We start from the raw sequence: 66,296 nt of genomic DNA, 5'->3' as shown, positions 1-66,296 counted from the left end.
CACACACACACCCACACACACACACACCCCACACACACCCACCCACACCACACCCACCCACACCCATACCCACACACACACACACCCACACACCCACATCCACACCCACACCCACACCCACACACACACCCACACCCACACACACACACACACACACACACACCCACCCACCCACACACACAGAGACTATACACACGACACACACACACATGCACACACAGATAGAGACACACACACACAGAGACAGACATACACACACACGAATACAGACACACATGTACAGAGACAGACACACACAGACAGACAGACACACACGCACAGACACACACACACACAGACAGAGACACACACAGGCAGAAAAACACACAAACACACACACACACACAGACAGAGACACATTGGCACACACACACAGAGACAGAGACACACCCGCACACACACACACCCGCACACGCACACACACACACACACACACAAACACACAGACAGAGACACACATTCCCCCACCATTTCATTTCAGCAGCTCCTCACTTTCTCCCGACAGACAAAAAGCTTTCTGCTGGATTGCCTTGTTGGTTTAGCCTTGTCCTCACACATCAGCTTCCAGGTGATGCTCACTTTAATAGCATCATCCTGTCACTGTGTGCAAGACGAACAGCAGAATGCCAAGGGAGCATTACAATCCCTTACATAATATACTGTCAACTCTCATTAATACGAATTGCAAGGGATCAGCAAAAAAAAGGTCTTATCAGTAATTCTTATTAGTGACAGTACCCTGAAAAGTATTGCAAATTAAAAATGAGCATTTTATTTATTGAATACGGTTGAAAGCCAACTTTTAAAAAGTATACATTGCAAATCAAATCTGCATGCCCTATTCTGATCACAGGCATTTTTAAACCACAAAAGACGTCAGGGAATTGTGTAAATTGGAAAAGCTGACGACTTGCAACCACAGTTTGCTGTTCACATTATTGTATCTGGGTTTTTCAGAATGGTTGACAAAGTGTTCGGGGGAATGCAACATCTTTCTTTTCCTTGTATGGTGGTGCATTATCCATCGCTTTCCACTCCTCTTTTTGTCTGCAAGGACAAGTCATTTTTCCGCACTGCTTCATTGGCATTGATACGTGAGCACTATGGAAAACTGGAAAACTGCGTCTATGGCAACTCAAAATGCACCATAGGATCTAATGTCATTAATCTAAACAGAAACACAATAGAGAAGCACACTGAATATATTATTGTAATTGTAGGATTAGGGCAGCAGTGTGGAGTAGTGGTTAGGGCTCTGGACTCTTGACCGGAGGGTTGTGGGTTCAATCCCCAGTGGGGGACACTGCTGTTGTACCCTTGAGCAAGGTACTTTACCTAGATTGCTCCAGTAAAAACCCAACTGTATAAATGGGTAATTGTATGTGAAATAATGTATAATGTGATATCTGTATAATGTGATATCTTGTAACAATTGTAAGTCACCCTGGATAAGGGTGTCTGCTAAGAAATAAATAATAATAATAATAGGATAAGTAATAATTAAAACAGAAAAAAAAGAAATAACTGGCCAGGTCCTGTTGTAGGTGAGTCTGGAAGGTATGGGGATGACTTCAGAGAATACTATAGAAATTAAAATGGCCAAGTAAAGTACATCATTTTTTTAAGAGTAGTGCCTGTTACATAAAAAATTAGAAGGGTATTTGAGCCCCTATTGCGCATTGTTTGACTTTAGTCCTTTTTGTATCATTTTTTCATAGCACAGTTGGTTTTTTTTGTATACCATTGTAACACGGTGCCCCGCCCCTGTGTGTATTTTGTGTTTTGTGTTTTATGTTGTCTGTTATATGTATTATTGTAGTGGTGCACAGAGTGTGGGTTATGTAGCACAGGTGATGTAAAATGTATAATTGTATTTAGGCACGGGGAAATGCACAACCACTTCACATGCAGATTAAAATGGGTATATATAGATGCACAAATCACTCACTCGGGGATGGGTGTACACTGAGGAGGTACGGGAGAGAGGCATAGGAGACAATTAAAAAAAAATACAAAAATTGCTACTAGTGCTGGTTTAACACCAGCACGATACTTGTTTGGTTGAGTGTTCGTTTTGTTTTGTTTGTTCAGTGTTTGTTCTGTTTTGTTAAACCTTTTATTTTGTTCATGTATTATTTACAATAAACCGGCGCAACAGCGCATTTACTCACAGTACTGTTGTCATTACTTCCTGGCCTGACGTCACCACAAGCCAGCCTGTTCACAACCATTTTTATATAACATCAGCCCTTTTTTAGGATAGCTTGAAACAAAACTCCCTCTCTACAGCAGTTACTGCACAGTGTAATGTTTCTTATTACTTCTCATTCAAGGTTTAACATGAGTGATACATGCAGAGGTATTTCAGTTGCTTTGGTTATATTTCAGCAGCACTTTTTTAAGGCTGATTTTGTATTGATAAATGTATAGTGCACCGATATGTATGCATTTATTCATTGTCACTCAGATAGTCCAAGTTTTTTAAATGTTTACACCCGGCACTCCTGACTTCTGTGGTTTGGGCTACATCTGCAGACTCAATCCACCATTACTCGCTTCTAGAAAGAGAGCTACGCTTTCCTGAAAAAGCCATTCCAGGAACACCTAAGAGAACACTTTGGTCAAGGCAGCCATTTAGTTCAGGGACAGGCTGGTTGCACGGCAACCGACTATCATACCCCTTGTGAAGTCACTGAGAGCCTTCTGCTTTCCCTTGACAGCTTATATAAGTCTAGGGTTCCATTTGATCCATTGTCTCAGAGATATCAAAGTATCAAAATGACTGACATTTAAAAAAAATAATAATAATACAAAGTGAGTTTTTCGAACACCATTAAAAATGCATTTTCATGCCTTTATTTTAAGAATAACACTGCTTGAAGTCCAAAAGAGGATGAGACTTGGCAGGTCTGTTGTGGTGTTGAGAAAGTTGTGATTTGAAGGGTTTTTTGTTTTTTTTTTTGTAAAGGATGCCAATCTGTAAACTGACAGGAATGATTGCTGTAGTTTTTCTCATAGCCAGAGCTTGTCGGTGCATATGATTCCTTTAACTTTCACAGCAGGAAAGCACTTCTGCCTTATGTTGTGTACAGCAGCTCAAGCAGGTAGGGGCACAAATGAAGGAGCTATACGAACTATGCTCACAGCCAGTGCATGCAGGTGCACTAAATCCTCTGTGGAAAAAGCAGACTCTTCATGGATTTGCTAAGCCCCCTGCTGCACGTTGTCAGCTTGGCAGTAGCAATGAGCTCTCTGGTGATCCAAGCTTATTAACACTGGCTCCTGGGGTCGGAGCACAAATCAGCTCCACAGTTAGCATTGTTATTTGGCAGGGCACTTACCCTTTACGTGTGGACTTTGCATTCATATTTACTCTTAGTTGAAAAAATAAGATGTTAGGGGTCAAAAGCAATTAACTAGGAAAATGCTTTTACATAAGAACCTTACTAATGTTATTCAGTCTGCAGCACTTACTGTACTAGCAAATATTCAATTGAAAACAAAATATGTGAATTGTAGAAAGAACTGTGATTATTTTACTTCTATACGCTACCTTTCTGTACAGAATATTAGCTTGTTTTAAAGTAGTCCAGTAATGTACTGTAAGCATAGAAATAGCTTTTCAAATACATTACTAGCATTCTTATTTACATTAAGTCATAAACTAATTGGTGTAGATCTCTGTATTTTGCCTATTTGGGACACCATTTCTTGTGACAAATTGGTCCATATTAAGAGTAATGCACTGTATTGGTAATTACAGTACTGCAATCTTTTCAAAGGTATGAATCATTTCAATTCAGCACATAACCTTTTCTAAAGACAAGCACTTCATTTTTCTCATGAACATAAAAAACGAAAAAGTGACCTTCCTCCATTTAATTACAGTAGATGACACAAATAGACGACATTGATTTATAATGTAATTCCCACAGAGGAGACAGAAGGTTGAGTAAGACTGAAAAAAAAAAAACTTTTGTAAAACATTTACTATTGCGAAAGGGTAACAGCGTCCCTCAATGGAATTAAGGATATTATCTGTTAAAAACCATATTGATCTCAGCTCAAACTTTTGAGGATTGTAATTAAATGTTTTCTAATCAATAACATGCATTTTAGCCCATCAGACTCATTTTACCCGAGTCATAAATTAACCCAGAAGTGATTCAGCCCATTGCACCAATGTGACACAGAATACCTGCCAGAGATGTCATTCGCATTGCATTATGATTACTAGAGGCATTCTACCAATTATCAGAGTTTTGACCGTCCCCTGTGTGTTCATGCTGCCTACATGAGAGTAACAAGATATCTCAACAGACTTGTCTCCTGTAATTACAATTAAATAACCTGTCAGATAGACAATGAGAAGAAGCTCCTTCTTTCCTTTAAAATACAGTGCCCTGGTGTGTATATATTGCATGCAGAGTGTTCTTAATTACACTCCTGTACAGTAAATCTGCAGAGACACTGTGGAGTTAGTTAACAGCACCCTTCTTTATAAAGACTGAATCTCAGTAAAGGCTCGTCAAACAGGCTGCCCCTGAGAATAACTGACATCCCTCGTCTCATTTCAACAGAGTGTCTAACTGGTGGTATCACCAGTCAAGCAAAATAAAGATTGATAAAGACCTCTGGTGGACTACAAGGTTTTAGACTTCTAAATAAACAGCCCTTAATGCACAGGAATATGAATTGGATTTTAGAGTAAGCCTCAAAGGTTGGAGGATAATGCACAGGCTGAGGTCTCTGTACAATAACAATATAAAATGTAGTATGACTTGCCTTAGATTTGTTTCTAGATGGCTTGTCATCGCATGTACAAGCTTTTTGGATGTTTCTTGTCACTCTTACAAACAGATCAGTCTTACATGCTCAATACTAAGTGGTCTGGCCTATTGACCGTTAACCTTACCTCCGCTCCAGTGTTTAAACAGTTTAATACAAATCTACATTTAATGCTTGTTACCCAGGTGAATACTTTCAATACTATCTGTTCATTTCCCAGACCCATATTAACACCAATCTTGTAAAGATAACATTAGGTACTGCAGTCAAATATTCCTGATAGTCAGGGTCAGTGAAACCACTGGTTAAAGTGTTTGATGTACATCATTGAACCTGAATCTGGGACATCTTTCCAGCGATTATTGTTGTCTAAGTAATAGGTACCAGAATCTATGCCTTTTCACTGGCATGTTGTTGTATTATTAGCAATACATGGATGATTAATATAAAGACACTGATCTATCCTACATTACAAAAAGTCCACGGCAGCTGCCAAGCAACAAGAATTGAAGAGCAGCTCCTGGACTCAAATTAAAGCAACTTAACAGATACAATAAAAAAGAACACGCAGAATGATTCCAAACATCATAAAAAGGGAAGGGGTGAAAAAACCATGACGTGTCAGGTCTCTCTGAGGCAAAGGGGAGGACGGAGGAGCATATTGATCTGTCACTAACTAGATGAAAATATCCTTGCTTGAACATAATGATTGGACTATATGACATTTGTCAGGTATTCATTTCCTAATTACCATACCTTGTATTTGTCCTTTCTCTTGGGTGTTCTTTATTATTCGTTCTTCATCCAGCCAATGATCTGATGTGCAATGGCTTGAGCAGATAACAGAGAAGCTCAATACATACCTGAATAGATGGCTATCCCAAGGACGGGCAGAGGCTACTTGCCTTTATCCCAATCAATAAAGTGCTATACACAGGCTGAATGATAATACAGTCAAAAGCAAGCATGTGGTTCACTGTTTTAAGGACCTCAGTGAGACTGACAGTGTTTTACATCCAGATCATATATGGAAAATAATGTAGATAGTGGGCTGACAGCTGCTTAGCTTGGTGTTTTCATATCTAAAATGAGACACTTTATTGAGGTTTCACGATAAAAGTTGGAAACAGTTGGAAATTAAGTGGAGACAGATTTAGGACAAAAGGTAGGAGACACTTGGTGAGGATATGGAATGGATTACCTATGAGTTAACTAAACATGCTGAATCATGCAGATCCTTTCAGACCTGTTTTGACAAAGTTTTGCCATTTCCCCTAAAGAACAAATCTTGTTTATTGCAGATTACCCATAAATGTCACAAGCACTCCCGCCAATGCCAATTAAACAAGGAGTTTCATTAGATGACCTCCATTATTTTCTATTTGAGAGAAGACATTGTAATCTAAGGGCTTCCTGTGTCGAGTCTCACCCACATAAATCACTCTTGACATGTTTGCTGATTCTGTTTTAATAAATCCTCAGACAGCTTGCTTCGATGAGCCTTCCTTCTTTAAAAAGGGGAACCACATGAAATAATGATCATGAAGCCACTCCTGTACATCACACCACTACTCTTAGGACTCATTGACCATCTACCGTTATCATTTGAAAATGCATATTTAATGCTGCACGGATACTGTAGAGAAGTCGACAGGAGGACTAAAGTTCAACGGTCTACCTTGTTTCAATTGCCTAATCGAAGAAACCATGCTACCAAGCTACCCCGGAGGTGAGGCCCAGCCTGCGAAGTCTCTGTCTGGCCAGTATGTGCCACTGAAGCCCTCCCCCACATGTTCACTCCATAATTTCCTCCCTAACATGCAGGAGCGTAAGGAACATTGCAGCGTTCATTGCGGGCTGCCAGCCAACTCAGTACAGGATACAAAGCTGTGCTTTAATTAGGTAAGTCACTGGGGGACACTACTGCTGCATATATTATGATATGATACGAGCAATTACGGTTACAGATCATTTAATTGAATACATTTAAAATTACTCGAGTTCACTCAACAATCATTTTAATCAATCCCAATCTGTACCCCACTTTGAAATGGACACCCCTGTAGCTCAGGCTTACTGCACATCCCCCTTTATCATTTTTGTAAAATTCTCTTTGCTAATAATAAAACAACAGCCCCACTTGTTTTCCAAGATGGTGTCATCAATAGGAGTGAGCTGTTGGTATCCGTGACAATGGGAGGGAACTGGGAGAACCTGCGCCCAAGCTAATTTCTATAAGGATCCCTTTGCATCATAGCGGCACATTCATTCACAATAGCATTTCAATAGCGTGATCTAATTTAATAACTGACCCCAGCAGATGAGATCTTATCAGTGTTCTAGCTCATACCACAAGTAACAAAAGCAAACATTTCTGTTCACAATAGAGCTGGAAATATGAAGAGCTCTGCATCTGTCCTTAGAAAGGAAATGAATATATGTGGAGCGTCTTTTTTCATTAGGCCTGTTCTTTTCATAAGCTGACAACAGCCGAGACTTGAGCGACAATGCCACTGAGATTGAGAATATTGTTTCCTGAGTTGTATTTTTTTTTTTTTAAAGGAAAACAGATTGGTTTGGTGGCCTTTTAGGAACCTCAAAGTTTAGCTATGCTTTTGAAGTACCAGCTACCATTCTCAATAAAGTCACTATAACTTCTGCAATGGCATCAGCTGTTTGGATATCATTTTTCTTTCTAACTTGGAAATGGCTTTTCTTTTCAGGTGGCAGAGATCAAATTGGTCAATTAACCCAAAGACCCTTATAATCCCAAAGTACAAAGACAGCCAGAAAGGCAACAGATTTAGGACAACAAATATGCCAGCCTTTGAAATACCTAAAGCATTTTAAATGCACCCAGTGTTAGCACTAGAGATTTAATAACTGGTACTAAAAGCTAAGTGTGACTGTACATAAATGAATATATTAAAACGATAAAAAAAAGAGTTTCTTTCCTCTTGGGGACTAAATGTCGAGAAAACAAGGAGTGAATAAAGCTCATCTGAATCGAATGTGATGAAACTCTGATGTGTTTCAGTCCAATGTGAAAGGACTCCAATGGCATGTGATTTTATTAGAAATCAGCTTACTCTGACTAGCTACCATAAACACTGCTTATAGAGGGGTTTGATGCTTTGAAACATGAAGCTCTATACGGTAAAACCTTGATTATCACCTCTGATGTCCATTAAGCCTCCTGGTACTCTATCATTTTGTGTACAACACTCCTTTGCTTGCCATAGAGAAAATGCATTAACCAGCCCTCCATCTCTGCATTATGCAGTAGAGTACAGTTCAGTAGTTATTTTTCACAATGGGTAATTTGACAGCAATCTGACCGCCCCTGGTCCCAATTAGTTTGGATAGAGATATCACGGTACCTACCATATGAGTCACTTATGTAAGTCTCGAGATGACAGGTTCTGATGACCTCAACTGCTTCCTGCTTCCTGTATATCAAAATGTTGCCTGTATAGAGGATACCACAATAGAGATGGAAGGTTGGTGAAGAAAAGTTACCAGGCTGCAAAATGAAGAGTCTTTATAAACATTTACAAAGATTTAAAATGTACAAGTACAATAGTTTTAGATGGATACAGAGTCCAAGTATCTCTCTTCGAGAACTGTCTACCTCCCTCTCGACTGACAAGGACCCTGGCAGCCCACAAACAGGACCTCTCCAGGTTTTAGTATTCTGTATTCTGAAGAGGCTGAAGTGTTGTACTTGACTAAAAAATAACATTCATGAATCTCAAAGTGCATGACAGAACAACGTGTGGTGACTATGGTAAGCACATAAGCACCAGCCATTCTCCTACAGAGAACCACGAATGTCTTTGTGCTCATTTGTAATCCGCACCAGTGCCAGTGGCTGCAATCACTGAGAGGACCATACATCAATTCGCTGTGTACGAACAGACTGAAACCTGGTGTCATATCACAGTTTTCATTTTCATTTACTCCTCCAAAGCTTTTTTTTTCCTGGCTGTGCCTGAATTCCTGTGTTATACCCAGGACCAATGAATCAAAGCTATACATTATTCCAGCACATTCCAGATAACTGGATGTTTAAAAATACATACCCATTCTACTCGGAAACCCTGAGTCATCAACCTAGTCTTTCCTAAAGTAACACAATTATATTCTCTGTTTCTTTTATTCCCTACTTTGGCCTAGTTAATGTAGTGAGGTGCAATGGTTGGAATATCAAAAAGTGAAGGTAAAGGTGTTTGTTGCAATGTTTGTTCTTTTTTTGTAAAATAAAACTATTTTTGTACAAGGATAGTTTTCTACTGCAACACCCTTCATGAACTACAGGGCAGGTATCTTTTAAAAAACCCTTTTCAATTCAAGTGTGCCAATCGAACCTGCACACAAAACTGAGAACAGTCCTGGCACACACTTCTTATCTAGGTTGTTTTGCAGGATTGTCTCTCCAGATGAAAGCTCCTCTACAACACAACGCTCCTCTGTGATGTACTAAGATTGATAGCAAAGAAAGCAGTGTGGCTGTTGTTTACCCAGTTTTATCAGGGAGCGTTGAGTGTTTTTCTTTTGCTTCTGAAATCTAAGAATGCAGATTCTGTTATTGTTATAAAAATGAATTCTCAGTCATAAAGGATCTGATATCATACATGTCATTTAAATCTCTCAATTGAATTAAGTCACCCTTACAGAAAAGTTGGAAAAATACCATTGGCATATCATTATATGCCCTGAAGAACCCATTAGTAGACCATAGTACCTTACCAATGTTAGAGCAGATATATCCAGGTACCATAGTACTGAGACTGATCAGCCTATACCCTGCCGATTAAGCTACAGTTAGATTTTAGAGCATTTTACTGTAAAATTACTCTTAAAATCCAGCTATGGCATATCCTAGCAGGGTAAATGCTGATCGCATCAAATTCTTAGTATTGTAACAGCTAAGCCTGAAATATCTTGACAAAACATGTGAATAGATGAAACCCTTCATTTCCACCACTAACTGAACCCAGAGGAATAACAACTTTTGACTGACCTAGTTCTTTGAACCTGTGTTCCATTGGAGAGGGCCTTCTCGATCTGTGCTGTCAATTGAGTGTTACTATAAATACTTCGGCAGGGCTCGAAGAATCTTGCCTCTAGACAGGACCTGTGGAAATCTGCATTCCCTCTGCTGTTTCCTGTGAAACACTTAATCACGTCTGTTTCAAACAGCACTCAGAACAGGAGATAATGGCTTTATTCCAATACGAGCAATGAAAACTATGATAGATTACCAGGAGCACAACCCGGTGAAGATAAAAAGTATGCAATTCCATCAAAATCTGTTCTGCCCTATACCACCGCTATATCACATATTTTACTTTTAGCTTCTGTTCATGTACTTATACATTTACCTGTTCGCAGTAAAAACTTGTATTACCCTAGAACAGAGGCATTACTTTTCTTGCTGTATCTCATGTTGCCCATAACTGATTTGATATTTTTTATTCACACATCATGGTCATAAATGAATTGGAGAATGTATCAGTGAATCAGTAGCGTTCACCAGAACAAAGAGAATTGGTCTTAGTAATATATTTTAATTATTAATCTTTATAGATTATTCAACTTAGTGCAACGCTGCAGGGGTCAGGGTTGCCACCTGTTATATATTTTACAGACCTGCAGTTTATTTGATAGTAAAGTGCATCGTTCTGTTTGCAGGTAATAAGGAAGGGGATATGTTCGGTATTTTGCTTGGCTGTATTGTTTGCTATAATTGAGCCTTTGCTCCTTATTCCTGTGCTGTGAGCAAGGCTGTCTGTCCCAGTCCAGATTCAATTTCACACTTCTGAGAGCAACACAGTGGCTGCAATCCAGGTGGATTACATGGATCTGTAAAATGCTCTAAAAAAAGCCACCTGTGGGGTATAGGGTGAATAGATTACTCTCTAGGTGAAGACGGGTGCTAATTCACTAATTTTTTCACATCAACTCTCATTATTACTAAATTCACAATGCTAAAATACATTTAAAATAAAACAAAATGAATTGGCTTGCCATTGCTTATAATTTGTGATTTCTTTTTGGGAGGGCAGCAGACAGATACACCGAATACCTAAATAGCTTTAATTGACCATTAATACTTATTATAGGAGGCTGTGTGGTCCAGTGGTTAAAGAAAAGGACTTGTAACCAGGAGGTCCCCGGTTCAAATCCCACCTCAGCCACTGACTCATTGTGTGACCCTGAGCAAGTCACTTAACCTCCTTGTGCTTCATCTTTCAGGTGAGACGTAGTTGTAAGTGACTCTGTAGCTGATGCATAGTTTGTAACTCGCCTTGGATAAAGGTGTCTGCTAAATAAACAAATAATATTACTGACCACATGGATTCGGGGACATTTGTGCCCATATTTCTTTTAAAATATTTATAAGCAAGTTGACTTGCTGAAATTGGCTTTCATTATATATTGTACACACACTGTGCTTTGTCTTTACTGAGTTTCAGTTTTGTGTTGGGAATAATAAACGTTTCAGAGGTCTGACTGTGGCATCAGAATACAAATGGTACTGAATGTAATGCAGGTATCTATAACTCAGCACCATTGCATGTTAAATATGGTATTTAAAGCACATACCCTGTGGAACAGTGATCGGTTTCTGATCTAAAATACGGGTAAATCCTTTGATAAAGACCTGGGGTTCAGTGACAGCGTACTACTTGTATTAAAAGTATTAGAAGAAGTCAAATCATTTTAAACTGTTTCTAAATTCACCCAGGATCAAATGTGCATTTACAGACCAAGGTGGAGGAGAGGGCTGTCCTATTGTGTTTTCAACAGTACGAGGGACCATAGAAATGGTGGTAAAGATGATAATGGGTGGGATACAAAAAAAATGAAATAATCAAATGGGAAATGGGCTCCACTGATGTAAGTGTATTGATATTTCCATCCGTGAATTCTAGATCAATGCTCCTTAATGAAGTGCCAATCTGTGCCCCTTGCAACCAGAGTGTTATACCCGTGGTGCTAGCTAACATGATCTGGAATACAGTGATTTAAAGTCATTAGACTTTAGACCAGAAGTTTGCTACCAGTCTCTGCTTTCATCCCATTTCATGTGACTTTTTGGAATAAATTATTCGCTTAATAAATGATCATGTGCTCGACCTTATGCGAAACATGCATGTGCCATGGTCGCTGGTCTCGATGATCAGAATACAAAGGCACTCTCTTTGTCTTAAGCATTGTAAATGTTTTTGTAATGGCAATGTAGTATCGGTATAATGGGAATACAATGTTAAAATATTACAATAACTCAAGGGAAGCTACAATGGTATCAGTTATTGGTAGAATAGTACCAATTAGTAAATCATTTATATTTTGACATACTAAGGGCTAATATGAATGCATTGCAATACCACAGTATCAGTAGCATTGTGCTATCATACCATCACTACTTAAGTAATAAGGTGCATCAATTTATGACATGCTATACATTATAATTAGTGCCAGTTTAGTTTGCTATATAGGTTTCTGAACTTAAGTTACATTTTTGTTGTGACAATTTTAAGTTGCCATTGTAGTGCCTTTTGAATTGTGGGTGGATGTAACTTAAATTACTTTGGAATTTATAGTGTACTATAGTTGTGACAAATCTATTGTGTTGCCATTGCTGGCAATGAATCTGCTTATGATTCCGCCAGGGTTTCTTTGGGGTAATGTACTGGCATTATATTGGTATAAAACTGTATTATATAGTAAACTGAGGAACAGTCCTAAAAGCTGTGAAAGGTCAGGAATAACCGAAGGTCCGGAAATGTGCCTGGAAAATGATTAATCTTGTAGATTTGCTCTGCATTGTCAGTCAACACTTCTCCTGCAGTGATCGATGGTGACTCAGTCGCTCTGTCTCAGGGGCGTTAAATCACTTTAATTCTGCAATGGGCAGGTGCTAGTCTTGTTTGTCACATTATTTACAGGACACACAGATATACCATTCGGAGGTGCCAACTGTCAGGGGGTTCAACAAACAGATTGTCGATTTGTTTGAAGATATTTGTGTGCCTGGGCATAAACTCATTTATTGTGTTTGTTCTGCAATTGTGTTCTTTTTGGCGACAGATTATGTAATTAACTGTGACTGGGACAGCTGTATTGATTATATCATTTTGTCCGGGTAGAATCATTACTGAGTAGCAATGAATTTACTGAAATGATCAAACAACTCTTCAGGCTTGCGCTCAAAAGTAATGACCTCCTTGGGTCCCTTGTGCTGGTTTCACCCGTGTCGTAAGCCTATTGCTATTAAAGTATGCTGCAGCATGCTCTGTTACAAGCGTAGCAAATGGAGATAAAGCATAAGCACGCTAGGTAAATCACAGTATGGCATAGCGTGGTAAAAACAATTAAATGCATAGAAAGCATGACGAAAACTACACAATTACACTTACGATGGTAAACTTTAGTTGAAGTTCTCCATGTGCAGTGGTAAGAGGTCTGCAGTTAGGTCCCCAGTATTATAATCTGCCTGTGTTTAGATCGTTACAATAGTTCCAAATATATTTTGGCAGGCATTTTACAAACACACTATACAAGTGCACCTTTCACTGATACTGAAAGCTGACATAAGCCCTTACCCATAATACACGTTACTATACAACATAAAGCTACAGGAATTTACAACCATTTCAAATAGCATTCAGTTACAACAGTATGTATGGGACTCAAGGAAAGACTTGTACCAGTCTTACAAGACCACTAACTTAAATAATGTTTTGTACTTATAAGCGGATTTAGTTCCTGTGTGTGATCTTACATTTCTGTTTAAAATGTAATCAGATGCTACAATAATAGAGCACCTTCAGTTTTTGGTTTCCTTTTTCTACAGTACCACCATAAATCCAACCTCTAATTTGACTATGTCACCTGTACAATGGGTAGTCATTCACTGCAGCCTTTTTAAGGGCCACTGTTGGTGAAATTAAACTAAAACACTAAAATATCTGACATCCAGCTCTGACCAGCTTCAAGGAGTGGGGATCCATTTTCTTACTTGTTAGTACGTTTATAAACTCTCAGTCTATATTAATCGCTATTTGGGTTCAGATAACGACCGTTCAAGGCACTTAAATCTCTTCATTCATTTAAAATAAATTGGTAGAAAAACTGCTGCCACAGTCCCGTTATTGGCGAGGGCCCTAGCCGCTACAAGTGTGTGTGTGTAATACCCAGAATAGCCACTAAATGGACACAGTACCAGGACAACACAACAGAGACAAATTTCTGAGAGAATTCTACTATTAAAATCATCACTGGCCCCTGCTTTTAGTGCGATAAAAAAAATATTTTGGAACTTTAATCTCGGATATGCTAATATTTCAATTAAAACAGTAACAGGGATAAACCGTTTTTTTTAGGATTGATACAATTTAAAAAATATATATGAGCATAATTTAGATCTTTTATTTAGCATCATGTAATCAAAGAAACTACAAGATGAAATTGCATATATAAAACTACAAAGCGGTATGTAATTCAATATGTTAACATAACATTATTCAGCAGGTTTCATTCGACAAAATGATCTAATTCTATAGGGTGATGCAAAACACACCGCAGTAGATAAATGGTTAGAACTGTCTACAGCAAGTGATTAGGAGCCATTAAGCTACAACAACCTGTCAGCTATAGCACAGTAATGGAAATATCTGCAGAGCAGTTTTAAGTATAAAAAAAACCAAGATGAGTTGCGTTTACTAATAAGAAGCAAGACAATTACGAGACTATTCTTTCAAACCAGTTTTGAAAAGCATGAAATATGTTGACGAGTCTTGCCGCTGTAAGACCTTTTTTCGTCTGTCTTCATTTTTCTTCATTGCACTTTATCTGTGCTCTGTGCAGATGATCTGTGGTGTGGAGGTGAATTGAGAGTGCAGCAGGGAGATTTGACTGCTGTAAGAATTTTTTTCTCCTCCTTTGCTTTCAATCTGCTCACCCTCAATCCTCTTTCATTTTTCTCTATTGATTTTATCCTACCTTGACAGGCAGTTCAAAAGAAGTGCTCTGGAAACATCAACAAAGTGTATTATACAGCATATGACAGGTGGGACAAGCTACTCAATTGAGTTGTATTAAAATTCCTGCAATAACCAAACGCTGTAGACCTGATCAAACAAAGGCTCACAGCACAGCCCAGAATGCAATATTGACAGCCGGTTTTACTAAACCAACAGAAGCATCTGTTTGATCAGGAAATATTGAGGAGTGAAGGGTTCTTAAATATTAATATATAGAAAATCTTTACCACTAACACCCAATTGCGAATTAACCAAATCCTTTACCGCAATGGGGTCGCTGCCACAGTTGTGTCATTTTAACCTACTATTTGTAAACCAATATTGCCACCTGGTGCAATACTATGTTGATCAATACTGTTTGCCAAAAGATTACGGAATTACAAGCTTTGTCTTACAACAGCGATGGGCTAGATTCTCAAAGATTTTGTCTTAAAGTGACTAGCTAACAAAAGTTCCATAAAGTTTAAATGTTTGCTATAGCATGTGTTTCTTTCAAAACTGCACTTTTGAGACATTCTGTAGCTAATGGAAGTGGAGGAACTATAGATTTATTTTGTTATCCACAATCATTTTAATTTGTCCTGATTTTTATTTTTTTAGAAAGGAGAAACTCATACAATATAGTTACATAAAAGATATGCTCTTCTTGCTCTTATTGTATTACTTGTATTGTAACACTTGAAATGTATTTGCTTACGATTGTAAGTCGCCCTGGATAAGGGCGTCTGCTAAGAAATAAATAATAATAATAATAATAAAAATGCAATGTTCAGGCAGCCGAGATCTTAAATGTCGTCTTACGTTGTTTTGTATTATTTTTTATTTCTTCCAGAAAAAAAAACTCCTATAATAATAGCTCTGAGAATCTTGCCCAGTCAATTTTTTTGTTACTTTACAGTTTTTAAAGAAGTTCTTTCCACCAACCTGTCTCTAGATTACTGACCAGACATTTAATTTTCAGTGCTTTCAATCGATTTGACAACTCTTGAGCAAATCATAATTGCCTGGTCTCATTTAAATTCTAGGTTCTATAACATTTATATTTAAAGAATATACTGTAAGTCTTCCATGGCTTACCTGATTCACATCTTTCAACCTGTAGGAAGATTAAATAATAGCCTTCAACCTCTGTGAAGCCCTCAACAATAAAACTGTATGAATAGTTTAAGACTTTTTAAAGACATTATTCGTGCAGACTTAAGTTATTCCCCTTTGGTGTGGATTTATCAATAAATAAGTATGTTAAAGAAAGAGCTCTCTTTCCACCAGCTGGTCTCTTGAGCTTACTGGGCAGACATTTAATTTACTTAAAGTCAGGGCTTTCAATTGATTTGAGCCTCATGGGTCGCATGTCTGAGTATTTAATCATTTAAGAAGGCTGAATTCCCGTCCTACTGAAATCATGCACTGGTGGCTGAGGTTTCAGTGGCTGCTTGACATTGCGGTAAAACCTGATGTTCAGATGCAGCCACAGGGGAGTGTTTTTACCAAATGGTTTCTGTGCTCCCTATTTACAAAGGAATACATGAATCTACCTGGAAAACAGTATGGATATTCACGTGTAGAGTGAGAGAGCAAGGCAGAGGGCAGAGGCAAGGTAGAAAACACAGTAATGACTTTGCAACAGCGCTTTAAATGTTCAGTTATTAACTTTATAAACATTATTACTGGTCTCCCTTTTATTGAGCTGAGAATATATATATTTGTTTATGTTAATTCCGGATATGTAAATATTTAAGATCAAATGTTATAGATATATTTCTGAATCCTATCTTTGTTGCAGGACACATGGTCTAATCACAGCTAGTAGAACACATGATCTAATCACAGCTAGTAGAACACATGATCTAATCACAGCTAGTCTGCAATACACTTGCATTCATCTAGGTCTAATCACAGCTAGTAGAACACATGGTCTAATCACAGCTAGTAGAACACATGGTCTAATCACAGCTAGTCTGCAATACACTTGCATTCATCTAGTGCAAGGGTGTCCAAGGTTGGCCCTTCCACTCTTGGTTTTTGTTCCAACCCTGTTCTAAATTGTTTAATTTAACCAATTAAACCTCCATCCTGAAGTAGTTCCTTATCTCATTTTACCTGTTAAACCTGGAGTGGAATGGCCCTCCAGGACCGTGATTGGACCCCCCCCAATCTATTTCTTTGACTCTGAAATACAGTATCTGCATATTCCAAACTGAAGCAAAGATCTTCAACAGAAGAAGCGGTGGACCTGTGGTATTTTTGTTAGAGCTAATAAGAGGGTTTTTTTAAGTTTTTGTATTCATTTTAAACCCTTGCTTAGCAACGGACACTGACTAACCATAAAGACTCTCCGCCTCCCTATTTACGTCCAGGGTCATTCTCAGCAAGAGACTGATTGCCATTCATGCCCCTGATTGACACATTAAAGAACATATCAGCTTGGCTGGGGCACTTATTCTGGTTGGTAGGCTGACTTTAACAAATCAGAGGACTTGCTACTAAGGCTGTGAGAGCTACAGTGTGCATTGAGATGGAAGGGGTGATAGAATACAGTAGGTGTATCAATTACTCCTTGAATCCCTATCACATTGCAGGTTCAGGCCCTCTGCTACATTCAGTAATACGATACACCCTACCAATTCCTAGAGTTAATTGGCTCTGTTCTTCTCACAAGTCACATCGAGTTAGCTCATGTGTAAATTCTGCTTATCTCTGTTTTCTGTGGTCAAGGGTATTCCTTGGCTACCTTTACAGATTATTAAATAAGGAATTATTGTTAAATATTTATGCAAAGCCATGCCTGTACGAGTCAATGACAGGATTAAGTGAGAGCTTGTTTATGCATGCAGAAAGAGTCTTTTCCCATGTCCTGAATTTAAGAAATATCCTTCTTTTTGTACCTCCCAGGAGATCTGTGCTGTGTTTTTTTTTTAAAGCATCTTATACAGGGGAGAAAGGAAGAAAGTTACTGCTGGTTTCTTATATCTTCCTCCTGTAAATCTGAGACTAGTTCACGTTTTCTGTGCTGCAACCTCCATTAAATATGCTTTCTAATTATCTAAACGTAGCCCAGCTTTAATTCTATATTGTCTTGTCTTCCCCCAGGGGTGATGTATTGATCCATTTATAACCAATGCTGAATAAAGGGGCCGCGAGTTTTATGGTGCCAGTATTGTCACACTTGTACTTGCTTGAACCAAAGTCATTGTATTTATCTTGCTCTTAATTGTATTATTACTTGTACTGTGATACTTGAAATGTATTTGCTTACGATTGTAAGTCGCCCTGGATAAGGGCGTCTGCTAAGAAATAAATAATACAGAGGAGGAAGCAAATCCGAAAACATTACAAAACTAGAAACTTCTTTCTTCTTTATTTGCAGAGGACAATTATCACCCTGAGGAAAGTGTTTGCAGACACTGCAGATCCGGTAACCTTTGCAAACAGCATTGTCCTCTGTATGTTTATAGCGTTGTAAATTCTAGTAATAGGAACCTGTTTGTTGTCCCCTGCTGAATCCCCACTTGAAAATGTGAGCTGTCAGTGAGCGGTGAATAATGCATGAGAAACAATCTCATTAAGCACTGTACCATATTAGCTGGTATAAGAACATCCGATTGAGAAAATTACATTGCCAATAATCAACAGAAAATAATGTATTTATTGATATAGACACACTTCAAAACACCCACGGTTTCATAGGAGCAGAAAGACTGCTTAACCCCATTGCTCATCAGACACTCGACCTGTCCACTACTGTCTCGAACAGCGCTGCAAACAAACCTTATAAAGCACAGACTGGAATATTGACCAACCAAACAACAAAATGGTAGCATTTCCATTTAACAAGCAGCCAATGCTACTTCAGGAAGACAGATGCTCTCAGGACTTGTACTCCCAGGGATGTCTGCCAGTGAAAGTGCTCGCTCAACATATGCAAAGCGAATAATCAAACCCAATTATTGGCCAATCAAACAATCAGTTACTGGTTAATCAAAGAGGTTGCACAAAGCCAGAGGAAAGGACTGGCAGCAAATTGTGCTGTGAGAATGTACTGTTTCAAGGGCCAACAGAGGCTAGTTTGCCTTACCATGTGGCAATATACTGTATTCCTTTATTATCTTTGTCTCTGAATGTTTCTTTTTGTTTTAGATAAAAAAACAACAAGAGTGTCTTTGCCAGGCCCCATATAAAAGTTTTCTACAGTAGCATTTCGATTATTTTCCTATGGTTATATTATTCATTTGCAACTTATTACTATAGTTTCCCATGGTTTTTTAATATGCTTGACCATACCTCTCTGGGCGTTACAATGCTTACCTATGCTTTACCTTGTTTCAATATGTTTTATTACACTTTGCTATTCCTTTACCTTGGGAAACTTTTATAACAACTGCAGTTGTTTGTGTGTAATTTACTGGGTGTGATTGCTCCCTTCTCCTTGTGAACAGCAGACTGTTCTTGCGGCATCCCGTGGATTTTCAAAGCTCTGTTTCTTGAGGGACGCTCCTTGATGACTGCAGTCTTAAGTCCAGAAACATTTCTAAAATGTGGATATTGCTTTTCCCATGGCTATGCTACGCATTTATCATAGTTTCAATATTCCTTTAAAGGACTTGGAATTGGAATTGGAATTGATTAAAAGGGAATGGTAACTGGAATTGGAATTGAGAATTAATTTTAAAAAGGAATTTGAAATGGAATTAGAATTGAAAAAAGGAATTGACCCCAACCCTGGCCTTTACTACAGTAAACTTTTAAATAGGCAGGACTTTAACATTCTTAAATCAAACTTGATCTAATTTGCTAAACATTGCATCTTTAAAAGTGTCTTTAAACTAATTAACATCTTAGTAAACTAGGTTTTACGGGTTAATAAAATAAAAAGGGGCCTATGGCAGGGCAGACTCATTAATGTAAATATTGTAAATATTGTGTTTATTTAAATGAGGGATTTCATTTTTTTGTTTGATTCCCTGCATTGTGTCTTGTGGTTCCCCTTCAACAGGCAGGCAAGCCAGCTATATGAGAACATGGCTGGACTGGTTAATCTGACCTGATTGGAGAGAAACTTTAAATACAGTTGAGAATGTGGTCAGTCCAAATGGGCTAATTGATTTCCAGTTTGGCCTGACCACACATGAGGAGCTCCTCAGCTCATTTCAGCTCCAGCTCATTTCTATTATACATGCTAGAGCAGCAGGTTGTGTTCCTGGTGCTACGTCACTGCGGCTGCTCTTCTTGGGTGAAATATTATTTTGTGGTTTTGTTGCAAACAAAAATACCTTAAACTGCAATCTCTGTCTCCTGCGTTTGCTATTCCCGCTGCAAGCCAGCCTTGGCTGCAACACTACCCTTCCACAGAGGGCCTTAAATCACAATGTGACTACATAGTTAAAATAGCTGGGCTCATTTGCAAAATTTATCAAGTTTGTAACAGACATGGAACGTATTGCAGAAATGTTCTACTGTATTTTTTATTGCATGTAGTGAAGTTAATAAAGGGGAGCAACAGTATTAAAATCTGTCTCTGTGTACAGCATGCATATGTGATTATTGTTTCTAAGACTCCTTTTATATTCAGTATGTATCAGCCCTTGTGTTAATATTTCAGTTACTATATTTTCATCTGCACCATAAAATCACATCTTATTCCAATCATTGAACCGCATGGTTTGAGGTCCGTGTCCCGCCCTAAAGTTCTCTAGTCGAGAGATAAGTACACATCTTATACTGATCAGTATTATTAACTCATCAGCCGCTGGGAGGAGATCCATTACACTTGCGTCTGCGGTTGGGAACACTTTGACATCAGTGGATGCTTACGAGCCTGTCTGAATTGTTGACTGCAGGAATTTCATTTTCATGCCGTGGTACAAATGTTGTCATTATCGTTATTCACATGGCATAGCTTGTGCTTTGGGATCGTTTAGAAATTCCATAGTGCCCCAGGGGCCGCACGTTGATCACTCTTGTCAAGTGCCAATCAGGGGTGTGGGAATCTACTGAAAACTAATGCATTTTGATATTCATGAATCCGTCAGTTGCAAATGAACTGACTGTCCAATCTAATACCAATTTACTTCTAGTTGAGAAAGAGCCCATGTTGGAAAATAGCTTGCCCTGGCAGGGTTCAGTATGTTTTTAGGGTGTGCATGTTACAACCCCCATTATTGTAATAAATAAGGGGGGGGGGGGGCTTAATTCATAACTTGCCCAGTATATACACCTACAGATATACAGTAGTTGTCTTTTACTGTGTATGTGTCTTTCTTTATAAAAACTTATATAAAACGTTATGCTTAGAAAGCACGGTGCAGAAGGCATACGATATGAATCATCTGAAGTTCAAAATTCAGTAAAATGTAACAATAATTTGGACTCAACTTGATGTCTTTTTGGCACTATAAAACCTCAAAATATCTTAGGCAATGTAGTTCTACAGCTTACCATCAGTCCCTTCAGGAGCTGTTCTTCCTGACAAGCTCTCCCCCACATACCTTTGCGAAACATTCAAGAAAGAGCAGTGATTGAGTCTGTCTTATCCTTCTAATACCCAATGGACATGACAGGGTCTTGATAAAGCACCAAGCCTCTCAGGCACAAGGGTGTTGTGGTTCCTGGTGTGTGGCAGCAGTGTGGAGTAGTGGTTAGGGCTCTGGACTCCTGACCAGAGGGTTGTGGGTTCAATCCAGGTGGGGGACACTGCTGCTGTACCCTTGAGCAAGGTACTTTACCTAGATTGCTCTAGTAAAAACCCAACTGTATAAATGGGTAATTGTATGTAAAAATAATGTGATATCTTGTAACAGTTGTAAGTCGCCCTGGATAAGGGCGTCTGCTAAGAAATAATAATAATAAGCGTTTGTTTGGCACAGATGAGAACGCAACAATTAACGTTTTAGGGCAGCAGTGTGGAGTAGTGGTTAGGGCTCTGGACTCTTGACCGGAGGGTTGTGGGTTCAATCACCAGTGGGGACACTGCTGCTGTACCCTTGAGCAAGGTACTTTACCTAGATTGCTCCAGTAAAAACCCAACTGTATAAATGGGTAATTGTATGTAAAAATAATGTGATATCTTGTAACAATTGTAAGTCGCCCTGGATAAGGGTGTCAGCTAAGAAATAAATAATAATAATAATAATAATTTGTGGTATCTTTTTTTTTCTTTCAGGAAATGCATTAAAGTTCAAAATAAAATTCTGAAAACCCAGGGTATAAATTTAATTCTTATACACTCATAGTAGAAATTAAAGGAATTCAGATTAATGCTAAGCTTGGTTACTGCATGTTTTTTTCCAATGAGCTATGCATTTTCATGTAACATATCAGCACTCCATATTGGTATTACAAAATCTTGTACAGCATTCGGTGATGTTATCCAAGATGTTCTTTTCGTTTCACTGGATGGCTGTTTGATACCACTAAATCATTACCTGTAGTAATCCATTGCTTTGCGCTTTGTCTCTTTAAATTTCTACTTGCACCTGAAGAAGAGACTTTTGAGGTCTTGAAAGTCTTGTAAGTCACAGTTAATCTAAAAAAAAAAAAAACAGTAACAACTGTTCCTATCTGTGAAAGTTTAGAGGACTCAAATATAGTACTTCAGAGCAAATAGGATTCTTACCAAAGAAGTTAACTCCTTTTCATAAATGAGCTTTATTTCAAGGTAAAAGCGTAATTTAAACAGTCTAATATGTATAATACTTTGATGGTTTCTGCAGGTACAGAAAATGAGATCTTACCATGTGTATGTTGTTTTGCCCATTGAGATCCGCATGTACAGTAATACCAATGGTTAACTATTTACAAATTACATTTTTTGTTTGATGCACAGTTACATGTGATTTCATCATGGACAGGTTAAAAAAAAGGAACACATATGTTAATCAGAACCTATAACAAAAACTACATATAATCTAACAACCTTGACTAAGAACCACCACAAAGTGGCTTTTTTGAATGTTTTTGGTTTGCACTACAGAAGCCCCCCTTTCATTTTCAAAACTTTTAAGGCAGGGATTGATTATGGTTCTTTAAACACAAAGTCTTATCCGTTCATATTCAAGACATTTTTTGCTAGATGTACACTATTAACATGCAAACACTTAAGGCAGGAAATAGCTTTGAGGTTCTGATCTTTACAAGATGAGCCATTTTGATTCAGTGTACTAAAATGTACAATGACCCCAAAAAATACTTTAAACAGATCACCAGTTTCACAATACAGTACTAGTAGCTAAGCTTCACTGGTTGCTATACCAGATGAAATTGAGAATGGAGAATAAACAATAATGCTGTTCAGAGAGGCTTAATAGCACTGCTTAAATCGTATGAGCTTCTGGAAAGCTTGCTTGAACTCATCGTTGAAAGCCGTGTAGATCACTGGGTTGATGAGGGAGTTCAGGTACCCTAGCCAGGTGAAGAAATCAAAGAGCACTGGATGGAACCAACAGGCCTCCTGGCAGATAGATATTACCAAGGTCACCACGAAGAAGGGCAGCCAGCAAAAGATGAATGCTCCCAGGATGATCCCGAGGGTCTTGGTGGCTTTCCTCTCTCTAGCCGCACAGATCCTCTTCCGCTCCAGCACACTATCTGCCAGCTTGACCTTGACGTGGTTTCTGAAAATCGGAGAACCTCCAGGCTGTAGCTGGCCATCTTGGTTAGAGTTTGAGTTAATGGAGCAGAGCGAGGACCCATCAGATCCACCTATCAGCTGGGCTGTGGTAAAGCGCTTCCCACAAGAAGACGGGGGCTTGAAGATCCTTGATCTGGCAGCCACATATATCCTGCCATAGAGGATTATCAGCAGCACAGTGGGGATATAGAAGGCCCCAAATGTGGAGTAAATGGTGTAGAAGATGTGGTCGGTGTTGACGTTGCAGTCTGCCAGCTCCTCGTGAGCTTTGGCCTGCCTCCAGAAAAGGGGAGGTATGGAAATGCAGATGGAGATCACCCAGACCACAGCGATCATGACCCCCGCTCTACGGGTGGTCCTTTTCTTAGAGTACTCAAGGGCATCCGTGATGGCCCAGTACCGGTCAAGAGCAATGACACAAAGGTGCAGGATGGAGGCTGTGCAGCAGGTGATGTCCGATGACAGCCAGATGTCGCACATGATCTGCCCGAATGACCAGGTCTTGCTCACAGTGTAGGCAATGCTGATTGGCATCACCAATATGGACACCAGGAGATCAGTCACTGCCAGGGAGCCTATGAGGAAATTAGCTGGAGTGTGGAGTTTACGAGTCAGGAAGATGGTGATAATCACAAAGATGTTGGACAGGACCGTGGCCAGGGTGATGATCCCCAAGATAATGTACAAAGAGATCTGCAGCCCCAGGATGCAGTTCTCGTCCCAGGTGCTAATCATGTCACTGAAGTTCTGTGAGCTGTTTGCAGATAAGATCTGGAGGTAGATATCTGCAGACTGGTTGGTTTGGGCCATCATCAAAACTTGAACCACAAAGCAATTCACAAATTTTTGAATGCCTCCCAGTTAAATTAATTTCGAGTTATTTCTTGGGGAAATAGTATAGGTGTTCAATTATGGTACCTATATTATTGCTTTTCAAAAGTCCAAATCTAAATATGTTTCATGTTCATGTTTTACGCCAATATATTTTTAGCACAACAACTTCTAGTTCAATAAAAAATACACTTAGTGCTGGATCTGCTGTTCTCTTTCACAGCAGATTCAGCACAGCAACAATGCAGACTGCAACACAGGTTTTGCTTCATCATTTGTTTTGAGATCAGTCTTTTATTTTTGTCAGAAATATGTCTGTTACATACAACTCTTTTGTTAGTAGGGCTTTATTTGATGTGTCTTGGGGTTCAGTTCTCATACGACCAGCTGTTTGGGCTCTAACCAAAATCAAGGGCATTGAAGCAAGCTTCACAAGACAAACTTAGAATCATCTTCTTCTACTGTGGACATCTAGGAGTGTAAAGGGCTGTAGGCTGCCTAACACCTGTGAAAAAGTGCATAGGTCACAGAATCCAGCTGGTTAGGAAAGCAAGACAGTTTCTTGAGTTGCTAGATTGAAAGTTTTTTTTTTTTTGCTCTGCCATAAAGACCCCATGGTCCTCCTTGCAGGAGCTGCAAACTCAAAAGCAGAATATTCTTTTCACCTCGGTTCACCTTTCAATACAGTGTGTAACAGTTGTTAATTTGTACCCCTTCTTTTACTCTCAGAGAGTTTAATGTCTCTGCTTCAGGATCAGGATATAATCAGTTAGCCTGGTGACAGATGGTTGAGATTCTTCTCCTGTCGTCGCAGCCCTAAAGGGGAGAGAGATCACATGTTACACTATGGAAGTGCACCCTCATTGTTTTACTATGTGGATATATGTTCTTGTTTAATATGTTGATATATTTTGGCACAGAAATTACACTTACATTATTACCAGCCATAAGCGACAACTCATTGCAACCAGGATTTGTACCAGAGAGTTCCTGATTGTATGTAGAGTGCTAGTACTTTCACTGCTTTGTGGAAGGCTAATTAGATATTTCCTCTCTGGCAAAACCCTCATTTTACTATCTCAGGTATGTAACACAACATAATAGATATTTGTAATCATGCACTAAACGTTGAATCTAAGATGCTTGAAGAAAAGCATACACTGGAAACAGCAACAGACACATTATTTTCAGTACAGAATATACGTCACCTTTAAAAAAGAACGCCTGCATACAGACAATGTTTTATAAGCTTGCAGGCTTACAGAATTAAATATTCACGACCATATTCAAAACTATCTTTTAATCCTAGTTGAGCCTCTGTGCCTGCTCTCCCAGAGTGCACTTGAGATTGAGAGGATGATGTTATTTTGAATTACTTTTATTTTTTTAGTTGCTTTGAACATAATGGAAAAGCATGCAATTGTAATTAATTTAAATTATGCAAAGTGCATCACACAAATTGTGTGTTGCATTATTTAAATAACCACGTTAACATTTCCATGGATGGTTGAACTGATAGCTCAGTCTCAACCAGGTGTTGCCTGGCCAGTCCCAGAATGTTGTGACAGCTAGAGGTCCTGGTTTTTGGTTGCTGAAGCTGACTAGTACTGTATCCATCAACTCAACTTTTCATCTCTTTCTTTAACTGACTTTTCCTACATCCCTTCTGGCCTCCCTTTGCTTCTATTTCCAGTTGGAATTCACATCAATGCATCACCAAGATTTTTGATGAATCCTAGCCAGTTCCAACATCACTGTTCATCTGATCAGTTCTGTTAGGATAAACCTCATGCAATTCAAATTCATGCAAATGCAGACAGATGGGTGATAGGATGCTGCAGGTTCTTAGTAGGATAGGGTCTTTATTTCTGCTCCTCTTGCCCTGACTTGATATCCCTTCTTATCCCTATTTAAAATAGTTTTCTGTAGCGATGTCAATTTGACCTCTTATTTAATGCACTTTTGGTATTAATATTCAAGATTCTGTGAGAGCTGGCCCTTTTGTTTACACTTTACGGTCTTGAAAATGAATTTGCCGTTTGTCCAGATTTTCATTTCCCTGTGCTTGCCATGACTGGAACAGTTCCTATCCCTAATGCAGTGCCATTATTTGCAGCTTGTAAAATCTGCTTCTGTAGCAAAGTAAAACACATTAACATAATGTCGGCAAAATAAAATTCAAAGCCAATATACTCTTGAATTTTATTATTTATCTTGCACAGTATTACACGCAAACTATTACAAGCAAATTCAAAACTAGGGTAAAGTTAGTGTAAAGCACCCAATATCATGTGATTATGAACTTTATGTATTGTTTTCATGAGTAATATCAAATACGAGCAGTTAAGTGTTAATTAAATGTTAGTATTAAAGCAATAGTCACTTCATCTCCAATTTCAGGGCAGCAGCACACTAATATATTACAAATGATTCTCTGCTCAAGACACTAGAGAAACCCGTTCTATAGTCTCAAGTGCACACTGCTCATTAAATACATCTCGATCACTCAGGCATTAAGAAGCCACGCACACTTGAGATGTTTGGGTTAGCATGCAGTTATGCTTAATTTGCTAAAGGAAGGGCCTCTAAGGTTCACAACAAGGATGCAGCAGGAAAGAAAGACTCAAGGGCTCCTGCTAATCTTGCTTTTGGAAAGACACTCTTTCAATAACATGCTTGAGGTTTGCTGTGCTCATTTCATTTGCTTTCTGGTAGAATATTCCTATCATTAGGAAATTTATATGAAAACGCCTGATTGGCAGGTAATAATGGACAGGCCAGAAGAGTCCAGACACAGTGCTTTATTTTAGTAGTCGAATGCTTCAGAGCATACAAACCTAGTCCCAAAGTTCTATTCTAAAACATACAGCTGTTTTGCATCACCCTATAAAATTAAGTAATTTTGCTTCAATAAAGTCGCATTAAACCTGCCGAATAATGTTACGTTAACATATTGAATTGCAATACCGCTTTGTACACTTAACCAAAAACTGACAAATTGAAAAATATCACGTTTTGAAATCTAACATGAAATACTGTACTACTATTATGGCTTCCGGTAGACTTTCGCGATATCCTTTCGTAGTTTCTTTGATTACATGATGTTAAATAAAATCCTAAATTATGCTCATATAGTGTATTTTTTTTTATCATTCGGTGACGCTAACGTCTGGCTGTAGCTGTATATTATATAAAAATGATCAAGTGTTTGGCACGGATATTGAATCCAAAAGCATGTTTGTCTGCGGGGGTCACCGAAAAGAAATATACCCTGGAGCAGGATTAGTTAATAAATTCTACCCTGCTAACCTTAAGCTAATTAAACCTGTGTCTGATCTCCTCATGCAATTCCCTTTATTAGTATAGACCCTTTATTAGTACAGACACTATTCCCTTTCTTAGTACAGAGGGGCAACAGCACAACCATATAAAACTAGTAAAACACTGCTCAGAACAAGCATTTAACTTCTCCATCCGGCAACTAAGTGGCTTCTTACTACTTTTATATTATAAAATGATTGTATTCCTCTAAGATGCGCTTTGTCTCAAAGTATTGCTCCACAAAGAACCGGAATGACCAACCCAGCATTACTGTATTGCGAATGAAAACTCATCCCATGCAAGTGGAGCCCCATTAAAATGGCAACAAACCATTTATTGAAATAACACATTTGTAGCATTCCAAATGTTCTTGCAATGTCTGATTCAGATAAAAGGTTGCTAGCTAGCTGTCTGGCAGTGCAGCAAAAAAGGTTAGTATAACAATACATTCACAATAAGAAAAGAAAATGTATTTACACACAAAATAACACAATAAATAATAACCATTGACTTCTGTTATTAGTTTGGCATTATAAATAATGCATTAAAACTACGACTGAGAAACCTGAGAAATGTTATAAAAATGAAAAGGACCATAATTAGGTAATCTAAATAATTTTCACATTTCAATGCTGGATTACTTCACATTCTCTGTCTGTACTCATAAAGGAAATTTCATAAAGTTACAGTATAATTCATTTGAAATTTTCAAGTGAATCAGGGGAGCAAAACCAGCAAAGCCCCAACTTAATGTAGCCAGCCAACCTTCATGCTGAACTCACATGCAATGTCTTCTCAGACAAGACTGGGACTTCTTCATTAGCTATTATCTCACAGTAACTTTCATATTTGACTTCAAGTTATTTTTGTTAACTTATACAATTCAAATGCCATATGAAAACTTAGGGGTCTATTCAGTGTGCTAGGAAAGTGTAATGTCACCACAGGGCCGTCTCCATGGTGACGCTTCTACACTTTCACTCTCAGCCGCCATTAGCCTTTGAGCTACTGGATGGTTTCCAAGATTGATTTTCATGAAACACTTTTAAAAACACTGCCAGAAAATGATACAGTGCTCCACCCCAGGCTGTAAACACGATCACCTGCTTGAATCTTGCCCTTTTTTCTTACCTTCCCAAAAAATAGAGAGACAACAAAAAATATCCTTATAGACAGGGCACCACGAAGAACTCTCAGTATTGCTCTAGTCTATTTTTCTAAACATAGTGCAATATCCTTTTAATGGCTTTTAGCATCAAATATCATTTTCTGTCACAACTTGAACATGTCCTGTTTTCAAGAATGATGTCCTTGAAGCTTCCATAATTGACCAAAAAACTAAAAAAGAAAAAGAAACAAATAAAACAAAAAACAAATTTGAAATATCTCAAATTCAATCTTACTTCAGTAATGGAGTATTGAACCTGTGCCTATATTTTTAATATAGCAATTGTCATGCTTCATTCTTGAATAAACTATGTGTAATATAAGAAATAACATCTGGGCTGCTAAATCACATGCAAATAAATTGGGTATCTAGAGCTTTCGCTCTCGTGGTTTATGATGTCACAGAACCCCTCGATTCTATATGTTAAACGCCAGGAAGGGTCATAGTTGAAGGATTTGACAGGTAACAAGACAGGAAAATAAAATTGAATGAATTACTATTTTAACATAAACATCACTTTACATTATAGTTAATGCCTGGGCTCAGAAGCTTTGCTGATCTTTACCTCATGACTAAAGACTTAACTGTTATTTATAATGCTTCGTTAATGTTTTATTGTCATTACTTGTACAGATTTGAGGCAGGTGCACAAAAGGAGTTAATAATCCATTGCATCATATTGCATTTTGTAGATTCGCTTTCTGAAACCCTAATTTGTTTAGAACTACAGCACTGTTAAATGTACTGAGTCATTCATGGTAACCACTGTAAATAGGGTTATAGATCGATCAAACCACAGCTATTAAAACACTCATGTTTAAATGACTCCTTTATAGTTCATTACAAAAATCTAAACAAATATTTTTTCTACTTGTGAGAGGTACAGACTTCATAGCTTTGGAAGCCTGCCAATGAAATACTATGTGGATTACACCTCTGTCTCTGATGCAGATTGTACTGCACTAGATACAGGTACCTGTGGGAATCTGACACAGATACAAAGGCATTTAGAGCTTGCTACATTTCTTACATCCATTGGGTCAGTGTTGCAGGGGGACAGGTTCATGGATACACTCTGGTGTACCAGCTGCACTTAGACCCCACAGGACTGCTGTAGAAAGATTTAAAAAGTCACTGGCATGTGATGACGGAAAGAGAAAATGATATATAAGTGATTCTAAACAACAAGAAGAATAGATTAGTTAAGATCACTGTGATGTTTCAGGCCTGTACCAAGTTGCTCTATAAAGGTAGGGGCGACAGTAATTTCAAAAAGGAGACATCCACCAAAAGATTTGAAATGAACAATTCTTTATTGCATTTGACAGATGGCCATGCCCATGATGAATGTATATACTTTGGCCCACGGCCTTGTCCATTAGAACTTGATAGCCTCCCTATGAGCTGGTTGAACTGTGATGTAATGACTACTGATTGATGACAGCTGTAGCTCCCGCCCCTTGAGCTGTCTGAACTGTGATGTAATGACTATTGATTGATGACAGCTGTAGCCAGTGAGTAGAATAAGTGGCACTCTGAACCACCTGCTCCCGCCCCATGAGCTGGCTGAACTGTGATGTAATGACTATTGATTGATGACAGCTATAGCTGGCAGGCGGACTAGCTCCCCTGGACAAGGCAAAGACAAGCATAGGCAATGGATATTTTTGGAACGGTTTGATTACGTATGTGATTAGAGGGAGGATCCTCCTTTAAGAAACACAACATAGTTTCCAAATATATAAGTTATATACGTACGTTACTCTTAGGAGGGTTAACAAACATATAGGTTTGTTACAAAATCACTGCACGCTCCTCAAAAAGAGAAATCCATAATACCCACGAACAAACACACAACACCGTGACAGGACTTCATATCTTGGTGCTTGGAACTTAAGGAGCAATGGAACTGGCTGTAATCAAGCGGTGTTTTGACAGGCAGTGCCCAGCATCAGCTTTTACTGTAGCTCGCAGTGGTTGTTTTGTGATGTGGACTAGGGTTGAGACCAACAAACGTATTGCAATACCATATTACTTTAATATCGCCAATGAATGCCGGTATGTAAATGCTACATGGATCTAAGAGGATAATATGTTGCTGCCAATAATAGGAAATTATGCCCCCTAACTACAAATATATATGTTATAATGTATTTTCTACCGTTAATGAAGCCATGTTTTAAGAGTGTCCTGGGAGACAATACAACGCAAAAATCACAGAGAAAAATCTAATAATTACATCATACTTGTATGGACATCAATTAAAAACCAAGCTTGTATTGAAATGGCAAATGACACAGTAGGACCTGAGGTAATGCTCTTAAAGGAGAGCTGGAGGCTATTGTTAATGTACCCAAATTAGCCTTATTACTGGGATCTGCTATATCTATTTGACAGCAAAATCCTCATGAGTAATTGCAGGATGTCAAAGGAAGTTAAAAGGCTAAATAACAAGGTGTTCTTAAAATATCTAGTTGCACTGAGAGCGGGACATGTTTGAGAGCTCTGTTGAAGCCACAGCGATGCCTTCAGCATCTGCATGTGATGAAGAAAACAGAAATATATATATAGGGATTCTAAACAACAGCAAGAATATATTAGTAATAATAATTCAGATATTTCAGACCTGCACCAAGGCCAGGATTCATTCAAATATATGGCGGCGCCACAGCCATTATAAAGTATAGCATTTTGATTTAAATTCAGGCCCAAGTTGCCTCTATAACGAGGCAACAATAATATACAAGGCATATAATTAAGGTGCCTCTTATTTGCTCTCCTGTTCCTGGTGTCTTTGCTAATTAGTGAGACTATTCTTCTTCTTCTTCTTCTTCTTATTATTATTATTATTATTATTATTATTAATTTGTCATTTAGCAGACGCTGTCATCCAAAGCGACTTACAGAGACTAGGGGGTGAACTATCCATCAACTGCTGCTGCAGAGTCACTTACAATAGGACCTCGGTTCTACGCCAATTAAAGCTGGCTCCAAGACAACTTTAATTACAGTATGCTAGAAACAGCAGACCCTATGCTTGCTAACCCCTTTTCTGGGGTCATTAAATCTTATGGTTAAACAAGAGGTAAATTCCTGAACTAGAAATACTAGGCTACAAACCAGAGAAATAAATCCTGGTAAAGATGTCAAAATAAATTTGGTAAACTATTCTCTTTCAGCTTCCAACGCTACTGTTAAATCTGTTTTACAAAATTACAATAGTTGTTCCAGACAGTTTTTCTGTACCTGTAAAGCTGGAACGCAGCAAGATATGGTGACTGCACAATAAGAAAAGCCACCTTCTGGTGAAATAAAACCCTTTATTAATTATCCACGCTACAATACTTCATCTGGATAGTTCTGTTTTGCTGTTAAGATGTTCTCTTTTGTTCATTTTAATTGGTTGCCATCTTGCTTGCAGTGTGATTTTGCTATTGTTGTTGCATCCAGTGATGTTGTTCAGTGACCTTTAAACTCAGAACAGAGGTCAAAGCTGCACAGTCCAATTCCTTGTCAGTTTGGCTGAATGTTTAACCTGTCTATATTCAGCGCATTAAACTTTGTCTTGCATGCTTTTAAAACTTCTGTAGACCAGGCATAATAGGAGCACGCATCAGAATATTAGCTTGAAACAAAATGTACGGTACTGCTTTGTGTTAAGATTAATAATAAGCAATGTAACTGACACACAGTTAGAGATAATTGCTTTATTAATTTCACTCCTCTTCATTGCTGTCATGTTATTATAATCTTACTAAATGACTCATCAAACATACAAGCTACTTTCAAACTTTCTGAATGAAATCAGGGATAAGACAGGTTTCAGAAACTGATTTTCTTATCTCAATGGGTGTATCGGGCTTGTGTGCGATCATTTTATATAACACAGTATCTTTATTTCCCACTGAAACCCGTTGTTAATATTTGATGTACCGAATGTGCTATTGAGAACAGTCTAGTGCACTGCAGCCATTTCAAACAGCTTTATTGAAATTATATCAGAGGGCCTACTTTAAAAGACATCTACCACCTGAAGGCTTTCACAGCTGTTCCAGTCAGCATGTGGGCATGGCTGGCAGGTCTTGAATTAGCTGATACAACTTGCAGGAGCACGTTGCTCATTCACAGTCAGGGAGTCTGTACAAGTGCCAGTTATCTATGAGAAGGGCCAACAGAAATCTGAAACCCATTGTTAATATGAAATCTGCAGCTTTTAGCAATATCGGCAGAGAGTTTATGAAATCTGAAAACGTTACAGACAATGCAAATGCAACGGCTTTTGTCTCTATCACAAAACACAAAATTCAGTCAGTCATTGCTTCAAGAGCAAGTAGCGGGGTTTCGAAATGTAAAAAGTTGTCAGGATGTTAACAATGGAAAGAAAAATGACAACACCTGGGGGCATGTGAAGACAGGCCAAGGAGTGAATGGCAGAGGGTGGTGAGGCCAGGGCTTAAAGGGATGAGCAAGGAAGAGTTTAAAGGAACTGAACTTATTCAGCTAAAATAGCTCATTAACTGTATCCAATACTTTAAGTGCAGCACAGAAACCAAGACGAGGGGACAACGTTGGTAATTAAGTGGAGATAGATTGAGGACAGAGGGTAGGAGACACTTTTTAACACAAAGAGTGGGAAGGGGATGGATAGGTTACTAAGCCATGTTGTTGATACTGAATCATTAGGATGCTTTAAGACTCGACTTTAAGAAACCAATCAGCTAGTAGGAACCAGACAAGCATTGATGGGCCATATGGCCTCCTCACATTCATAAATATGTTCTTATGTTCTTATGAATATTGTTTGCTGAGCAAGTTCAAGGTCACTGTGTTGGAAAGCAATATGAATGGAACAAACCTTTTTTATCAGCTGTATTGTAAGATAAGGCCTTTCTGTTATTTGCAGTTGTAAAGTGCAATATTTTCCTATCCTGGTAAATTGGTGTCTTGAGTCTGAGTGGGTTTGTAAAGTGCTATATTAGGTGCAGATTGTATTTGTGAGACAAACAGATTGTGTTTGATTATTAACTCACATCATGGTGGACATATATGAGCCTGGAAGCCCCTATTCACCAGTGGGCAATATGCACCATTGTAGCAAAAGGAAAATGAAACTGTCAATGTTACAGAACTAGTCGGGCAGAATCTGGAGTCCGCTTTGTTACAGGTTCAAAGTGTTCCCTGGAGTAAAGAGTAAAGACAGCTCGTCCCGGCCAATGTGTTTTTCCATTGTAATCCCACATGTACATCTTGTACATTCATCTTTATTTTTCAATAGCAGGAAAGGGTTTTGTAATGCAGTCTTGGAGACCACTTGGCATTTAAAAACATATCACTTCTTTTTTTTTTTTTTTTTTTAAAGAAGCTGTTTCTAAAAGGAACTAAAATGAGTTAGAGCATTAAAGCTATCAGTTTGCTAGACATCCATAATGTTCAAACTTCATAATGCACAACTTTTTAGCACGCTAGCATGTACAAACCATAGGGGGTTCTATGAATGCATTCCAAAGAAAAAAAAAGCTAACCTTTTTTTATTTGGGACAGATCACATCCTTAATTGTACAGCATTTTAACCTTTCTTTGCATACCGCCTTAAAAACAGACACAAAAGATTCAACAGCCTCTCACATAGCAGAAAATATGACAACCACACACGTATACATCTTGTTTAAAAGTTGGTATTGGTTTCCATTTAGTGCAAATAAGAGACCCTATAATTGTATAATTGTCTATAATCGCTGCAATTTTCTAACCAGACCTCCAGGAATGGGGAGTATCATTATCCATGTCTGCGTTAATGCCATTATTATATTATATCATTACACACAATAGGAATTATTACTGTGCACGTTCTGTATATAACCATTACAGTAGCTTGCTTGGAACGTGAGATACCACAAAAAATCACACTGATAAGAATCTCGGTATACAACAGCTTATTACACGGGTTCTTCTGTTGACTAGCCTGCAGGGCAAATCATCATAGTGATATACTGTACCAGTACTAGTATTACACGCCTTTAAGATTTCTATTGTATTTTATAGTATTTTGATGTATGACTCGTATACTGAAGTCTATGCTAAGGTTTACTTTACTTCAGACGCACACAAACACAAATTTACGAAAATAAACATTACATTGTAAAGTAAATAAATACTAAAAATGTTTTTGTTTTGTTTTTAGAATCTGTTGCATAAGATGTATGCCTTTAGTTCTCTTACATTTAATTTACAGTGCAAAATTAATTTCTGTAAGGGTGGGTATGAAACACGGACCAGACCCGAATTCGGACCCGGATTTTCTTTCCAGAACTTGTATCGCAACCCGGACTGGACACTTAAAATAATGTATTTTTATACTGAGCGCCATAGTTTCCCCTTTCCCTTTCTCTAAACTTAAGGCTAATGTATAGATAGATAGATAGATAGATAGATAGATAGATAGATAGATAGATAGATAGATATGTAAAACCGTGGTTATTATCTATTTTAAACTAGCTGTTTAATTTCAAATTTTAACCTCTGTTTTTGCTGAAAACAAGGTACTCACTTATAGTTTAACATAGAAAAATAGTGGTCCGGCAAATCCGGGTCCGATCTGTGTTTCATATTCACCCTACAGGTTACAGTGTTCTGTTAATGCACGTATCACCTATTGCAGATGATGTGCATTGAGATAGTGACAGAAAATAATGTGTGTGTATATATATAGCTGTCAATAAAATGAAACACAAAACAGCACATGTTGCTGTACACAAAAATAAAAACTACTGGTACACTTTCATATATATATAAATATGGGTTATTATTTTGGGTCATAAATTTATTTTTAATTAAGTAAGCGACCGACTCCATTAAAAGTAAATGCATAAGTAAATAAATAAGACATACCCTTTTTCCAGTATCTTAAACAACTCTGAGGTCCTTTTTTTTAGCCTGGGAAGTATAAATTCAGAACAGATTTTTTTTTTTTCTTTAGGTAGCAGAGATAGTCCCAACTTTAGGTACTGCATTAGCCATACTGAAGATTCTGTCCTTAAGTCGTTTCCGGTTTTTATTTATTTATTTATTTATTTATTTATTAAATGTTAAGCGTGGCTACTGGCTTAATATCAGATGCCCTGGAGAACAAAACCTGCAACCAACACTGACAGGTGAACGAGCTGCTTCTGTTTTGAATCGATGTGGATGGAGCAAGTGCAACTCTTCATTTGAAAGCGGGGTAGCAGTCGTCCTCAATGCATAAATAAACATAACTGTCAAAGCTGTTTGTTTTTTGTTTGTTCGTGTTTTATTGTTTAAAATATCTCTCTCTCAGTCTGTCCAGAGCTGATCCGCTCAAAGCAATCGGGTCCTAGAAAGCCGATGTTTTAGAAAGGGTAGTGTAGTCCCTTTTCAGCGAAGCTCTTCTTTGTCGAAGCACTAGAGGTAAGGACAGTAGTGGCTCTAATCCAGTATAGCAGAGAAGCAATTAAAAGATTTAACTTGCCAATATGATTGTATAAAAATGACGCTCTCTGGAGGGCTTCTGCAGCCAGCTCTCATACATTAGTAAACTCCAGCGTGACATCTAAAATAAATCTTTTCTCAACTGTCGTCAGAAAATAAGCCGCCTGACAGCTCGGTTTAGAAAAACAGTTTTATCGTCGCTGTGTTTTCCTCTGTGCAATACCAAACATGTCGGTAATAGTAGAGATCGAAAGATGTGGCTAAGTTTGATGTTATTGCCTCGTTTACAAACAGGTAAAAACACAAACTAAAAAAAGTAAGTGCAGGCAACTTGGCACTAGGGAGCAACACAGCTTTAGGAAAACACGTGCTGACAAAGAGCTTCATTCAAATTAAGAGCGAATTGACAATATGCTAGTCTGTACAGCCCACTACACTTGCTTGTGGTAGAACGCATTGAAGTCTAAATGCGCAGGGAGAGAAAGTTGGTAACTCTTCTGTTTGACACAATAGTCGGGTTCGGTTCCCCCCACCCTCCGAGGCTGTCTCGGAAGGTCCAGGCAGCTTCATATGGAGAGACTGTGTGAGCAGTCTCAGCTCTCCTTTGGTTTGTTTTCCTGCACTTGCCTGTCCCCACTGCCTCCCACTCGCAGTATTTTCATTACAGCCAGGACTATGCAAGAAAGAGAGATGGAGAAGAGTGAGGGGAGGTCTGGGTATTATTATTTTTTTCCCCATTGTGTTTTTAATATTATTTTGTATTATAAATTAATGTTTTTGTTGTTTTTTTGCATCACACACACACACACACGCAGACACACACACACAAGCCTCCAAAACGTGTAATTAGTGAATATGTAATTGATCATAACGTAGCCTATAATAATGTCTTACTGTGCAGTGCTGATACGTTTTAATTCTTACACTTCTGTAGCGTATTTTTAAAAGTCGCAAACAATAAGAGAAACGGCGGTGGAGATAACTGATGTTTTTTTTTTCTGGCTTCTATAAGAATAGCAGTTATAATTAAAATGTAATCTTTAGGCTAATGATTTGTTTCCCATTGCCAATTTTTGGTTGTAAAGAAGAAAAAAGAAAAATCCTACAACAATTGTTGAGCTTGCTCGCTTTGGCCCCAATTTCCTGCTTTGGAACTAGTTTCATTTCGCATTTGATTTTAATATAGATTTCCAAGAAAGTAGATAGATTTCCCTGCTGTAAATACAGAAAGCTGCAGACAGGATGCTGCTCATGTCAAGATAATTTTCAACAGAAGCCCAAAGCCTTGTGCTGCACTGCAGTACCACATGTTAAAGAATTATGTAACAGATTGTAAACCAATCTTTTTTAGTTTTAGACCAGACTAGCAGTGTAAAGAGTATACATATGTATTCTAATCTGTGTTGACTAAGATTTATGTTGAATTCTTAGCCACTCTATTTCCATTGTAGCTCTATATACTGTAGAACACAAAAGGGATGGAGAGATGATCATTCTGGGTGACATTATGTGGGTTCTATTTTGTACCTTGGTTCTGAGTAATTCTATTTGGAACCTTTAACTCATTGAAACCAAGCTATTAAATGGTGTCTTTTAGGCTGTATTAAGCATTTAGAATTACAACTTGGGTTTTCTACCTGGAACCCTTACTATGAAACTGTCTCTAAGTTATATTTTTACGGTAATAAGTAATGAGAGGAATCGAAGCTAACAACATATCTTAGCTGTTTTGCACTTCTTTGCAGTTTTTAAATAAACATTCTATAGCAAACGCTTATTTTAATTAGGGGTTTTAATCTTAACATTTTCTATTGATCAATGAATCATCCGATCTACGATCGATTAATCACACCTGTTTGACATGAAATTGTATTGAAAGACAATTACAAGCAATCACTTTTAGTGATGCAATCTGAGCTTTTCTTTTGAGCTCTACTGCCCGTTTGCTTTTCCTTCAGCCGTATGCCATGTCTAAAAAATATATATTCAGATGACATCAAGAGCCCTATGGAAGAGAGGTTTATGGATGTTTTTCTGTTAGTTACAATCATATTATCATTCCTGTAATAATGGGATGTTGCTAAATCATATCAGGTGTACAGTGCCTATAGGTTATAGATTCCAGACCTCCAAGATACATGCTTGTGTTTGGTAAAGTTTCTGACTATTTAACAGAATGCAGAAATGCAGCAGGTTCCTATCTCAAGTCTTCAGTCCCTAGTCCAAAACTCAGTGAAACTGGCAGGTTGTCGATTATATTCAAGGATCATAGCAAGTAGAACAGACTGCTAGTTGTAAGAGGATCCCACAACAGCTCCATCTTATTTGAATTTACATGATGTAATTCTTTTAACACCACTTGTAATTGTTTTAATTGATTTTCTGTAACACGTTACTAGTGTGTGTGTGTGTGTGTGTGTGTGTGTGCATTGCTTGAATACTGCATTGTATAAAGTGTTGGAGAACATGCTATCACCTCATCCACCTACAACCACTTGTGTTATATTGTGAGAATTGCATACAGGTTCATTTAAAAATAAGCCTTTGAATTCCTAAACTAATATTTAAAAAGCTTTTAAAAGATATTCATCTGACAGTGTTTTTTAGGTAGTTTTGCAATGAGAGCAATGCATACGATTCTGTAGTATAGTCTTCCTGGGGGGGCTAGTGGCTTGGTGGGCTAATTTACTAGTCTTTTTGTTTTTTAGCCCTGTCCCATGGAACTGGAAACCTGTTTGGTTGGTTAAAAACTGGCTAAAGAAACAGCCCTTAGGGAGAACATATTTCCTGAGGCATTTCATAAGATCTTGGTCTCTGGGGCCAAAGGTCACCAGTTGGATCCATGTCTTGTCCAGTTAGATGAAACTCAAAAGCTATTCCTGTTACTGTGGTGCCCTATTGGTTAGCACCTGTCCCCTTGGACATTAAACATAGAAATCCAAACTTAATGAATAAATAAATGCAGTGGCTTCTCTTGCAGGAATGCTCTTTAGGAAAAACCCTTTAAAGAAATGGCATAGCCTTTGATTTTAATAGAATGCAATTACTAGCAAGGTAAACCACAGTGACCCACTTTTTCATTATCCTGATTAATAACGCTAATTGTGTACTGTAATTATTATTATTATTATTATTATTATTATTATTATTATTATTATTATTATTATTATTATTATTATTATTATTATTTATTTCTTAGCAGACGCCCTTATCCAGGGCGACTTACAATTGTTACAAGATATCACATTATACATTATTTCACATTATACAGATATCACATTATTTTTACATACAATTACCCATTTATACAGTTGGGTTTTTACTGGAGCAATCTAGGTAAAGTACCTTGCTCAAGGGTACAACAGCAGTGTCCTCCACTGGGGATAGCATGTATGTCACTGACAAACCTATTTAACTCATAAATCAGTTCCAGTAAAATGACTTAGAAGCAGCTGGGGGACCATGGCATCATATACCTCCTGTGGACTCGGAAGAACCATGTTCCTCTTGGCCAGTTTCAAAGTGTGTCTGCCTTGTTGTGGATCATCTGAAGCGAAGTGGGGTTGCTCTATCTGGGATGTATGTGAGGGTCCTTTTCAGCAGTTCCTAACCCTGGGTCTCAGGTGTAGCACACAATACCTGGCCCTTATACTCTATCCACTAACAAATAATGGGATACAGCCTTGGGCATTTGTTTTACAGCTTACCCCACTGAATCGGTTTCTAAAATAGTGACTAGAGTGACGTATGCAACACCGCAGAATCTTAGAGGAATCTTAGAGTTAGAAAGTTATTGATTAATTACATTGAAATGTGCTTCGGTATAAAAAAAGGCAGCTATTATCTGAAAATGTCACCTTCCAGGGTCTTCCAGGTAGTTGGCTTGTGACATCTGCTCTGGAGCTCCTGGATGTAAAGAGGCATTGGGTTGGTCACGGGGTCAGAGGACACCCAGTTCTCATGAGCCATTGTGGGGAATTGCTGAGAAAAATGTGGGTAAAATAATTGGCCACACTAAATAAAAAGAAAAAAAAAGAAAAACAAGAAAAAAGAAAACAACTACTGCTGGAAGGTATCGAGGTGTGTTGTATAAATATGTTTTAGTTGCCTCCCAAAGGAACTGAAATTGACTGTTTCTCACTCACTGCTATCTCTTTCTTCAAGGTCATGTTCTCAGGCCTCCATCACTATTCCTTTGTGACTAGTCTAACTATTTGATGGAGCTGACTGACTCATCAATTTTGTTTCATCTGCCGTTCTCAAGGTCAGCTTTCGCAACCTTATCTTTCTCTGCAGAACTTGCAGTGCCAATGTAAAGGTTCTATACATGTTGCTGAGTTCAGTGTACATCATCCCAGGGCTTACAATAAAATAAGCGATTGATTTTATACTGTGCAGAGGCTGCTGTATGTCATGCTGTATAGCACATTTATTGTTCAACTAGCTAGAAAAGGAATTCCCAGTTAATGCATTTAGGTGTTTCTTGTAATTATACAGGGTTCTGAGTTTGTGTCTTCCAGCGAACAGTAAAAAAACAGATTTACGCATGGCCAGTATTAGTAAACACAAGCTGAAGTTGACTGGCCAAGTGTAATCATTTCCAAGGCTACCAGGTGATGCTGTTTGATTCTGTAATTAATGCAACGCTTTGGAGACGTTTATGGTTATTTCTATCTGTGCTGTTTTAGAAAGGGCGGATGTTGTGAGCTAAGCCATGGATGGTCCAGCGCCATCCAGAGCCGATTGGTATCGAACTGCAGTAACAAAACCAAGATGTGCTGTGCTTGAACTGAATCCTGACACATGCATCTAATTCTATTGCGAGGCAAGCTTCACCCGGGGCTATAGTATAACAGCATGGCTATTAAATGTTTAGCAATATTATTGCATTGTTGGGGGAATATTTACGTGGTTTGGGCTGGATTTCTGCTGTTTTTTTATAGGTTGCACACTGTTACCACCGATTATTTTAACAATATATTTCTTTCAGGGCATCTCGTCCTTAGACGGCATATTGTGACCCTCCGGTTAAAACTACAGTTGGGAAATGTAAACAAACAAACCATAAACACGCCGGTCTGCACTCTGAAAAAAGCAGATGATTCGTAGTACATAGCTTTGAGAATCTAGCCCAAATGCACTTTTTTGAACAGGATTTTTTTTTTGTTTGTTATATCCACATTTTTATGATTGAGTGTTACTTAATTGACCTGTAAGTAACTTTACAACGCTAATAAATAGATGAAGTGTCTTCTTATACCAAAAAATAAATACATGTTTTGAGAGGAGCTACCTTTTTTTTAGTGAATTAACAGTGTGGTCTGTGGTTTTGAGTGGAATTACCTTTCCAGGGCCTCTATACAGATAAGAGTTAGCATGAGTGATGGATGGATTCCTTTTTAGTACAACTGCACACCAGTAATCTCTGAAAATACACTGCAGGATGACTTTGAAATGAATCTTGGGGTCACAGGTCATTCCACTCGAACAGTATCTTCCACTATCTGGAAACAAAACTTAAGATGTCAAAAGGAATGTCAGCTAACATATACAGTTCCACTTATTTACTCTCTTGAGTACCATACTAACACTGTGATTTATTAAAACGTATGCATTTTAGCGGATTGTGTTTTGGGCTTGTAAATGTGTTAGCACTCAGGCAGTTCTAGAGCTTGTAAACAGCCTCCCGGGCTCCTGTCATTTGCAATAATCATAACTGTCTGTCAGCATTCCCTTCAGTGGGCTTGCCTGTGAAGTTTTGTGGTGGTTTTCAATAAGAAAGAGGTTCCTAACAAAAAATACATAAAGTGGATTTAATGGTATAATTGGGACACAATGACTCCATCAAATTAAACCATAATATTAAAATAGCACTTCTAGCTGTTAAAGAAATACAATGTGCTGGAATTAAACATGCTGAATACCCTGAAGTTTTTAAACAGTGATACATAATAATAATAACAAAGAACATATATAATGAAGTATTGATAACCACCAGAAATACATTGCGGGCTACTTGGAACTTGTTTTTGTGAACAAATTCTTCTCACAGTATTTGGATATACAAAGCTAGAAGAAAAAGTTTCATGATTTAAATATAAGCTTCTCACATCGTTTGCTTATTGGTATAAAATGGAACATTACTAAAGACAACGAATGATAAAATAAGACAGAGATGTATTTACCCAGCTTCAGGCTTGTGATCCAGAAACACTGACATAGCTAAGAATCAATCTCCTTTACTCAACAGGACTGAAACAAATATAAACACAGAGGAAGACAACTAGTTATTTTTTGTATTATTTTAGGTTTTTTTTATTAAATCAAATATTTCTTTGCCTTCGTCAAAATAGCCGCCTTCGGTTTCAATAGGAACTTCACTGATTGCTTGGCAGCCTTCCAAAAACTGTTTCACAAAATCACCAGCGAGTCCTCTCCTCTCATCTACACTGCAGCCATTACTCTTCTGAATAATATGCAAGATTTCCATTACACGAGAGTAGATGTTAAAACTTCATGCTGATTTGAACTCGGCTCTCGCCAAGATAAGCACCAACTAAGACGTAGCTTTACAGTAAACTAATGTGATCCATGTGTGTCTCCATCCATTTACGTTTCCTTCCATATGATGATGTAGATATCCTTCTGTCTGGTGTTAATGGCTGAAGTGTAATGCTGGCTCCAGGGATCAGCTTATTTTGCCTCCCTGGCGCATCAGCACACACAACGGCTGCGATGCTGGCTCCGGGGATCAACCAAAGTGCGGCCTCCCCAGCGCATCAGCATGACAACCGTCTGGATTGAGCTAAGTAGGGTACATCTCTGGGGTTTTCAAGTGGGCACCTTCCATCCTCAGTGTTTCGTCGACTAGCCCACGACACCTCAAGAGGGCTCGACGGTGATTCTGGCGTCCCAGCATCACCCCCCTCCGTCCCCCACTCAACTCAGCCCAGCTTACTTACCTGTCCCCAGCCAGAATCTTTCCGTCTCAACCACAGCCAGTTGCTGCTCCTCTCTGCTGCTTCAGATAAGTTCTTCACTGTGCGACGCAACTCTTGGCCACTGAATCCGACGTCTCTGAGAAACCGGGTTGTAGAGTGTGCCACAAATCCTCGACAACCCACTTCCACTGGGTAAACCCGAACTCTCCATCCTCGCTGTTCCGCTTCAGTGGCTAGTTGAGCATACCGCAGTTTCTTCCTCTCATACGCCTCATCTACAGCATCCTCCCATGGCACTGTTAACTCTACCAGGTGAACAAGGCGTGCTGATCCAGACCACAAGACAATATCTGGTCGAAGGTTAGTGGTGGCAATCTCAGGTGGAAAAATAAGCCGTTGACCAACATCTGCCAGCATATTCCAGTCTCTAGCAGCTTCCAGTTGTCCTGGGCGAGGATTGGTTTTAACACCTTTTCTTGGTGGTTGCTCTCCTGGGCGGAGGAATGTTGTCTTTTGTGTGTAATGTTTTGATGGAACAGGTGGCAACTTATTGGTCATGTTACGCTTGTCTTCCAATGCTAAGGCCAAACATCGCAGCACCTGGTCATGGCGCCAAGTAAACCGTCCTTGGCTAAGAGCCACCTTACATCCTGTCAAAATGTGCCTTAATGTTGCAGGTGATGAACACAAAGGACATGAGGGATCCTCTCCTACCCAGAGGTTTAGGTTCTGTGGTGATGGGAGAACATCATATGTTGACCTGATGAGGAAACTGATCCTGCTCTGTTCCATTGACCATAGGTCTTGCCAGCCAATCTTGCGTTGTTCCACACTCTCCCATCTCATCCATTCTCCCTGTTTGGCCTGGGAAATGGCCTTTATACACCTCATCCTCTCCTCCTGCTTTTGCACCTCGTTGACTACCAGCTTCCTCCTTTGAGCTGGGGCCGCCTTGTGCCATGTAGGAGGAGTTGAACTGAAACCAAGACCCCCTCTTCCATGCTGAACTTGTCCCATGATATCACCAATTCGAAGGGCAGCCTTTGCATCTTCCACAGCTTTCTTTGCCGCCCACTTTCTTCCAGTTTTCAACACAGGTGCTGCCTCCCTTACGCATTTATCGCGTGACTCTACTAATGTCATTTCCAGTCTGACCTTGGCGCACTTAAACTCCTCGGTTAGAGCAGAGACTGGTAGCTGCAGTATTCCTTTACCATAAAGTCCCACTCTGCTGAGGCAGCGTGGAACTCCCAACCATTTCCTGATGTATGAACTGATTAAAGCTTCCAGCTTCTCTACTGTTGTCAAAGAAACCTCGTACACAGTCAGTGGCCACAGCAACCTCGGCAGTAGACCAAACTGAAAGCACCAGAGTTTTAGTTTACCTGGTAGAGCGCAGCTGTCTATGCTCTTCAACCCTTCCACTGCTTGTTGTCTAACTTCTCCCACACGAACTGTGTCCTTTAGATCCCCGTCGTACCATCTCCCAAGACTCTTCACTGGCTTCTCAGACACTGTTGGTATTGCCTCACCATTAATGAAGAATGTTTTATCTACTACTTTGCCTTTAATTATAGAGATGCTCCTTGATTTAGTGGGCTTGAATTGCATTCGTGCCCATTCAATGTTATTGGTTAATTTGCCCAATAATCGATTAGTGCAGGCTACTGTTGTAGTCATGGTTGTCATGTCATCCATATATGCTCGAATTGGTGGTAATCGCATTCCAGAAGCCAAGCGCTCTCCTCCTACTACCCATTTTGATGCCCTAATGATTACTTCCATTGCCATGGTAAAAGCCAGTGGAGAAATGGTGCATCCTGCCATTATTCCAACCTCTAGGCATTGCCATGTAGTGCTGAATTCTGAAGTTGAAAAACTGAATTGCAAATCTCCAAAATAGGCTTTCACTAAATTTGTTATTGTCATCGGTACACTGAAAAAATCAAATGCTGCCCAAAGTAGTTCATGTGGCACTGAACCATATGCATTAGCCAAATCCAGGAATGTCACATGGAGCTCCTTCCTCTCCTTTTTAGCTGATTGAATTTGTTGCCAGATCACATTGATGTGTTCTAAGCAACCTGGGAAACCTGGAATGCCCGCTTTTTGTATTGAAGTGTCAATGAAGCAGTTCTTTAATAGGTAAGCTGACAATCTCTGAGCAATAATGCTGAAGAAAATCTTGCCTTCTACGTTTAATAGGGAAATGGGACGAAACTGACTGATGCTTGTAGAATCTTTTTCTTTAGGTATAAAGACTCCACCTGCTCGGCGCCATGCTCTTGGTACAACCTGTTTTTCCCATGCCACTTTCATCAATTTCCACAGAATTCGTAGAACTCCTGAAGCACTCTTGTACACTCTGTACGGAACTCCATTAGGCCCTGGAGATGATGAAGCCCTTGCTTTTTTCACAGCTTGCTCTATTTCTTTCCACTTAGGTGCACAGTCCTCCATTTGGTATTCTGGTGGATTGATAGGTGGGATGTCTGACGGAATTGACATAGGCTCCTGCCTTTTTGAATCTGTATGTGTTTCCTCCAAATATCTCTCCAGCTCAACCTTAGATGCTTTTAGTGTGCCATTCTTCTCACTGGTGAATAACTTCTTTACAAATTTGAATGGGTCTTTATAAAAGTTAGCTCTCGCACGCTCCTTCTTTTTGTAGCGTTTCCGTAGGCGCTCAGCTCTGCGCAATGTTGCAAGCTTATCTTTTATGACCTTTTGTAAGAGATTGAGTCCCTCCTTCTGACTTTGTTCTGCTCTTCTCCATTGGTTCCTCAGCTGTCTCCTTTCTCTAACTAAGCGTTCAATCTCCTGCTGCCGTCTAGACTTTCCAGGAATAGTTTGTACTTTTTCCTTCCTTTTTTCAACTCCAAACCTCTCACTTCCATATGCGTAGATGATGTCCCCAAATTTATCCAGCTTCTTTTCAACTGTTCCACTTAATCTTTCCAATGCGACGCAGAGATCTGTGTTTACTGTGTCCCATGCAGTTTTCTCACAAGCTCTTGGCCATTTAACTCCAGGCTTGTGCCCGTTGAGGTTCTTTTCTCTCTTATGCTGGTTTGTCTGACCGGGTTCACAAGGATCATTAGGTTCATCACTAACTGTGTCCATGCAAGTCCTCCTCACATCTATGACAGGGGTGCTGATATCCTGCGAACTGTGGTTTGCTTCCTGTCGCTGGATTTCATTCGACTGACTTGACTGACTTCGTAAGAAGTACTGATCAATGCGAGGCCCTTGTCCCTTCTCCCTCAAGCATTTCATTCTCCCTTGATGAATCTTCAAACCCCTGACCGTTGTCGCCTTGCTCCAGCCGCAGACACAAACCTGGAGTTCCATGTCTTTGTTGGATTTGTCCTAGATAGACAATAGGTGACAGGTCTGGCCCCGGTAAGGTTTTCATCAGCTTATTTTTTCATTTGGATAAGCAAACTGCAAACTGCTGGAAGAAGGCTTGGTGTCAATCTTGCACTCCAAGACAGAAGCATGGCTGTCAGATCAGCAGTGTTAAATGTGGGATCAATTATATTATCAGAAGAAGAAAAAAACTTGTTTTAAAGAAACCATCAACTACCTTACAGTGGTGAGTAAGACTCTCTCAGCAAGGTCAATTAAGACACAAAATGCATGCAAATTAAAGGCAGAATTGCTTGGGTTTGCAAGTGTAATTACCCACGTGTCATTCATGTTATTTGACTTCTAATTTTGTCTTGCTTCTGTTTTTCATCACATCCTTGAAAAGTTTTATATTGATCAGAATAAAGGTTAATCCTTTTTACTTTACAATCACTAATCAACCTCATCTTCATCACCTGAGTGTGTTTAGCCTCTAACAAATGGGTCATTCCATGACAAATCACCCATCAGGTTACATCCTACCATCTCCCATTTACACCCAACATGGTTCTTGGAGTTGTTACAGGCAAACTGATCAGGAAAAGGGGACAAAAGTTATAAAGAGGACCATACTTTGACCTCTCTATAGCTTTTGACCCCTTGACTTAATCAGTCTAAAAATGAAAATTTGAGCTTGTTTCCCTGAAAAACCAAGTGTGGTGTAAATCGGCAGTTGTAGGGTTTAAAATGATTTGTCATGGAATGAACCAAACGTTTCATATGATTCTGCACTATTGAGTAAACTACGACATCTGCATTTTGATAATCAATTTGGTAGCAATTGGGTTTCATAAATATATATATATATATATATATATATCTCACATCACCTGAACTTATTCACAGTCTGTCCAGTGCTCTCGCCTAATCACAGGCCAGAGAAATAATGTAGAAAACATTACCTGTTTCACTTGATACCTGTTTTGTGGCAGACACAAACCAAATAACAATTTTGCTAACCCAGCAGTTTTTTGCTTTTTGTGAGGCTTATACATGAAGATAGAAAATATACATTTTCCCAAGGCCTCCTACAAATTATATGTGGAAATATAAGACTGAACTACAGGGTATTGATCAAGTTAGAGGTAAGAGATTATCAAATATACTGGGCTTGGAATACACATTTTAAATTGGTTATTTTAAGTCTGTGATATTCAGTGTCTTACTGTGATTGCAGCCTACATATAAGACCTGATCTATTTGACCACTGAAGCATGGGATTTGTAAATTAAAATTGTGAAGGCAATTGTGTTGGACTGTCTGTGTTTAGCTTATTCTGTACGGTATTTGGAGTTTATATCTGCCTAGGGAGATCGTGCAAAACGACATCATATACATGTCAATTAGCTTTGCAAGCATCTTGTAAAGAAATTCAAAGCTGGAACAAATTAAACTGCATGTGTAAATTCTTCGGCTGATTGTATGCTGGCATAGCATGTATACAATTAAAGCCAATTATATTTCATATTTGCTAAACTGTTTTATATTGCTATTGAATTTAAAACGTATTTGAAAGGCTGTGATTAAAGTCTTGGTCATTGTACTTTAGGTTAGGATATACTAGTCTTGCTGTTTATCCACAGAACAAGATATAAACCTCTGGTTGAAATGTTTGTCATAGAACTGAAGTTTCCCTTGAGTGCCAGTGAGCACTTACTGAAAATGTAGACAAACAGCACTGGGGTACATCAATGTAGTTCATGCTTGTCTATTGTTCTGATATATTTGTTCATTACATTACACATGCATGTATATATTTATGTAGCCATGCTTGAAAAAATATAGCTCCATGTTTGCATTTCCCTTGCATGAAACAGTGCACTACAAAATGGAACGAAGATTTTGAACAGAAGATGGATAGTTGTCTATATCTGTTTGAATCCCCTCAGGATCGCTAAGTAAATACTCTTTAGGAACACTAAGCCACAGGACTAAGCTAAAAAGCTTATGTGAATTCACTAAACAGTATCTCTTAACTGGAGATGAGGAAAGGCATAGAGACAGAGTGAAGAAACAGACGCATATTCAGAGACACCACTCATAATCACCCTCCCCTCACGGAGGGCTGTGTTTCTATTTTACTCAACCTGCACTTGATTAAGTGGACAGGGTATTGTTGGACTACAAAGAAATTGAGCACAATTGAGCCCTAAACTGTATATAAATTGAAATCGTAATGGAATTTATTTCAAGTGAAATGGAAAGAAAGGATAGCAATGTGTAATACAGGTGATAACTTATGTACAGTAGCTGTGATACAGGCTCTCTCAAAGACCTCACTGAGGCGTGTATTCAGAGATGTTGCGCTGGTAATGGATTACCATGAGTATTAACCAGCCCCCACAACCTTCGACAAATCTGTTGTAGTTTAATGACCATATTCTCTTACATGGCCTGGCTGGTTTTCATCCAATCACTTAATGATGAGTCTCTATAAAAACGCGAAGGCTAGGTCTCTCCCAGTCACTGAAGGACACCTCCACTCAGAGTGCAACACCCCCCTTATTAAGGCCCGCTCACCCTCATTGAGTGCAAGTGTCTGCCCTCCATATATAAATTGAGCATAACATTATTCAATGCCAAACCATGTCTCTTAATGGTGCTGTGCCCCACACATAATATTAAATAATTCAGATATAATATTAAATAATTCAGCTACCTCATATAGCAGACTGTCCAATTTGTTTCCAAGTTTTTTTTTCAGCGAGGGGAGATCTGGGTGTTGAAATCTGTACATACAATGTGGAGAAGCATATACTGCATAATGTATATTGTTACTTACACAACCCAACAAATAAAATCAAATAAAAAATAAGGAAAATGCCAGTTTAACAGGGCGGAGGCTGGGCACCGACTTGCAGCTTTGCACACCATAAGCAAGAATCTTAACCACTATGCAAAAGAGCCAGGCTCTCCTGCATTCGTGGTTATGGAACTTTTAACCTCATCTCATCTCACTGACAGAGGACAGGATCCGTAACAGCAGTGCATCAAACAACACTAGTTACACCAGGGGTCATCCACTATTTGGATTGATGAAAGAGTCCCCAGCCTCTGTTTGTTCTAGTTTTGTCTTTATTGTAAATAAGTGCTTAAACGTGTCTTCATTCTGGATCCTGTTGTGAATCCTCTTATCAGCATAGATGCTGAGATTAGAGTATCCCACATACTGTGTTGTTGTCTCCCTCATGAATGGGAAAAACCCACGGAATGTGATGCAGGTAAATCTCTTACCATTGATAAAGATCAATCTGTCTGCCGAGCTGGGCAGGCTTTCAGAACACTTTCCTACTCATATCTAAGCATTTACTGAGAAAACAAACTGCCTGCAATGCATAAGGCTTCTTAATACCCTTGTGTTAAATGGTATTTCCTTTACAGAGTGAGTTCTCACACATCCATCATGTTGCAACTCTTATTCTCACGCAACACTAAGCATTGTGACTAAGCATGGCAATGCTAGTAATGAAAAAGCATATTTTAAAAAGGAGATGTAGAGGCTCATTATTGGACGAATGAACAAATACACCATACCATATCAGATTCAGTTTGTATGTATTTGTTTGTTGACTATATATAAATCCATTGTGTTGTTTGTAATGCAGTTGTCTGGTCCATGGTTCTGCTATGGTTTCTTAAAGGATTCGATCTCAATAAAGTTAATTCATAACTTCAAAAACATAAATTATAAGGTAAAACTGTATGTGATATTTCTTGCTGATCTGTTTCTTACATCCACTAGAGGCACTTGTGTGCTGCATGGGCTAATGGTTATACTCTTGTCTACTAAATGTCCATAGGGATGATTTAAACTTCTGATGTGATGTCACCAGGATGTGATCCTTAAAATAGAAATAGATATAAAATGAATATAAACAACAAAAGAAGATATAGTAATGCTTGATAATTCACGCCTACATAAAGTTAATAACATGTTTTTGTTTGAGTGGAATGCTTTTATATTTAATTTTGTATTCACCCTCTTATTTAAATTAAATTCAGCTATAATTTAAATCGCCTACCACAACTACACACACACACACACACACACTTTCAATGCAATGCCTCTGGCTTTTAATTCAATACATCTCCCTTTTGTCTACACTGTAATTCAGATTTATATCAACTGGGACCTTTTATTTATTTTTTCACTAACATTTTTAAAATGTGTAATTAACAAAGATGACTGGAAAATTATATCTCTTTATTAGACCTGTTTTTTCCGTTTTCCTTGAAGTGTTAAATAGCTCTGAATTATGCATGAACTATGTGCATCTGTGTAGCCTGCATTTAATCATTCTTCATTTATATACTGCCTTTTAATTAATCATTACTGCATCACCGCATTGTTACCAAACACTAATGTTTTATTAATATTACAGCAATCAGGTGGAAATGCCTCACTGGCAAGGGTTCTTTATTAACATATCTGTCATTCACTGTTCTAGAGTTTGTTATTTTATAATTAGCACTGATTTCACTAAGACCGTGGCTACTTGTTTAAACAGTGAGTGGCTTCTTATGTTCGTCTGAATTACTTTTTTACATCCTCCTTGCTATTTTACTGTGTTTGCAATCTTCAGTGCATTCGTTGTTTGATTTATAAGTTGCTATTGAAGTGTTGCTAATGAAATATCGAACAAGTGTTTCAAATGCAATTAGTGGGGTTATTATAGACTGACAAGTCGATCTAATGTTGTGAACGTTTTATAAACCATTTAGTCGAATAGTTATTAAGTTGGTTCAAGGTTAACGGACATTCTATAATGATAGCAAATCCACACACACTTGAATGAAATACTAGTCAATCTATCCCGGAGAAAGTTCCATCAGAGATTTTTTATGGAACTATCCATGTATACCCATAGTTTGTTGGTCCATAACTCACATGCATGCCAATCCACACACAATCATTATATAAATCATCCTTGTTCTGATCAATAGGCATTAATAGCCATGCACATCCATTGCTAGATTGGTGGACGGTCCATTGGTGACTATGGACTTTTTATCAATCCTGGATATGGTCAGAAGAGCAAGTCTACACTGAATGTAAAATGGGAAAGACCACCACAATATGGATGAAGAAATGTTCTTATTTTGTGTAATGCGCTGCCGTTACGGATTGAAAAGGTGAGATGAGGTTAAAAGCTCTATAGCCATGAATGCAGACAAACCCAGCTCTTTTGCAAAAGTGGTTAAGACGCTCGTTGCTTGCTTGCTTGCTTGCGGAGTGCAAGGTCTCTGTTTGTTCCTTCTTGATTAAGCAATGTGAAGGGGCTTCTGCAAAAACAAGTCTATTCTGCATTTAGAACACCTCTATGCACTTGTGGATAATGTCTGTCTTTCAATTGTTTCGCTGCATTTACTCCCAGCTGTCTTTTGTAAAATGCCCTTAGCAGGAATAAATCACCAAGATCTTAAATCCAAATACATTTCAATACCGGTCTTAAGAGGAAAGGACTTTTTTTTTCTACAGCTCCAGGCAGTGCAGAAAGTGAAGCTGACAGAAGCTTTTTTATTTTTATTTAAAAAACATAAAGTAAATTATGTCAATGGCGTTACAACAAGACGTTTTTTATTGCTCAACTTGAACATTTTTTCTACGCTACAAAGGGAACACTAAATCAAACAAGTATCGTGCTGGTTTAAAGCCAGCACGAGTAGCAATTGTTTACTTTCAGTATCTGTTCTTACTTGTCTCTTTCCTCCTCTGGACAACCCAGCCCGTTCAGCCAAAGCTGCAGGTCTTTTATATTGTGGCCGAGAGGTCAACTGGCTATCAATTACCTAATTTACCCCTCAACCACATTCTGCATGGGTTTTATTATATGTGTGGTCAACAGCCAATTTATCAATAAGCACTCGCTGTTGACCAGGCATTCTATCTGGATGGGGCATTTTAACCCCATCCAGGCTGTAAACAATCATAACAAAACATTGTGTTTTATACAAATTAAACAATAAGTTTTAAAATAATAATACAGCAAACAGAAGATAATACACACACACAGAGGTGGGGTATACCCTACCACCTCTTTTAAGGCGAAGTTCTATGTGCAATTAAGATGGTTAATCTAACCCTCTATGGTATGGATCTGCATGTATCTATGAAATATTCCGGATATTACATGCTGTTATACAGAAAGTGAATTGGCAGATACACACCAGGTATGTCTGTGTCTTAATGTAAATCAGATTTTAATTCTGAAATTTTAGTTTTTCAAGAAAACAAATGTCATTTAATTCCATTACAAGAACTCAAGCTTCACAGTTTGGCTCACTATCCCTGTATCTTAGCTGTTTTTCCTGTGCCTGATGTAGGGGTTGGGACAATTTTACAATATGTCTATTTCTCCTGACCTCACTTGCTGTCATTTGGGGAATATGAGGTTTTATATATTCGAAATGTAGAAGTCACGGCTGACTAGATTAGTTTAAAGTCTTTTTTTGGAATACAACACAAAAGCCAATTAAGCCTTGAGCAAAGCCTGTAATACAAGGCAAATCCAATTCTCCTCAGATTATTTCTGTTCATGAAATGCATTTCCCAATTGGATGTTTGTGTTTCTGACTCCATTAAACATGAACTTTGTCTCTGTCTTACTCCAAGAGTTTGTTTTATTTCTTTGTTGTTTTTTTGGGGGGTATTTTTTGCATTATTTTATGTTCAGCTTTCCTTTAACAATGTACATTGCCTTGCGAAAGTATTCGGCCCCCTTGAACTTTGCGACCTTTTGCCACATTTCAGGCTTCAAACATAAAGATATGAAACTGTAATTTTTTGTGAAGAATCAACAACAAGTGGGACACAATCATGAAGTGGAACAAAATTTATTGGATATTTCAAACTTTTTTAACAAATAAAAAACTGAAAAATTGGGCGTGCAAAATTATTCAGCCCCCTTAAGTTAATACTTTGTAGCGCCACCTTTTGCTGCGATTACAGCTGTAAGTCGCTTGGGGTATGTCTCTATCAGTTTTGCACATCGAGAGACTGAAATTTTTGCCCATTCCTCCTTGCAAAACAGCTCGAGCTCAGTGAGGTTGGATGGAGAGCATTTGTGAACAGCAGTTTTCAGTTCTTTCCACATTCTCGATTGGATTCAGGTCTGGACTTTGACTTGGCCATTCTAACACCTGGATATGTTTATTTGTGAACCATTCCATTGTAGATTTTGCTTTATGTTTTGGATAATTGTCTTGTTGGAAGACAAATCTCCGTCCCAGTCTCAGGTCTTTTGCAGACTCCATCAGGTTTTCTTCCAGAATGGTCCTGTATTTGGCTCCATCCATCTTCCCATCAATTTTAACCATCTTCTCTGTCCCTGCTGAAGAAAAGCAGGCCCAAACCATGATGCTGCCACCACCATGTTTGACAGTGGGTATGGTGTGTTCAGGGTGATGAGCTGTGTTGCTTTTACGCCAAACATAACGTTTTGCATTGTTGCCAAAAAGTTCAATTTTGGTTTCATCTGACCAGAGCACCTTCTTCCACATGTTTGGTGTGTCTCCCAGGTGGCTTGTGGCAAACTGTAAACGACACTTTTTATGGATATCTTTAAGAAATGGCTTTCTTCTTGCCACTCTTCCATAAAGGCCAGATTTGTGCAGTATACGACTGATTGTTGTCCTATGGACAGAGTCTCCCACCTCAGCTGTAGATCTCTGCAGTTCATCCAGAGTGATCATGGGCCTCTTGGCTGCATCTCTGATCAGTCTTCTCCTTGTATGAGCTGAAAGTTTAGAGGGACGGCCAGGTCTTGGTAGATTTGCAGTGGTCTGATACTCCTTCCATTTCAATATCATCGCTTGCACAGTGCTCCTTGGGATGTTTAAAGCTTGGGAAATCTTTTTGTATCCAAATCCGGCTTTAAACTTCTCCACAACAGTATCTCGGACCTGCCTGGTGTGTTGTTCTTCATGATGCTCTCTGCGCTTTAAACTGACCTCTGAGACTATCACAGTGCAGGTGCATTTATACGGAGACTTGATTACACACAGGTGGATTCTATTTATCATCATTAGTCATTTAGGTCAACATTGGATCATTCAGAGATCCTCACTGAACTTCTGGAGAGAGTTTGCTGCACTGAAAGTAAAGGGGCTGAATAATTTTGCACGCCCAATCTTTCAGTTTTTTATTTGTTAAAAAAGTTTGAAATATCCAATAAATTTCGTTCCACTTCATGATTGTGTCCCACTTGTTGTTGATTCTTCACAAAAAATTACAGTTTCATATCTTTATGTTTGAAGCCTGAAATGTGGCAAAAGGTCGCAAAGTTCAAGGGGGCCGCATACTTTCGCAAGGCACTGTAATTGTAGTACAACCATGAAATGCAACATTGTGAAAATGCTGGATAACATTATATCAAGGAGCCATTCAGGTTACTTTATGCTGATCTCTGGTTTGCGACTCTGCATCCGTTTTCCTGAGATAGATAAATTATGTCAGGAAACGGAAGTAATTCATGTTATACTGTCCTTCCAATATTAAGCTTTCGCGACAAAAACAGAGGTTAATTTATTGTTCAAAACAAACAGTAGTAATCACTTCCGTTTTCTCGAGATCCTGAGATAAATGATCTCGTGATCATGAGATAGGGTGGTTTTCTAGAGATCACGAAGTCAAAAGCCAAAGAAACTTGTCCTACAGCACTGTATAAGATTAATGTCATTTATAGTACTGTACAAGACACCCCATAGAACTATGACTAGCAAGGTGAGAAAATTGTAATACATACTCATGATAGGGAGGAGGTTTACTGTATGTTACAAGAATGTGTAGAAATAACAAGAGTGTGCAGCCTACCTAGGTGTAGAAAAGATTATGATATTCTGCTTCTTCCAGTACAGTACCAGCCCCACAGTACTGATGTCATTCTGTGTCCTAATCTCTCTGAGGTTCCATGGGATTATTCACATGTTTTGTAGAGATTACAAATTTCAGATGATTGGCGGTTTTGCTCTTTTACTCAGTGCTCCGGGGTTATTGGTGAGATCAATGCAGATTCGTGGAAAAAAATTGGGGAGTGGGGTCCCGATTTTTAAGCTACATAAAACAAAAAGAAACTGAAAAAACAAGGCACAACTTCATTCAGTGGTTGTTTTTGCATTACGTACCCCATTGGTGCTTTCATTTCATTTGGACCACAAACAAGTATGAATTAAACTGTCAGGGTGCAGTGCTACAGTTCATATTGCACAAAGTGGCAAAAAATAATAGAACGGAAGGATGAACATATGTCAGAGAACTTGAGAAAGAAATAAAAAAACAAGTTTAGGTGGGACTGGTTAGAAAGAAAGGTAACAGTGTTCATTGGAAAGAAGCAAGAAGAAGTATAAGCACCCACAGAAGAATGTTTTCAGAAAGTTGATGTACCGGGAAAAGTGCTATGCACATTTTGTTCAGACTTAATACAGAATGGATGAAGAGGATACAAGGTGTTGCCTTTCACTCTTGCACCAATACTAGTGGATGTATCTAAAGCCTTGAGCAGAGATCCAAAAGGCCTACAGCAGCTATCAATGTCTCGCACAGCAGCTTCCTACAAAATGAAACATGGCTTGGCCAAGACATTTACATGCAAGACCACAGAGAACATCCAGAATGATAAGTTCTTTCTGAACATAGATGAGTCAACAAGCAGTCATTTAAAGAGGGTGCTGTGTGTTTTAGTAAACTACTTGTGTAGTTGTAGAGCATGTTACAGGTGTTTTATCGTCCTGACTTGTCTAAAACAAACAAACAAACAAACAAACAAACATTCACCTCATTTTGCTTGGCAGGTGCTGTTTTGTTCACTCTCAAGTATTGGCATCTCTGGGTTTGTGAAACTAGCGGTTAAAGTTCACTTATTATTTGATATACATTCTAATTTCAGGTGTAATCTGAGTCTTAACTTCATTCAATTTGGGTTCCTGAGCAAACAACCCAACACGGCCGTGGATCCCAGATTCCTTCCACTTTTCAGCTTTTTTTTTTGTACTTCTCCTCACTTTCATCTCTGGTTGCGGGATCCCCCTTGCATACCAGAGCAGCTTGTTTGAGCTGCAACAACATGTTCCTGGCAGACATCCCCTCGGGAGTGCGATTGTTCTACCTGACTTCATTGACAATGTTATACTGCCCTTTCCATATTAAGCTTTCGTGACAAAAACAGGGAAGCTATTGGTGAAAACACAGGTAGGGTGTCACTGCAAGTGACCAAGAAGATTGACAATGACCGTCGACCAGCTGTTCTTTCTCTACTAAACATGAATTCATTTATTGTTCAAAACAGTTAGAACACTTAGCAGTACCAGTTGTTTGTTGATTTAATCTAAGAAGTTAGTGACTGATGTGAATTACTAATCTTAAAGCAAATGTAACTAATAAAATAGTTCCATAAATCCTACCTGTTTTGCACATGTATTTTAATTTCAAAACATATTTGGTACCACTTTTAGGATAAAGAAAGTTCTCAGTTTCTATGTCTCATTCCCTGGAAGTCTGTTATAATTGCACTTCCTGGGTTATTTCACCACAGCAGTGTCTTCTGGGTCAAAGCATGTTCCTGGCTGAAAGCATGTCAGTCAATAGGGGAATTGATCAACTGCAGACGTATAAGCTGTCATTTTTTTCCACTTTGAATTAAACTAGAGAGGTCTTCCAACTACAAGAAGCAGCAGAAGGTCATATGGTCTACAACAGGGGTGACAATAACTTTTTAAAATTAAACTGTAAAACTGTACGGGGCAGTAGAGCTTTATATACTGTATGTAGTGAATTTCTTTTCATAGACAAATATTATATTAACACAATTCCATTCCTGTCTCATTTAACAACGGATCATTTACATAATGTGTCCTTGTGTCTGACAAAAAACAATTTAAAACCATTTATTATTTTTATATAAATCACTGTAGTTATTACATACGAAAGGTGTTTTCATTTCCCTTTTGCAAATTCCAGAAATCACCATATTAAATATAGATTGATTATATATGACAGATGTTATTTAGTTTCATAATTTACATAAACAACATGGGTTAGTACTTCCATAGGGGGGGGGAAGCTTTTAGCCCTGTTGGTTGTAAGAGTCAGTTTGAATGTATGAATTAAAGTGTTTAGCTTAAGACTGAGTTTGTTATGCACCCTCACAGACTTCAAATCAATTGAACTGTGGTTAATCGGAAAAAATCTAAATGCTTGACAAAAGGATTGATTAAAACTCAAGGAAGAATTTTAATCAGAGACTGGTAATTACTAACACAGTGTTCGCGAGTTCAAGGCGGGATTGGAAACTGACATGGTAGAAGACAGCCTGCAGTATAATTATTAATACATTAACTAATTCTACAGGGAACGTTTTGGTATGCAAATAAGACTCTTTTACTATTAGCCCCAGATACTTAAACAAAAGCAAGTCAGTACTGGGTTTCAATTTAGGGCTTACAGCTCCTTGGTCTTTGAAGACAAATTAGATACAGGTAGTCAGATAATCTATTACAAATGACAGAGGGTCTATAATTAATGGTGAATCGGTTCCCTTTATTGTAGTATTTAGTATTTTGGCTGAATTTATTTCATTTCTTGTACACATGCAAATGAAATATATCTGAAACACACTGTAAATGTATTCAGTTCTATTTAAAATACAGTTCAAATGCATTTTTGAATGTTATAATCTCCCTCTCTCTCGGTATCTCACAGTATGTTGATCACAGTATTTAAAAGTGGCCAAAAAAATATATATACAGTAGGGTACAAAAATTATAACCCCCTCGCCAAACAAAAAGCCAAAGATGGCCAACAACCTTTGATCAGATCATATCCAAAATCTAATCTGCACACTGGTCATTACTCAATAAAAATTGAACAGAAATGTATGCAGTCATTTCTGAGCAATTGTGGTTTCCAGGTCTCCATCCTGGAAAGGAGGTCTCTGTCAAGGTCACCCCAAATTTCCCAGTATTAGTTTTTATACCATCCAAGTTTCAAGCCAGTACAACACATAGTCCCAGAAACACAGCAGCAACCAATACATTTAGATCAATCAAAAAAAAAAAATTAAAATATTGTTGCTTGCTTGATGAAATCCCCTGCTAACGGGATATAGTCGAGGTTCTCATATATCCATCTGTTTGTCAGAAATAAATACATGTATTTTCATAATTAAAACATGAAATCTGGTACTACACTAGGTTGAAGAAATCTCTGATTGTGAGCCATTCTTCTAGCACTTCCTGGGTCATTTCACCTGTAGAGTTAAATTGTCCCACCCCTTCACTTGTAACAGACTTCTTGGAAAATAAGACAAGCAAACTGGAAACTTTCATTAACCCAGGTGTATTTTTTTAAATGAGAACACACGTTGACTGTAACATGTGTTTCTTTAAAAGCTACACATTTGACAGATTTTCTTAGCTAATGGAAGTGAAAACTGTGTAAGATTTAATGAGTTGTTTTGTTAGCTACAATTACTTTAAAGAAGTTTGTATGTGTTGCAACTTTTCACTTAAATCCCTGGATCTCAGAACTAGGGCAGGTAGAAAATTCAATTTGTCACAGATAAACACACAGGCATGTTAACAGGCTGTGATTAAAAATATTCCAGTGCTAATTTCTACATTTACCTCCAGACAGTGATCTTTTGGGAGTAGCCTTTACATTACAATCCTGAGGACAGAGGGTAATAAATCCAGAATATCACTACTGGCTGTTTTCACAGACCCTGATTAGCACTAATATTACATTGGGTAAGGTACTGCAGTCCACGATTAGTGCTAAACAGGGTCTTCAAACCAGCACTGCGTGTTTAGGTTATTATTCAGCCGCATTTAATACAATATCATTGACGAAGGCACTGTGCCAGCAATGGTTTGAAACAGCAGATACAGATTAGACAGATTTCAATCTGATTGGGTCTGAATTTAAGAAATATTAGGTTTAGGAACAGCAGCTGGGGGGTTGAACACCTGTCAACCAACCATTGACGTCACAAATATCATTAGAATAGCAAGCTTTTAACTCAAACACTAATCATGAAGCGGCTTGAGTTCTGAAGACCCTTCCAGCAGTAGTATATTATGAAGAGCATTTAAGAGTTCTGAAGACCCTTAATAGTATACTAAGAAGAGTAGTTAAGAGTTCTGAAGACCCTTCCAGCAGTAGTGGTATACTATGAAGAGTATTTAAGAGTTCTGAAGCCCCTTCCAGACCCTTCTAAACTTGGTTAAAGTCCTTGCCCTCGGATTGTCCTATGCTTCTTTAGCCAGTTAATATGGAGAGTGAAATTGTCCAAACACTTTCAAGTGGGAAAAGGGAAAGATTTAGAAGTGACTTTGCTAGCTACAATAAAATTAAATAGACCCAGTGCTCTAATAAAATAATGTAACAGTTAATATAAATAGTACAAACAACAACTTGGCCCCAATACATGTATAATTGTATCCCACTGTCAACCATTTATAAATACTGTATGCTGTCTTGACCTTGACACTAGATCAAGGTTTTTTCCTTGGTTGCATAATACCCCAAGACAGACCAATAATAGAACAAAAAATCATGTGTGGCTTCTCTCTACATAAATAGAATACAACAACAATGTAACTAAAATGTTATCCTTGCAAGATAATAAACTGGAAACATTGACAATATTATTACAGTTTACTGTGTTATATATACATATACTGTGTATATAGATAGATAGATAGATAGATAGATAGATAGATAGATAGATAGATAGATACAAATGTATATTTTTGAATTTGTTCATGCTTGCACCATACTTTACTATGATTTCCTGTTCTTTTCCATGTTTGGATGTATAGCAAGGAAACAGCATGGTTCATTTACAACCAGCTTAATATAGATACTGTACCAGCTCTGGGAGAGAGACCCTATAGAACTAAGTGATTTTAGCCCTCCATATTTGGTCACTAGTTTCTGGACTGGTCCACAGAGGAATCCCAGGTCAGCAGGAGGGGTTTAGACTTGTTGAATCTGTCCTCTACATGATGAATGAAGATGAATCTAGAAAGAAAGTGTAATTAATAACCTCTAGTTGAAGTGTTTCTTGGCCATCACCTTAAATTACAAGTAATCAAATTAGTCACTCACATGTGTGGCCCACCAAAAATTCTCTAGGATCTTGTGAGCTCTATAAAAACAAAAAAATTCTATATTTAAAAACCTGCTGCAAGTGTGCACGGTATTATCCTTCCCTGAAGTTACTTAAATCCACTGCATCCGTGTAGCTCAAATACAGTTGTCTTTCTTGATTTAAAAAAACAAAGCTCCATCCTCACCAGGAAACCCAACTGATAGCATGGGTGGCGTTTCATGAGATGGTAGGACAAAGATGACAGAAGTATGTTCCCAGAGGACTGCAGCTGAGAGAAACAACGATAGAAAAAGAAGAAGCATGACACTTCTGTAAACTCTGGAAAACACCCACTCTTCTACAGATAGAGGAAAATATTCTCTTTATGTTTGGCTCAGTAAATATCAAAATATGGTGTGGGCAGCTTTAAAGGGGTCCTAGCAAATGAAATCATAAATGTTCTTGTGTTCGCAATGTCAGTCTCACGTGACAGTTTCGTGGAGTTCTGGAGAAGGTGAAGGGACTTGGGAGAATGCGTTTATGCTTCTGAGAAATTAAGATAATTGGGATTTTGAGATGTGGTTATTAGTGCTTTAAGAAGGGTGCTGTAATCGGTCAGTTATTCCATTTGAGCACGGCAATGTGGTGCTGGAAAAAGCTGACCTGTAGAAGTGGCTTTTGGAGGTTTGGTTTTGACTCCAACCTGACTTTTGTTCAATGGGAATGGGTCTGTACAAACCAATCCATAGCAACCAATAACATTATTACTAAACAAGATACACACAAGTGCTGGATTTCCTACCAAAGTATTTTCCCCTTCCATTGTATGACCCACAGCTGAGTGCTGTAAACCTATTAAACTTGAATTTCAAATCTTCAACCTTGGTAATTGGGCATGGCTGCCTGTCATGGACAGCAAATGGGACTCTTTACACCCCCGAACCTTGACAAGTCTTGTTCTGTCTGCAGTAATTTGGTGTGGGACCTGACAACCAGTTTACATCACTTAGGACAGGCGCGTGTTGGGTTGAGAGAGTCAATGAAACCTGCCAGCTTCGCATCTGAAGATCACGGCTCTCCTCCCTTCTGATGCAGGTATCCTCCCATAGGTCCCATCTCCACTTGTTCCTTTCGACCTTTGTGAGCATCATAAGGATTAGAATTACAGGGGTAATAATTCATCTGGACATGAGCTGGAACTAAGCAGAGAACTGGGAGGGCATGCACAGCCTTCCATTCCAACCTCAGCTCTGGTGTTCTGTTCTCTTTCTTACTTCTGAGCTAAGATTTAATACATCTATTTATTTGTATTGTGCTGTGCTTACATTTTTCACAATATGTACACATTTTTATAACGAAATAATCCTGGCAAACAAAAAACAACCTGACAAAGGTGGGACTCAGGAATTACTGTAATTTATTTTATTTATAGCAATTGAACTGTGTTGGGGATCTGTAGCCAGGATAAGATTTACTGGAATTCTGACATACGTAACTGTAATTTCATATACTTCATAATATTGTATAATATGCCAAGTTCTGTACTGAAACTCTGTTGTGTAGCATTGTGATTTTAAACTGGAAGAAAAAAAAAAGAATTATTTATGCAGAGCATATACTCTGTTGCCAATTCAAGTGGATCAATATATATATATATATATATATATATATATATATATATATATATATATATATTAATTTAAAACATTAGGTTGCATTGACTGAAAAGAAACTATTGTATTTCTTCACAGAGCCACTAAGAAAAAAAGCTATTAAAACAAACTAGAATCCTAGTTTCAACCCAAGAGTGTTTTATTCCTTCATTAATAATGAAAATTAAGGAATTCGTTTAATGCATATAATCAATTAAGATGTAGCCTGAAGCAATGTTTTCCAACTGATTCAGGAGTTTCGACCACCAGAAAGAGAGAAAGTGTTAATTGAGTTCAGACTTGCCCAATGAATAATAACTGAAAGTGGTGCTTGACATAAATGTACAGTGAAGCGCTGTTACAGGCATGGTCCTGACTCCCTGCAGAGCTATTACCCAGCATTGGCCTGACTTACCTGAATAAAAGGCATATTAGTGGTCATCTAGGGGCCAAAACTGTCTCACGAAACACCCCTTTGACGTTAAATGACATTAGAAGCTACTTATTCTTTAATATTTTATTAATTATTATTAATATCACATTTAATGTGTTCTCAGCCCTTAGCTATTGTTTTTTCATAGATCGTTATGTAAGGTTAAGAACAAATGTCATTTTTGAAACACTGGTGCTGAATTTCTGAAGTTCCACAGTTTCACAGAGGACAGAAATTGCACTTCTTCAAAACTTTGAGAATAGGGCCTACTGTCTGTCAAGGCATGCTAATAATCTTGGTACGATAATATGTTTGGAATGTGATGCTCTAAAATGTATTTAGGGTACTTCAGTTTTTTTTTCTACAAAAATGCTATGCTAAGCCTGTTGGGCTTAGCATAGCAATCCCTTAAAATGCAGTCCTGAAGCGTAAAGCAGTCTGCTTTTATTATTGCTTTTGAACTATTACACAGGATTAGTATATTATACACGGAAGAACTCAATAATATGCTTGTATAATGTAAGGGATTAAAATGCACCTTGAGCAGTCATGTGCTGGGAACATAATAGGCTTTATTTTGATAATACATTGAAAACACAATTTCAAACGCAGCAATAAACTCAGTGATTTTGGGCAAGAAAATCGATAGCCATTTTTTTGTACAGCTATTCACCTCAGCAAGTTTTTTTAATGACATTCTGTATCGCTTCAGTGTAAATCCAATTCTAAATTAGAAACATCTTTTTTTCTGGCAATTTTCCTTTACAATAAACTGACTTTTCTATTAATCCCTGTTCTTTTCAGCATTGTTTGTTTCAGTTATAGCTGAAAATAAAATAAAATGACATTACACTTTTTTTCATTTTGATCCGCCTATATTTTGCCTGTCAATATTTCAGATTGGATGCCACTATCAGCTAATGTTTTTCATATATTTAATTAGTTTCTCTTGGAATGATAAATTATCTCAATCTACACCAATGACCCTGACCTGTTGAGAGCTTATACAAATAACCGAATAAGCGAATAATAATTATTTCATGCAGGACTATTATTCAGATAGCAGTAATGTGTGACTTGTCCAGCAGGTGGCATCGCTGTACATACTCAATAACTACTAAAAGTGTGTATAGTCGCTGCTGGTTGGGTTGTGTGATTGCCTCTTGTTTTGACAGAGGTGTCCAATAGATTCTCTTTTGTTTTTGTTTGTTTCCTATTCAAGATTTGGATAAAACGACATTCAATCTGTGTCATGCTTTTTCTTCCTGGAGAGGGTCACCGGGGTTCAAGAAGTTTCCAATTTTTTAAAAAGTTTGCAGTCCATGACAACATCAGGATAAGCGGTAGCTCTTTAGATTACAGGGCACATGTACCAATGTAATGCTGTAACATGGTAAAACTGGGTAGTTTCTTGTTCTAACAAGTTAACAGCTAGTGGAATAAGGCTATTATTACAAGGAAATCACTTGTGCCATGTAGTAACAACTGGTAACAAAATGTTGTGCAGAAGACCATTTAGATTATTCTAATTGCACAGTAGTTACCAAGTAAGAACAGGAAGCCTTGGTTGACCCAGTTATTACAGAAAGTCTGTGAACATGGTAACAGTTCTGATGAGAATACTGTCAGAATATTTTAGGTGGTGGCGTTCTAAAGGTCACTATTAGTCTATTTTTTACTTTTCATAAAAAAAACAGCTTTTAGAAGACTGATGTAATGTTTATGTCTAAAAAGCACAAAGTTTTAGCAATCAAAACAATTATACGGCACTGTCACAAAGACGGCCGGAGTGGGTGGCGTCAGACCAGAAACAGGAACACAAACGACAGAGACTTGGAGTTTGGTGGAGCTGAGCGAATGGTTTCGCTCAGCATTTAATAAAACAGCACAGAAAATAAAAGGGTTTAACAGACAAAAACACGGGACACGGCACTACACGCCAAAATAAAAAGACAAACAAAACGGACTATACAGTAAACGGACAGACGAACACAACACGGTGAGCAGATTACTACTACTACTACTACTTCTTCTTCTTATTATTATTCTTCTTCTTCTTAACATTTACCTCCGCTCCAATCCCGTTCTCCACTCACCGAACACCAAACCCCGACTGAGTGAAACTGTGCATCTATATATACTATTGTGCTGGGATTCAATTACTAATTAATTACTCACTTGAATCCCAGCACGTGAATTCATTACGTGCAACCCCGTGCCACACATTATACACATTTTATCTGCACGTGAAGTGATGTGCCATCCTCGTGCCTAAATATAATTATACACTTTAAACACACGTGAAACACAGACCCGTTTATATCCCGTGTACCAATCTATACACCAACATTAACATACGCACGCAACATACATACACAGAACACACAAATGCACACAGGGGCGGGGCACTTTGCCACAGGCACCAATTGAATACGTTTACTAACACCACTAAAATGCTGGATTCACACATAAAACATTTTAAAGGGCTGGGATGTTACATACAGCAGATTCAATAAGAACCTTCCAAGGACACAAAGGCTGTATAAATCACTTATTTTGTATTATTAGCATTCATACACTGGTCCCATCTTCTTTGTGCTGAAGATCCATATGTGTGATATTTTGAGTCTGCTTGTTTCTTTTTTTTTTACTTCAGTTCTTTCAAATCCTACGCTACAGATTTCACCTTTCTGGTAGCTATTCAGTTCTCGCTGTAGGCCACCTGATTTTGCAACTAAACTATTGAAATGGCAATTACACAGGAAGCATTCGGTACTAGCTATTAATCCTTGTTTAATTATCTTCCCAATTATTTTTCTTTTTCTGATGGCTTGTTTTTTTAAGTTATTATTTCTTATGAGAAATCACCACATGCATTAAAAGATAAAGCACATAATTCAACAGAATCTACCTTTGGCTAAAAGGAAACGTACTGGTACAATAACCCGATGCTGCTCTCCCATTGTTTTCTTTAGCGATCAGTCATTCTGTTATTACTCAATACCAGAAAAGATGACACCTATTAATGATACCTGTTCTAAAGCCACTGCTTCCTGAGAAAACACTTTACAGGGATGCTTACATAATTCCCCTGTAACACACCACACAGCCACGTCACGATCCCTTAAATTATTATAATTTATTTCTTAGCAGACGCCCTTATCCAGGGCGTCTTACAGTCATAAACAAAAATACATTTCAAGAATCACAGTACAAGTAAATAAAACATAATCATTGGTTACAACTTAGTGTCTGTAGAAGTTTAACAGTAACTGGTTCAGATTGCTTTAATCATTTTACATTTTGCACTTACAATGTGGCTAAGGCTGGGACCAAATCAAAACTTTGACAACCCGCTAATTGCACTTAACAAAACTGTATTTAATAGTGTTTTCTTTTTATGAGTAGAAGAAATAAGAAACTTACAAAAAAAAGAAAACGCTATTAAATACAGTTTTGTTAAGTGCGATTAGAGGGTTGTCAAAGTTTTGATTTGGTCCCAGC

The 66,296-nt window shown here is 38.3% G+C and overlaps 1 protein-coding gene across 1 annotated transcript; it reads right to left on the bottom strand.

The window, feature by feature from the left end:
• Positions 1–22,516: 22,516 nt before the first annotated feature.
• On the bottom strand, positions 22,517–36,868 carry LOC117413128 (5-hydroxytryptamine receptor 1D-like). Its single transcript, XM_034021882.3, has 2 exons — positions 35,714–36,868; positions 22,517–25,152 (listed from the first exon to the last, which is right to left on the bottom strand). Exon 2 carries the CDS (start codon positions 24,316–24,318, stop codon positions 23,176–23,178), a length of 1,143 nt encoding a protein of 380 aa, XP_033877773.1. The 5' UTR covers positions 24,319–25,152; positions 35,714–36,868; the 3' UTR covers positions 22,517–23,175.
• Between the last annotated feature and the right edge of the window lie 29,428 nt (positions 36,869–66,296).

This window comes from Acipenser ruthenus, chromosome 23 (genome assembly GCF_902713425.1).
Source record: "Acipenser ruthenus chromosome 23, fAciRut3.2 maternal haplotype, whole genome shotgun sequence".
Lineage (NCBI taxonomy): Eukaryota > Metazoa > Chordata > Actinopteri > Acipenseriformes > Acipenseridae > Acipenser > Acipenser ruthenus.
Note: the sequence above shows the minus strand (reverse complement) of the source record. Positions and strands in the feature narration are given on the sequence as shown.

Bases quoted from the DNA above. Each gene is read 5' to 3' on its own strand.
- LOC117413128 (XM_034021882.3), bottom strand. From the start codon at position 24,318: ATGATGGCCCAAACCAACCAGTCTGCAGATATCTACCTCCAGATCTTA.